The sequence below is a fragment of the Symphalangus syndactylus genome, chromosome 2 (assembly GCF_028878055.3).
Source record: "Symphalangus syndactylus isolate Jambi chromosome 2, NHGRI_mSymSyn1-v2.1_pri, whole genome shotgun sequence".
Lineage (NCBI taxonomy): Eukaryota > Metazoa > Chordata > Mammalia > Primates > Hylobatidae > Symphalangus > Symphalangus syndactylus.
In genome coordinates, this window is record NC_072424.2 from 97,554,565 (window position 1) to 97,626,653 (window position 72,089).

The following is a 72,089-nucleotide window of genomic DNA, read 5'->3' on the forward strand; positions in this document are numbered from 1 at the left end:
CAATTTATTTCATTTTTTGGGGATCTATTCATGTTTGAATTAATCTTTAAATATATTTTTAATTCAGTTTTGTACATATTTTAGATGTTATACTCTTTTCATATACAATATCATATGCTGATCTTTCTCGCTTGTGCCTAGTCCTATCAGCATTTTGCTTATTATACAAGTCTTTACAAAGAAGCATTTCCTGTATTTAGTGTTAATTCTACTATTTTCTATTCCTCACTTATTAGTTTTTCTTTTTCTTAATAATTTATTACCTTACTTTACTCAGAATAGTAAATGTATCCTCCATACCCGGGAAGAGACTGCAGACTGTAGAGTACAGTGTATAATTTGTTTTACCCATAGAATACATATGTTGATGTATATACGTATACCATATTTTGATTCTAATACATATTTTGTTTTCACATTTTAATCTCTTCAATAAAGATTTGCCTTACAAATGATAGTTTAATTGGCAGCATGTTTACCTCTCCTAGTAGAACATAGTAAATGTACATTTATAAATAGTGACATTTTTGATTTGGCAAAACATGTATCTGTTAAATTACTTATCAATAATACTATCATAACTCTTAAATATAAACTTATGTTTTTATATATATACCTGGTGTGTATATGTTAGTATCTCCATAATATTACATTTTTTTACCAATTTTATACTCACCTAAATTTTTTTTTCTGAATGCAAATAATAGTTATTTTCAGATATTTAATGTGACAGAAACTATAGTGTTCATATATGCATCTGATATGGTTTGGCTGTGTCTGCACCTAAATCTCAACTTGAATTGTATCTCCTAGAATTCCCACGTGTTGTGGGAGGGACCCAATGTGAGATAATTGAATTACAGGGGCTGGTCTTTCCCGTGCTATTTTCATGATAGTGAATAAATCTCATGAGATCTGATGGATTTATCAGGGGTTTCCGCTGTTGCTTCTTCTTCATTTTTCTCTTGCTGCTGCCATGTAAGAAGTGCCTTTTGCCTCCTGTCATGATTCTGGGGCCTCCCCAGCCATGTGGAACTATAAGTCCAATTAAACCTCTTTTTGTTCCCACTTTGGGGTATGTCTTTATCAGCAGCATGAAAGCGAACTAATACAGGCTTTTAAAATTTTAGCTATGAAAAAAACTCTAATCAGTTAAGAGAGAGTTCAAATTAAAATTTCAATGGATAAGCTGAATTAGTTTAAAAAAATTAACCGCACAGCTTGAAAAAAGTCACCATATAGTTGACTAAAAATTGCTGTAAATTTAGTTGTTTAGAAAAAAATTAAATTATTTTTGAATGAAATACACATTAAAACAAAGAATAAGATAAATTGGTTTAAATTCAAATTTAGTAGAAGTGTGGGAGGCAAAATTGGAAGATATGTCACCAGTTGTCATTTGGTTCACTATAACATCACTTTTTCAATACGCAAATGATGCCAGGTACTGAGCTGGGCACTGATGGGGCTGAGATGAAAAAGACAGCTTCCATGTTCTGAAGGAATTATTGTCTAATCTTACATGGGCAGGATCTAAACAATACTGGACCATTCTTTGACTTCTATTCTTATGGATTCAATATCAAAAGATATTGAATTATTCTTAGACTTAGTTATAGAACAATAAATTAACTACAATGGAATGTATAGTTTCCAGGCCACTGTAACCACTCCATGCTCCACAGAGCGATCATGCAAAATAAGAAGTAAATATAAAAATATAACAAACTGAAAGTATACTTACACTGGAATATAAAACTTTTTGACCAGGTGTCACAAATGGCTACTGAGAATAATAGACGGTTTCAGAACTTATAAATTAGCATTTATGGAGCATCTGCTCTTGGGAGCCCTATTCTAGACTTCTCCCCTAGTCATCCACATCTTACAACTGCCTCATCATCCACATTTCTTCCGACCAATAACCTAGATGTCATCTTTGATTCTTCTTATTTTCTCATGGCTTTCATGCAAACCGTGAATGAGTCCTACCTTCTGGCTCTATTTTCAAAATATATTCAAAATCTTACCATTTTTAATCACCTTCACAGTTACTACCTCAATCCAAGGCACTACTACCTCCTGCCTGGTCCATTGCAATACCTCCCAACTTGTCTCTCAGCCACCACTTTTACAATGCCCATTTACCTCAAAGCAGCCAGAGTAATAGTCTTGAAATACAAGATGGATTACATGACACCCTTGCTCTTACTGTCTGTAAACTTCTTATTCCATAAATATAAAATTTAAATATCTTACCACAGTCTATATTGGCTGTGCAGGATCTGGTCCTTTTGAACTCTGTCTTATATCCATCTGTCCCTCATTCACTTAGCTCCAGCCACACCATTCTTCTGATATCTTCGAGCTCACAGGGCTCATCACCACCTCACAGCCATTGTACCTTTTGTTTTCTCTGCTTACAACATTCCTCCACCCAGATCTGCCAATACTTTCTTCAGTACAATCAGGTATTTGCTTAAATGTTGTTGGTAATTTCTTCTTAAATAGCCATCATCGTTATTTGTTTCTAACTCCTTAATCTGCTAATATGTTTTTATAACACTTTTTGCTAGCTAAAATTTTCATAGTTGTTTACTTGTTTTATCTTTACTCCAGCTCTACTCTCCACATACATATTCAATATAGCTCCATGGGGGCAGGAGACTTATCTCTCTGATTCTCTACTATATTTCTTAAATCTAGCAGAATAACTGACACAGAGCAGGCACTCAAGAAATATTTGATGAGTGAGTGTGTGCATTAATTTGGTAAGAAAGAAGAATATGTGGTGATAAAAAGGAGTTAACCAAAAGTCAAAATATGTGTTGTCAAGGAACTTCAGGTCTAATCAGAGGGAAAAAAAAGACACCAATGCAAAATAATATGAAGGACTGCAGATTGAATGAGTAATACCCGAGTAAGGCAGAGCAAAGCAGGACATTTTATTATGTATATTACATGGGCCATCTGTCTCCCTCCTGTTTCTTTTGCATTTCTCCGTAATGCCTAATATGGTCTCTGCACATAAATGTTGACTATGACTAATTGATTATTTTTTAAAATATGCAAGTACAAGTAAAAAATAATATTGAAAGCAAAACTAAAGTGAAGGCTTGAAATAGCTTCAATTACCTGTGATTTAATTTTTCCATACTTAGTCACAAACAAGGATGACTATGTATTGGCTTTTGTTTAGCTGTTGGACATTCATCAAACCAGTTTTTTTTTATGGCATGGTACCATCTTTTTAAGACACTAATAGTTAAACATAAATTTATTAAAAGTTTCAATTCCCAATGCTTTACACTTCCATGTCTGTGATTCTTATAAATTTTAGGAAACTAGGTTACACAGTTTCCTTGAGAATCAACTTTGTTATAAATTGACTATATTCTTAGGATGTAGATGAAGAACATACAATTTACTGAGTTGGTTATTGATTTAAAAAACTGTTGCTCACTGACTTGGATAGGCTGGGGTTAAAAATATAAATAAGATGCAGTCCCAGCTCTCAAGAAGCTTACAGTGTACTGATTAATTCATCTGATGTTTCTAAACAATTGAGAATTAACAGATTCCCAACGCTGTCCCAGACATTAGGAATGTAATCGTGAAGAAGGCCGTCAAGGCCCCCACAGTCACAGTACTTAAGGTTTGGGAAATAGATATGGTGCAAATGCCAACAAATGCGATTTTACATAAAGAGAAAGAATAAAACAGAATGAGTGCATTTAACAGAAGATGACAAATTTGAACCTTCAGGGAGAGCCTGCCCGAGGAGTGACATTGAGATTAGACCCCAAGTGTAAATCTTGGCAAAGGTGAGGGGAGGGGAGAAGAATGGGCATGCAAATAAATCCCCATAGTACAGTGCAGTTAAGGGCTTTAGTACAAGTAAGGAAGTGAGTATAGAATCTGATGGTTGCAATGAAAAAGGCAAGATAAACATTACTCTTTGACATCAGCAAAGCTTTACCCAAGAGAAGATACTTGGGTTGCAGGAGTATGGATTTTCCAGAAGGATAAGGGAGTAACTTAGCAGTTGGAGGGAAGAGCATGTGCACCAGATGAAGATGCTAATACTGGAGGAGAAAGTAAACAAGTGGGGTGACTTAGCCTCACACAAAGTGGACTGGTGGTGTGAACAGGTCTAGGGAGCCTGGCTGGTGGACTTTTGCTTTCCTATCTGCATGTCAGAGACTGTGACATTTAGAAAGATGATCAACACTTGGGAAGAGTGCAAGGCAGTGTTTGGCCCGCTAATCTGTCCCAAGAGCTGCCTAAGGCAAACTCACGGCATGACAAAGTGCAGTGCTGCAGACCGGGGATTTGCTCTTGCTTGGATGCCATGCTGGCTGAAAAATGGGCACAGTTGCAGGATAGAGAAATGGGCTTTATTGCTTTACACAACACTGTCCTTGGCTCTGGACATGAAACAGAGAAGTGGGGCTAATAGGTTTCCAAAATGTTTGGGAAATGAACAAACTATTTTACATAAATGTAGATTACATTGGTGTATAAAGGTGTAGATTAGGTTGTATTTTTTAAAAGCATGAGAAATAAACGGGGGGCATTAATTTTCCCTTTAAGAAAGATATTTATGAAGATGGTTAATAATCTGTTCTGGACTGCTGAAGAAACTAGATAATCTTCAGGGGATTTTTTTCCCCACAAATCAAAAAATGTGTATGTATTATGACATCCAGTTTTACACAAATACAGGGAAAATTGAGATGAGAGAGATTCATAGCACCGAGTTGAATTCTTTAAGGCAGACTTTTGAAAAAAGAGATCTGCATTGGGGGGTTTCTTATTGCAAAGGACTGTGATTTTCTTTATGGTGGCCTGAGAACATGGGTTTACTTGGCTGTTATATAAAATTGCTGCCTTCTGTGGCTTTCTAAGTAACAACATTTTTCCTATACGCAAAAAGGAGGCAATTTGGTTTGTGAAATGATGTGTTGTTCCATGTGTTGTTGTTGTTTGATTAGCTGTATGAAAGCTGCCTTGTCATGAGAAGTCTTATTTGTAACAATTCTTTAGCAGAACTTAGTGGTGCCTTTTAGGCAATGCTACTATTTAAGGCTTTGCTTCTGCCCTAGCCAAGCAGATGTGTTTGTTTATATGTCTGATCTAAACAGGAAGACAAAAGGGATTCTGCTCACAGCCTTGTACTTCCTCTAATACAAATAAAAAGGGAGGAGAGATGCAAGCAACTGGGGCTCATGGAAATGAGAGTGGAAATGAAGAAAAACCATGTAGGTGTGAATCAAACTGAGGCAGCTGTGCTTTCCTTCTAAGTGCTGCAACAGCTGTGTGGGGGCTGAAACGAAGCAGAGGGAGAGCTAGCTGGTGCACTGGTTTGGGGTGGGTGGTCTCCTCTCTGTGTGTGCCTGAGAGAGAATGGATGTATAATTGTCCTGCCTGTGCAAAGATGCTACTGCCAGGGCACTTTTCAATTCAAGTGCAGCTAAGCACATAGGCATGTCTCTGTTGAAAGCTGTGACTGCATAAGGACTAACAGAGGCAGAGGCTGCTTCTCTCCAAACATAGATTAAAAGCTTTGAACAGTTGGAAAAGCTTTGAGCGTGGAGGACTTGCAAGTTTAGAGCATATAGAATGGAAGAAGTGAGACTGAATAATGAAGTGGTCCTTTAGGTGGTAAAATGAGGGTGGTGGGACAGGGACTCCAGGGGAGGCTCGCACTCCAGAGGAGTAGGCTGGGTAACAGGGATGGGAGCTATGGATAGCAGTGGAGAATGAAGAGAGCATTACACTTTTTCTTGACTAAAATACTTGAAAAAAGTGCCATGAATTAAGGTTTTTATCTTCTGCTACTTCTTAATTCCTTCCCTTTATACTTAATAATGTTATACCATAATGGAAACCTTAAACAGAAAGCCAAATCCAACATTATAGTACCAGCAATGACTTTGTAATTTTGTCTGCTGTTTCTACTCAGTGAAAGAAAGGATGCTATTAGTTGTAATAATTCCTTCAAAAATATATTTATTGTTCTTTTAGTCATAGTGTGTCCGGAATTGGTGGGTTCTTGGTCTCACTGACTTCAAGAATGAAGCCGTGGACCCTCGCCGTGAGTGTTACAGCTCTTAAGGTGGCGCGTCTGGAGTTGTTCGTTCCTTCTGATGTTTGGATGTGTTCGGAGTTTCTTCCTTCTGGCGGGTTCGTGGTCTCCCTGGCTCAGGAGTGAAGCTGCAGACCTTCGCGGTGAGTGTTACAGCTCTTAAGGCGGTGCGTCTGGAGTTGTTCATTCCTCCTGGTGGGCTCGTGGTCTCGCTGGCTTCAGGAGTGAAGCTGCAGACCTTCGCAGTGAGTGTTACAGCTCATAAAAGCAGTGTGGACCCAAAGAGTGAGCAGTAGCAAGATTTATTGCAAAGAGCGAAAGAACAAAGCTGCCACAGCATGGAAGGGGACCCGAGCAGGTTGCAGCTGCTGGCTGGGGCAGCCTGCTTTTATTCTCTTATCTGGCCCCACCCACGTCCTGCTGATTGGTAGAGCCCAGTGGTCTGTTCTGACAGGGCGCTGATTGGTGTATTTACCATCCCTGAGCTAGACATAAAAGTCCTCCACATCCCCATCAGATCAATTAGATACAGAGTATTGACACAAAGGTTCTCCAAGGCCCCACCAGAGCAGCTAGATACAGAGTGTCGATTGGTGCATTCACAGACCCTGAGCTAGACACAGGGTGCTGATTGATGTATTTACAATCCTTGAGCTAGACATAAAGGTTCTCCATATCTCCAGCAGAGCAGCTAGATGCAGAGTGTCGATTGGTGCACTCACAAACCCTGAGCTAGACACAGGGTGCTGATTGGTGTGTTTGCAAACCTTGAGCTAGATACAGAGTGCTGATTGGTATATTTACAATCCCTGAGCTAGACATAAAGGTTTTCCAAGGCCCCACCAGAGCAGCTAGATACAGAGTGTCCATTGGTGCATTCACAGACCCTGAGCTAGACACAGGGTGCTGATTGGTGTATTTACAATCCCTGAGCTAGACATAAAGGTTCTCCACATCTCCACCAGACTCAGGAGCCCAGCTGGCTTCACCCAGTGGATCCTGCACCGGGGCTGCAGGTGGAGCTGCCCGCCAGTCCCGCACCGTGCGCTCGCACTCCTCAGCCCTTGGGTGGTCCATGGGACTGGGCGCCGTGGAGCAGGGGGTGGCGCTCCTGGGGGAGGCTCGGGGCGCGCAGGAGCCCATGGAGGGGGTGGGAGGCTCAGGCACGGCGGGCTGCAGGTCCTGAGCCCTGCCTTGTGGGAAGGCAGCTAAGGCCCGGTGAGAAATCGAGCACAGTGCTGCTGGGTCGGCACTGCTGGGGGACCCGGTACACCCTCTGCAGCTGCTGGCGTGGGTGCTAAGCCCCTCACTGCCCAGGGCTGGCCGGCTGCTCTGAGGGCCGGGGGGCGGGGGAACGCCTGCCAGGCCCACGCCCACCTGGAACTCTCCAGCTGGCCCGCAAGCACCGTACGCAGCCCCGGTTCCTGCTTGCACCTCTCCCTCCACACCTCCCTGCAAGCTGAGGGAGTGGGCTCCGGCCTTGGCCAGCCCAGAAAGGGGCTCCCACAGTGCAGCGGTGGGCTGAAGGGCTCCTCAAGTGCCACCAAACTGGGAACCCAGGCAGAGGAGGTGCCGAGAGCAAGCGAGGGCTGTGAGGACTGCCAGCATGCTGTCACCTCTCAATAGGTTAAGAAAACGGGTACAAAATAGCACACACACAGACACACTCACACTCTTACAGAAAAATGTACTCAGGAACTTTGTCTATCAAATTCATTTCGTTCTAATTTTGGGTTCTTTATCAAATTCTGTTTGTTAAAACTCATTGTCACAGAAAATAGCTTTACCAAAGAGAACGAATAACACCAATTTTTGTGTGGCATTTCTCTCAGGGCATTGGCCCTATATGTTGAAAATGGCACTAGAAATCAACAGTGAATTGTAGAATTAGCGTCAGCCAAGGTTGTTTTTCATTTTTAATTGGTTTGTTGGTTTGCTAACATTAGGGCCAGGGATTCTCCACTTTCATTCTAAATATTTAGTACTTATTGTGAACAGTAAGAAAGGTGGCAGTCCTCTGTGTCTCATTTGTCATTAGTTTGCAATTAAGCAGGGTCAAATGCTCAAAGGTAAATACATATAACTTAGGCTTCTGAAAACTGTTTTTGAAAATGAACATATCTTGACAAGCAAAATACATGTTTGTGCATGGATTTCCATTGAATGTGTGCTGAGGTTCCTAAAATTGTATATACAGTAGCAGTGTGTGTGTGTGTTTGTGTGCGCGCACACACGTGCGCTTAATTCTAGCAGTGTTGAAAATTGAAATGGGGAGTTGTTTAATTTAATATGAGGATCCTAAATACAGATTTTTAGGAGATTTTTATTTATTTCAGCAAAGAAAAATGTTAACCTTATTTCTATTTTTCTTACTTAGTCTTTAGGTGAGAAAGGAGCAAAAGAATGAATAGCAGGAGGTGATAGGGTTAGGCTGTGTTAGTTTTTTGGTTTTCTGATGGGTGGGAGGGCACCAGTGCTCATCACTACAGCTCTGCCAAGGGATTGGCAGTAATGTGAACCTGCATGTTTATTGAAAATAGCGTTTTTCTGCAGAGGATGTGTATTAAAATATGCATTGCCATGGATTCTCCTGTATTTGTTTTTAGTGTAAAGGTGCTTTCAAATATAGTAGGTGCTTTTCTGGTAAGCAGAGTATTCTAATATGTAAAGCATCTTGATCTTTGGCTAGCTGATGTGTTTACTAGCTATGTGAGTGGTTAATGTGTCAGGGGCTGTGAATAAATCAAAACTGTGTCTGGTTTCCTGTGATGGGAGCACCAGCACACTGCCTCTTTATGTGATCATTTTTATGGAGACCTCCTTATCACTTTAGAAATCTATATCTACTGATTCTTAGGCATAAGGGCAAGTTACCAGTCGCCTTAAATTGTAAAAGAAACAGTAAAAGAAACAAGGTAATTTTCCTTCTTTGAGAAACTCTTGCATGCTGCTCTGTGGTAATTCCAAATGTCAGCATTTAGCACTAGGTAAAGTGGGCTTTCTCTTTTGGGATGTAAAAATATGGACAAGGAGAAGAGTAAACAGTGACTTGCACTGGGGTCTATTTTTATTTCTGAATTAAAACTCTATGGGTTTTTATCACATGGAAGAGCTCTTTTCAATTTTTAAATCAAGTATTTTGAATGTTCTAAGTATGAACTGGACAGTTTGTCAAGATAGTAATAACCTGGTATACTTTGTTATATTCCTTTATTCATAGGAATATTTGTATGGTATTCCTTTATTCATAGGAATTGTCGTATACAAAGATAACACTGCCTCCATGTTTCTCACTCCACCTTGAATGGTATATTCAGGGTGAATTCAGTGGAGAGGTTTAAAATGTGGAATTTTTTAGGCTGTCTATGAACTTGTTGATTTGATGTATTGGAAATAATAATTTAGCTCTTCATCTCAGTTCTGAAGTTTTTCTATTTAGCTCAGAAAGTTGCTTCCGTTTCATTTTCTTCTATTCAACTAAGAATATAGATTTGGAAAGTAACTGGGTACCCTGGGTTATTTCAAAGATCAAGAAAGAATTTTGTTTCCATTTCTCATGTGATATATACAATTTGGAAAGCAGGAAGATGATAACTGAATATGGTCATATCTAATTAAAATATTGTATTCAGGACTGGGATTAAATGTAGCTTAGGAGAAAAATACTACAGATGCTCGAAACCTGTAAGGCTTCTTCATTATTGACTAGAGGTAATAGTATGGTATTCTCCTTCTTTGCAAGGCTTGAAAATTTATTGAATTGCCACTAAAAACTTACAGAAGGTAAGGGAAACTTCCTAGAAGCAATTATGCTACATTTTGACATTGAAGTTTTCTAAATTTTTCCCTTGTGTGATAGGATTTTGAATGAAACTAAGGAAAACAAAATGTTAAAATAGACCATCATAGTCTTGTCTCGAATTAGTCCATACTCACAGGGTTTGAAAAGTGGCAGTTGAATATAGATGTCTCAGAATATCTGCCAAATGACAGATGGTTCAAAGCCAGAAGAGAAATGCTCCAGAAAATGTAGCCGAGGATAAGGCTGATTCTGGAGAGAACTGAGCAGCTGTTTAGTGGTTGTGCTATCACCGGTCATTAGCATAGCCTCTTTTTCATTCCGCCACATTAATTTGTTATTATTTTCACTTTTGTGATGATTCAACTATGCCTTTTGTTAGAAAGGATGATATGTGCAGCAAGGTTCACTGAGTACAAATATTCTAAAACTATTATACTGAACTAAATATTTTCTTTTCGATGGAGGAGCATGAATGCTTTGTATCACACATTAATTTAAAAAAATTTTGAAAATGGATTTTTGTTGTACTTCATTATAATATTGAGAGCATGTCATTGTGTCTTGCTATTAGAATTCAATTAAAAGAGGCTCCAGAGAAGTAAGAGAAGAACTTCATCTTGTAGAGTTCATGAATTGTCATTTATGACCTTTCAAATTACCAAGTATCTAGTTTTTAATTTATTTGTTTAAGTCAACCTTATTGACATAAACGATAAAATGCACCATATTAAGTGTGTGTCAATGGGTTTTGACAAATTCAGCCACCCTGAGCCCCGCTCCCATGTAAACACCACCACAATCAAGATATAGAATGTTTCCATCACCTTCAAATGTTTATGTTACTTTCTATTTAATCAATCCCACTGGAGCCCCAAGGGACCACTGATCAGTTTCCTATACCTATATATTAGACTTGTCTTTTTTTAGAGTTTCATATTAAAGGAAATCATACAGTATGTACACTTTTGTGTGTAGCTTCCTTTGCTTAACGAAGTCTTTTTAAAGATGCACTCGGTTGTTGTGTGTTTCAATTCATTCCTTTTTATTGATGCATAGCATTTCATTGTATGAATATGTCACAATTCACCTATCGAAATACATTCACGTTGTTTGGCCATTTTGAATAAAGTCATATTGAACGTTTGCTTATAGGTCTTCATATGGGCATATATTTTCATTTCTCTTGGTTGAATATCTTGAAGGGGAATCGTTGAGTTATATGGTAAATGTAAATTTAAATATATAAAAACTGGGAAACTGTTTTCTAAAGAGGATATACCATTTTACGTTCCCTCTGGAAATACATGTATGAAATTTCCAGTTGTTCTATACTCTTGCCAAGACATGGTGTTAACAGTTTTTGAAAATGTTGCCATTGTAATAGCTGTATAATATTATCTTGTGGTTTTAATTTGCATCACACTGATGACTAAATATGGGAAGCATATTTTCGTACGTCATTGTATATGTGTGTGCGTATTATATATACATATATATGTATACACACATATGTATATCTTTTTTTGTGAAGTGTCTGTTCAGATCTTCTCCCATTTTCTTATTGACTCTTTTGCCTCATTGAATTGTGAAAGTTCTTTATGTATTTTTGAAACAAGTCATTTTTCAGGTATATGTATTGTGAATATTTTCTCTGAGTCTGAGCCTTGCCTTTTAATTTTCTTAATAGTGTTTTTTGAAGAGCAGAAATTTTAAATTTTGATCAAGTTCAATTTATTGTTGTTGTTTTTTCTTTGATGGTATTTTGTGTTGAGATACTGATCTCAGTTAATTCTAGCACCATATGTTCCCAGTGATCCAAAATAGAAACGTGGTCATTCTTCATTTATCTCTTCTCTGTAGTCTATGTTGATTGCATCTTCTAAATCTCTCCAGGCTCCATCTACTTCTCTCTCTCTACTTCTCTCCCCCCTCACCTCCATTCATCTAGTCTAGACAATCATCTTCTATTGCCTGGTTTGCTGTAATAATGCTCTTGGGTGACCATTCAAAAATATTAACCTGATGACTATACTTTCTGCTTAAAACCCAGCAGTTGATCATCTTTGTTCTTAGAACAAATCATAAACTTTTAAATATAGTCCTTAATGATCTGGACCTAACTTACCCTTCCAATTTCCTTTTTTCCTACTTTCTCCCTCTAATCTACCTCTGCTTGCAATATTCAACTTTTTAACCATGCTGAACTTTGATTATTTATTCAAAGACTCTAGCTTTTTCTGTTTCATGTCCTCGGTCAAGCTATTGTCTACTCACTTTTTGTGAGTCTAGCTAGGCGTCCTTTCCTCTGGGGTATTTCCCCTATGCCCAAGGCTGGATTATGTGGCCCTGACAGTGCTTTCCATTTAGTGGGGCATACATAGACAAGTAATTAGGTATTTTTAAGAAAGTGAGATAAGTACTATGGATAGAACCTTATAAAAGAAGTACTTTTAGTTGGGGAGTGTATTTTATGTTTCAAGTTATTCTTTCCAATATGAAACCTTGCAGTTTTACCTGGATACACACTATACACTGCACTATGAAATCAGGACAAGGATTCTTAACGGTTTTGAACAGACATTAATCAAGGCCGGTGGGCAAAGTGGGAAGAGGCCCTTAGGGGGCAGCAGAGGACCAGATACAACGAAAGTCAACAGCGGGGGCAAGTGCTTGTGCAGAGACCTCTGTAATTAGCCAGGGGGTTAAACCCTTTGCCCTTTTATCCTCCACAGTTAATAAGGATAAAAAGCTAAAGGAGTTGAGGTGTAAAAACTCACAAACACAAATGCCTATAGAGATGTGACAAGAAACATACTTCTGTGAATATGACCAGTGAAAGACAAAGGGTGATGAAGGTGTGTGGCCAAGTTGAGAGTACATGCTCTACCTGGAGGCATGCAAGTGAATTCAAAAGCGTGCAAATGAAACAGAGCTTTGCTAGACAATCCACATGTGATATCTCTGTACATGTGCTGTGAGTTGGTTGCTCTGAGATGCCATCTGAAGAGGGTGGGAATGGCAGACCATACCGAGCCAAACAGGAACTCCTTTTGAAGATGGAAAGGGGGCAGGAAATGTCAGCTGAGTGAGAACTAGAATCAGGACTCGAAAAAGATGGAAATGAGGATTTAGCTGAGGTCAGTTATAGGGGAGTAAGTAAGGATGGTGGTCAGTGGTGATGTGAAGGCTGAGGAAGAAGTGATGGAATTACTACTTATTGGTTACCTACTGTGTGTATCATCAAATACATATATATGTATTATATGATATATATATCATATATATGTATTATATGATATATATATCATATATATGTATTATATGATATATATATCATATATATGTATTATATGATATATATATCATATATATGTATTATATGATATATATATCATATATATGTATTATATGATATATATCATATATATGTATTATATGATATATATCATATATATGTATTATATGATATATATATCTTATATATGTATTATATGATATATATATCTTATATATGTATTATATGATATATATATCTTATATATGTATTATATGATATATATCTTATATATGTATTATATGATATATATATCTTATATATGTATTATATGATATATATATCTTATATATGTATTATATGATATATATATCTTATATATGTATTATATGATATATATATCATATATATGTATTATATGATACGTATCATATATATGTATTATATGATACGTATCATATATATGTATTATATGATACGTATCATATATATGTATTATATGATACGTATCATATATATGTATTATATGATATGTATCATATATATGTATCATATATGTGTATATGTATTACATGATATATATCATATATATGATATATGGATATATATGATATATATGTATATATATCATATGTATCATCCAATACATATATATGTTTGATGATATATATGTTTGATATATATATATATATAAATATATATATAACTTCTCTTAATTCTGATGACAACCCTTGGGAAGAATGAGTTATTTTCCTCATTTACACATGAAAAAACTGTATCTCCTTATGCAAGTTCACACAGAACTCAGGCCTATCTAGCTCTAACTCCAAGTCTCCAAAGTAGGTGAGAGAATTGGTAAATCGAGGCTTGGTAATCAACCACAGGTTGGCGATGAGGTACTATTAGAGTTGTGGGCCAGTGCTTTTTAAGATTTAAAGTGCATCTGAATCCCCATGTAGGAACAAAGATTCTGACTTAGGAGGCATTGGACGAGGGTTGAGATTCTGTGTCTAATAAGCATTGGATGAGGCCTGAGATTCTGCGTGTCTAATAAGATAGATGATGTCCATGTTGCTGGCTCTGTAGATCTGTAGAAGCAAGGTTCCAGGCCAGGTTCAACTAGACCTGATATTGTTGCAGTAGGTTTTATTGTACTCTCTAACTCAAAAGGCCAGAGTAGATTGATGAAAGTAACTTTTATGGGTATAAGGGGCTTAATTGCACACAACCTAGTTTCTGAGCTGTGAGATCTTCTGTCAGAAGATCTGGATTTTAATCTGTCCTCCACTAATTCCTACCTGAGTTATTTTGAGCAAAGCAACTACCTTCTTGAAGAATTAGTTGCCTCTTCTGCATAATGAGAATAATAAAAGTATCTACTATGAAGTGAATAGTAACACAATTTTGCAGTGGTAGTATTTCATATTGTCAAATGTGACTGATCAAGATCTTGGCACAATTTTGAACATTATAATCATCATCATACTTTTATATTTACATTCTGTTGAGGATGGATATCTTGTAATATTATTAAACATATGCTCTTACTTTTAAGTTTACTCTCACTTTCTAAACTTACTTTTCCTGGACAGTACTAGGTTAAGGCTCCCACTTGAAATATCTCTGGTCTAACCCAATGTCTTGAGCATCTTCCACTTACTCTGAACTCCTGAGTGCCATGTTGCCATAATTTGCTATTGGAATAAATAAATATATACATGTGCCTTGCAAATAATTCAAAGTGAGAACTCATTAATCTAAGTTCAAATGAGAACTAGAGAAGCCATGTCTTTGGCTGGGACTATCTTCATTTTTCTTATCTCTTGTAAAATTTAACTGTGATATTTTGGAGATGACTCAATATTTGTGATAGAGGAGATTTTGATCTGTAAAGGATTGGAGATTGATGGTTTCCTGTGATTGACATCTTTTTGACTTCTTATACTCCCTCAAATCTCTAGATCTGGGTAGTGAACTTCATCACCTTTATATAGGGCTGTTTTTAAATTTGCATTTGAGTGACTTTTCTTGGATGCAGCTGGTTGGAGGGCCATGAAATACTGTTTATGGAGAAGGAAAATTAATATTGTGGTGACTGTATCTGCCAGATTTTTACATCTCCCCATTTATGTAATCATTTATATGAAATTTCTTTCAGTGGGCAACAACTCATAGTTGAGGGAATTTGTCTATAATAAACCACTTGGCTTATGTCACATCAAATTAGATCAGATCAATTTCCTTCATTCTTAATTCCTTCCATATCACATCAGAATGCTCCTTAAATGAGATGCCTGCAAACAGATCTGGGTCCTTAAGGGAATGTCAAACTGCTTTTAGGAAAGAAGATTTCCTTTTTGTGAATGATCAATTGAGGAATGGCAGAATGCAGAACTAGGAATAGGAAAATATTTGAGCAGAAAAATAAATATCTAAGATATACTATTTTAATTTTTTTGCTAAGTCAATTTATATATTTTTGACTCTGAAAGCTTGTGAAGTCCTTATCTTTACTCTTAAGGAAACGATGTTGCTGCTTCATAAAGAATATAGAGAACAATGTTTATTTATAAAAGAAATAAGAGTCTAAGTGAGCATTACAATATTGGAAGGCCTCCTGTGGGTATACCACTTTATAATACTGATTTCCCACAAGCATATATCAGCTCATATTAATGCGCATATAGATAGGTACACCATCTGTTAGGGAGTTAAATGCCAGAAAACATTTCTATGGGTTTTCTTGAATCATACTAATTCAGAGAGTGTCTATGATACTTGATAAACTTGCTGACCAAACAGGTAAGAAGAAGTTGTGTTTGCCTCTTGACATAAGAGTTTTTTCCCTTTCAGACATTACTTGAAACTTTGCCATCCTCGAAATGTCTGTATGATTTATTGCCTTACATCCCATTTTGAATTTTTATTATTTTTCCATTCATCCTAATTTTTCCATTCATCTTTCTTGTGAATGTGTGTTCTTTCTCCATATAATTAACAGACAATAAAAGCTAAGTGATGACTATAGGGGTTGAATGGCTGGAATGATTTTTCTCTGCTCAAAGAAATGAATGTACATAATCACCTGGGTAATCAAACAAAGTAAGAGAAAGAGAAAGACCAAATTATTTCAACTTATTTTCTCCAAGATAAAATTGGATAGTACAATATAGTGTGGTTGGATGCATAGAGTATCAAGTTACTTAGGAGTAATTAGAATTTTTATATCAAGTGTTGACATGCACTCTATATGGATGGTTAAAGGAGAAAGACAATGAGAAAAACTTGTAGCTCAGTAACACATGAAATCCTTAGACTAGCAGAACTGTCAAGATCATGTTAAATATAAAAACAGATTTGAATAACTTTTTCAAACAGACAAATAACTCAGGAAAAGAGACAAATGTTAAAATTCTATGGCTTGGGTCATATCTCATATCATAGAAAGAGTGTTTGCATGCTTTGTACCATAGCTACAAGTCATAGGAAAATCAGCAAGAAGAGAGGAATTCTTGTGGGATGTTTGAATCAATTCATGTCATATTTTAAGCACAACTTTTCCCCCCACTGGGTGAATATACGGTCTATTTTCACGTGCAATAATGACTCAGCTGATAATTTTGGAAATTCTTTGTTGGTTTTATTTCTCTTTGTATTTTTATTTAATTTGTTTGTTTATTTATATATTTAATTTTTGTAGAGAAAGGATCTCACTATGTTGCCCAGTCTGGTCTTAACTTTTGGCCAAAAGCAATCTTCCGGCCTCAACCTCTCACAGTGCTGGGATTAGAGGTGTGAGACACCATGCTCAGAATATTCATTTGTTTTTAAAGACATTAGACAGACACTGGACAGGTAATGTACCAGACTCTAAATATCCCTAAAGTGTAGATTTTTCTTTTTTTAAATTTAATATTAATTAAGCAATTAATATTTAAATTCAAGATTTGGGGATACATGTACAGGTTTGTTACTTGGGTATATTGCATAATTCTGAGGTTTAGGGTATGAATGATTCCTTCACCAAGGTCCTAAGCATAGTACCCAACAGGTAGTTTTTCAGCCCTTGCACCCCTCTTTCCCTTTCTACTCTAGTAGTCTCTCCAGTGTCCATTGTTCCCATCTTTATGGTCACATATACCTGATGTTCAACCCCCTTATGGGTGAGAAGATGACATTTGGTTTTCTTTTTTTTATTATTATACTTTAAGTTTTAGGGTACATGTGCACAACGTGCAGGTTTGTTACATATGTATACATGTGCCATGTTGGTGTGCTGCACCCATTAACTCATCATTTACATTAGGTATATCTCCTCATGTTATCCCTCCCCCCTCCCCCCACCCCACAACAGGCCCCGGTGTGTGATGTTCCCTTCCTGTGTCCAAGTGTTCTCATTGTTCAATTCCCACCTATGAGTGAGAACATGCGGTGTTTGGTTTTTTGTCCTTGCGATTGTTTGCTGAGAAGGATGGTTTCCAGCTTCATCCATATCCCCACAAAGGACATGAAATCATCATTTTTTATGGCTGCATAGTATTCCATGGTGTATATGTGCCACATTTTCTTAATCCAGTCTATCATTGTTGGACATTTGGGTTGGTTCCAACTCTTTGCTATTGTGAATATTACCACAATAAACATACGTGTGCATGTGTCTTTATAGCAGCATGATTTGTAATCCTTTGGGTATATACCCAGTAATGGGATTGCTGGGTCAAATGATATTACTAGTTCTAGATCGCTGAGGAATCGCCACACTGACTTCCACAATGGTTGAACTTGTTTACAGTCCCACCAACAGTGTAAAAGTGTTCCTATTTCTTCACTTAACTCTCCAGCACCTGTTGTTTCCTGACTTTTTAATGATGGCCATTCTAACTGGTGTGAGATGGTATCTCTTTGTGGTTTTGATTTGCATTCTCTGATGGCCAGTGATGATGAGCATTTTTTCATGTGTCTTTTGGCTGCATAAATGTCTTCTTTTGAGAAGTGTCTGTTCATATCCTTCACCCACTTGTTGATGGGGTTGTTTGTTTTTTCTTGTAAATTTGTTGGAGTTCATTGTAGATTCTGTAGATGAGTAGATTGCAAAAATTTTCTCCCATTCTGTAGGTTGCCTGTTCACTCTGATGGTAGTTTCTTTTGCTGTGCAGAAGCTCTTTAGTTTAATTAGATCCCATTTGTCAATTTTGGCTTTTGTTGCCATTGCTTTTGGTGTTTTAGACAGGAAGTCTTCGCCCATGCCTATGTCCTGAATGGTATTGCCTAGGTTTTCTTCTAGGATTTTTATGGTTTTAGGTCTAACATGTAAGTCTTTAATCCATCTTGAATTAATTTTTGTATAAGGTGTAAGGAAGGGATCCAGTTTCAGCTTTCTACATATGGCTAGCCAGTTTTCCCAGCACCATTTATTAAATAGGGAATCCTTTCTCCCTTCCTGGTTTTTGTCAGGTTTGACAAAGATTAGATGGTTGTAGATGTGTGGCATTATTTCTGAGGGTTCTGTTCTGTTCCATTGGTCTACCTCTCTGTTTTGGTACCAGTACCATGCTGTTTTGGTTACTGTAGCCTTGTAGTATAGTTTGAAGTCAGGTAGCGTGATGCCTCCAGCTTTCTTCTTTGGGGTTAGGACTGACTTGGTGATGCGGGCTCTTTTTTGGTTCCATATGAACTTTAAAGCAGTTTTTTCCAATTCTGTGAAGAAAGTCATTGGTAGCTTGATGGGGATGGCATTGAATCTATAAATTACCTTGGGCAGTATGGCCATTTTCATGATATTGATTCTTCCTACCCATGAGCATAGAATGTTCTTCCATTTGTTTGTATCCTCTTTTATTTCATTGAGCAGTGGTTTGTAGTTCTCCTTGAAGAGGTCCTTCACATCCCTTGTAAGTTGGATTCCTAGGTATTTTATTCTCTTTGAAGCAATTGTGAATGGGAGTTCACTCATGATTTGCCTCTCTGTTTGTCTGTTACTGATGTATAAGATTGCTTGTGATTTTTGCTTATTGATTTTGTATCCTGAGAGTTTGCTGAAGTTGCTTATCAGCTTAAGGAGATTTTGCGCTGAGACGATGGGGTTTTCTAGATATACAATCATGCCATCTGCAAACAGGGACAATTTGACTTCCTCTTTTAATGTAATTCAGCATATAAACAGAACCAATGACAAAAACCACATGATTATTTCAATAGATGCAAAAAAGGCTTTTGACAAAATTCAACAGCCCTTCATGCTAAAAAGTCTCAATAAATTAGGTATTGATGGGACGTATTTCAAAATAATAAGAGCTATTTATGACAAACCCACAGCCAATATCATACTGAATGGGCATGCTGTTTTTGGTTACTATGGCCTTGTAGTATATTGAAGTTGAATAATATGATGCTTCCAACTTTTTTCTTTATTTTTTTCAGAATTGGGTGGATATTCAGGCTCTTTGTTGGTTCAATATGAATTTTAGAATAGCTTTTTCTAGTTCTGTGAAATATGACATTGGTAGCATCCTATCTATAGATTTTCTTTGTCAGTATGGACATTTTAATAATGCTGTTTCTTCCCATCCATGAGCATGGAATGCTTTTCCACTTATTTGTGTTATGATATTTTTCAGCAGTGTTCTATAGCTCTCCTTGTAGTGATATTTTATCTCCCTTGTTGGATGCATTCCTAGGTATTTTATTTTTTGTTGCCATTATAATGGGATTGTGTTCTTGATTTGACTCTCAACTTGATTGTTATTGGTATACTGATTTTTGTACATTGATTTTGTATCCTGAGACTTTGCTGAAGTTGTTTGTTAGCTCTAGGAGATTCTGGCAGACTCTTTAGGGTTTTCTAGGTATAGAATCAGCAAAGAGATAATTTGACTTCCTCTTTGCCTATTTGGGTGCTCTTTCTTTCTTTCTTTCTTTCTTTCTTTCTTTCTTTCTTTCTTTCTTTCTGTTGCTTGATTGCTCTGGCTAGGACTTCCAGTACTATGTTGCATAGGACTGATGAGAGTGGTGAGATTGGACATCCTTGTATTGTTCCAGTTCTTCAGGGGAATGTTTTTTTTTTTTTTTTTTTTTGAGACAGAGTCTTGCTCTGTCGCCCAGGCTGGAGTGCAGTGGCCCAATCTCGGCTCACTGCAAGCTCCGCCTCCCGGGTTCACGCTATTCTCCTGCCTCAGCCTCTCCGAGTAGCTGGGACTACAGGTGCCCGCCACCACACCCGGCTAATTTTTTTTGTATTTTTAGTAGAGACGGGGTTTCACTGTGGTCTCGATCTCCTGACCTCGTGATCCGCCTGCCTCGGCCTCCCAAAGTGCTGGGATTACAAGCGTGAGCCACCGCGCCCGGCCCAGGGGAATGTTTTTAACTTCTATTCCATATATTATTTGATGTTGGCTGTGGGTTTGTCATAGATGATTCCTTATTTTGAGATATATTTCTTTGATGCCTAGCTTGTTGATAGTTTTTGTCATGAAGAGATATTGAATATTATCAAATGCATTTTCTGCATCTATTGAGATGATCCTATGGTTTTTGTTTTTAATTCGGTTTATGTAATGAATAACATTTATTGATGTGTAAGTTGAACCATCCTTGCATCCCAAAACAAAGCCCATGTGATTGTGGTGAATCAAATTTTTGATGAACTACTGGATTCAGTTTGCTAGTATTTTACTGAGGATTTTGTGTCTGTATTTATCAGGGATATTGGCTTGTAGTTAACTTTTTTGGTGTATGTCTTTGCCAGATTTTGTTAAGAGGATCATACTGGTTTTGGAGAATGAGTTAGGAAAGAGTTTCTCCTCCTTGATTTTTTGGAGTCGTTCCAGTGGGATTGGTACCAGCTTTGTAAGTCTACTAGAATTCAGCCATGAATCTATCTGGTCCAAGTCTTTTTTGATTGGTAGGTTTTTAATTACTAATTCAATTTTATTATTTATTATTGGTTTGTTCAGGATTTCTGTTTCTTCTTGGTTCAGTCTTGGAAGGTTGTATGTTTCCAGGAATGTATTGATTTCCTTGAGATTTTCTAGTTTGTGTGCATACAGATGTTCATAACATAGAGATTTTCTAGTTTGTGTGCATAGAGATGTCTCTGAGGAACTTTTGTTTCTGTGGGATCAGTTGTAATGTCACCTTTGTCCTTTCTGTTTGTACTCATTTGGATCTTTTCGTTTTTTTTCTTTGCTAATCTAGCTAGTGGTTTATCATCTCGTTTATCCTTTCAGAAAAGTAACTTTTCATTTTTCTGTTCCTTTATGTGTTTTTTGGAGGTCTTAATTTTATTTAGCTCTGGTCTGATTTTACTTATTTTTTTTATCCTGCTAGCTTTGGGTTGTTTGTTTTTTTCTAGTTCTTTCAGATGTAAGTTTAGGTCATTAGTTTGAGATCTTTCTGTCTTCTTGATTTAGGCGTTTAGTGCTGTAAACTTTCCTCTTAACACTTCTTTTGCCGTATCCCACGGGTTTTGCTACATTGTATCTCCATTTTCATGTTTCAAAGAATTTTTTGATTTCTTCTTAATTTCGTTATTTACCCAACAAAAGCCATTCAGAAGCAAGTTGTTTAGTTTCCATATGTTTGTTTGGTATTGTGAGTTCCTCACTGTGGTTTGAGAAGATGCTTGGTATGATTTTGATCATTATGAATTTATTGAGACTTGCTTTATGACTGAGCATATGGTCAATCTTAAAGTATGTTCCAGATGCATATGAGAAAAATGTATATTCTGTGGTTGTTGGATAAAGTATTCTGTAGATGTGATTAGGTCTGATTGGTAGAATGTTCAATTTAAGTCCAGAATTTATTTGTTATTTTTCTGCCTTGATGATCTATTTAAAGCTGTCAATGGGATGTTGAAGTCCTATACTATTATTGTGTGGCTGTCAAAGTCTTATTTTTAGATCTAGAAGTAATTGTTTTATAAATCTGGGTGCTGCAATGTTTCCCTTTGTGGTTTCCTTGTCCCTTTTTTGGCTGGGTAGTGGCTGCAACACATCAGTCCAAGCTCAGGCTGAAGGTGAGTTGCATTCCAGTGTTAAACTCTTGAAATGATGCCTTGGGACTGGGACCAGAGAGGGTGGGGCATCACCTAGGCAAGCAGTGTGAGCAGAAAACTGTGAGGAGTACATGCCACTTGCATCTTGGCCTCAATAGCGGCTTGTAAGAGGGCAGCAATTACCCTCCTGAGGGTGTGCCTTCCTCCCTTCCTCTCCCTCCTTGGAGCAGTACAGTGGCTGCAGCCCTGTATGTAGGCACCCAGTATTTTAAATAATGCATTTTAAAGGAATGTCAAAAACCACAGTTACTTTGGCACCAGCGTAATATTTAGGATAGTTAAGTTTTCTTTTGAATGAAATCCTTTATCATTATGTAATGTCCATCTGTCCCTTTTTTACTGTTGTTAGTTTAAAGTCTATTTTACCTGATATAAGAATAGCAACCCCTGCTGTTTTTTGTTTTCCCTTTGCATGACATATCTTTCTCCATCCCTTTACTTTGAGCCTATGGGTGTCATTATGTGTTAGATGTGTCTCTTGAAGACAGCGAAAGGAATGGTCTTGTTTTCTTTATCCAATTCACCACTCTATTTCTTCTTAGTGGAGCATTTAGGCCATTTACATTCAAGGTTAAAATTGATATGTGAGGTTTTATTGCTGTCATAGTGTTGTTAGGTGGTTGCTTTGTAGTCTCAATTATGTAGTTTCTTTGTAAGGTCAGTGGGCTATGTGCTTGCATGTGCTTTTGTGGTAGCAAGTATCATTCTTTTATTTCAGTGTTTAGAATTCCCTTAAGCCTCTCTTGTGGGACTGGTCTAGTGATGATGAATTTCTTCAGCAATTGTTTGTCTGTGAAAAACTTTATTTCTCCTTCATTTATGAAGTTTAGATTGGTGGGATATGAAATTCTAGCCTGACATTTCTTTTCATCAGTGATGCTACAAATGGGTCCCAGACTCTTCTGCCTTCTAAGGTTTCTGCTGAGAAGTCTGTTGTTTGTCTAATGGGTTTCCCTTTATAGATAATATGACCCTTTGCTCTAGTTGTCTTTAAGATTTTTTCCTTTTGCGTTGACCTTGGATAGTCTGATGACTATCTGCCCTGTGGATGGTCTTCTTGCATAGTATCTCCCACGAGTTTTCTGGATTTCTTGTATCTGTATATTGACTTCTCTAGCAAGTTTGGGGAAATGTTCCAGAATTATATCCTCAAATATGTTTTCCAAGTTGCTTACTTTCTCTTCTTTCTCGGGAATTCCAATAAGTCACAGACTTGGTGGCTTTACATAATCTCATATTCTAGAAGTCTGTTCATTTACAAAATACTTTTTTCTGTATTTTTGTCTGTCTGGGTTGATTCAAAGGACTGTTTCTTTGAGCTCTGAGATTCTTTCTTCTGCTTGGTCTAGTGTATTATTAATGCTTTCAACTGTATTTTGAAATTTCTGCAATGGGTGTTTCAATTCTTTATTTTGTTATTTATTTATTTTTTATTATACTTTAAGTTCTGGGACACATGGGCAGAACGTGCTGGTTTGTTACATAGGCATACATGTGCCATGGTGGTTTGCTGCACCTATCAACCCATCATCTACATTAGGTACTTCTCCTAATGCCATCCCTCCCTTAGCCTCCCACCCCCCAACAGACCCTGGTGTATGATGTTCTCCTCCCTGTATCCATGTGTTCTCATTGTTCAACTCCCACTTTTGAGTGAGAACATGCAGTTTTTAGTTTTCTGTTCCTGTGTTAGTTTGCTGAGAATGATAGTTTCCAGCTTCATCCATGTCCTGCAAAGGACATGAACTCATCCATTTTTATGGCTGGATAGTATTCCATGGTGTATATGTGCCACATTTTCTTTATCCAGTCTATTATTGATGGGCATTTGGGTTGGTTCCAAGTCTGCTATTGTGAATAGTGCTGCAATAAATATACAGGTGCATGTGTCTTCCTAGTAGAATGATTTATAATCCTTTGGGTATGTACCCACTAATGGGATTGCTGGGTCAAATGGTATTTCTGGTTCTAGATCCTTGAGGAATAGCCACACTGTCTTCTACAATGGTTGAACTAATTACATTCCCACCAACAGTATAAAAGCATTCCTATTTCTCCACATCCTCTTCAGCATCTGTTGTTTCCTGACTATTTATTTATTTATTTGAGATGGAGTCTCGCTCTGTCACCCAGGCTGGAGTGCAGTGGCACAATCTCGGCTCACTGCAAGCTCCACTTCCTGGGTTCACACCATTCCCCTGCCTCAGCCTCCCGAGTAGCTGGGACTACAGGCACCTGCCACCACACCCGGCTAATTTTTTTATATTTTTAGTACAGACGGGGTTTCACTCTGTTAGCCAGGATGGTCTTATCTCCTGACCTCATGATCTGCCTGCCTTGGTCTCCGAAAGTGCTGGGATTACAGGCATGAGCCACTGTGCCTGGGCCAGTTTCCTGACTTTTTAATGATCGCCATTCTAACTGGCACAATGAGATGGTATCTCATTGTGGTTTTGATTTGCATTTCTGTAATGACCAGTGATGATGAGCTTTTTTCCATATGTTTATTGGCTGCATAAATGTCTTATTTTGAGAAGTGTCTGTTCATATCCTTCACTCACTTTTTGATGGAGTTGTTTTTTTCTTGTAAATTTGTTTAAGTTTCTCGTAGATTCTGGATATTAGCCCTTTGTCAGATGGATAGATTGCAAAAATTATCTCCCATTCTGTAGGTTGCCTGTTCACTCTGATGATAGTTTCTTTTGCTGTGCAGAAGCTCTTTAGTTTAATTAGATCCCATTTGTCAATTTTGGCTTTTGTTGCCATTGCTTTTGGTGTTTTAGTCATGAAGTCTTTGCCCATGCCTATGTCCTGAATGGTATTGCCTAGGTTTTCTTCTAGGATTTTTATGGTTTTAGGTTTTACGTTTAAGTCTGTGATCCATCTTGAGTTAATTTTTGTATAAGATGTAAGGAAGGGGTCCAGTTTCAGTTTTCTGCATATGGCTATCTAGTTTTCCCAACACCATTTATTAAATAGGAAATTCTTTCCCCATTTCTTGTTTTTGTCAGATTTGTTGAAGATCAAGATGGTTGTAGATGTGTGGTGTTATTTCTGAGGCCTCTGTTCTGTTCCATTGGTCTATATATCTGTTTTGGTACCATGCTATCTTGGTTACTGTAGCTTTGTAGTATAGTTTGAAGTCAGGTAGGGTGATGCCTCCAGCTTTGTTCTTTTTTGCTTAGGATTGTCTTGGCTATACGGACACTTTTTGGTTCCATATGAAATTTAAAGTCAGGATTAAGAAACTCACTCAAAACTGCACAACTACCTGGAAACTGAACAACCTGCTCCTGAATGGCTACTGGGTAAATAACGAAATTAAGGCAGAAATAAATAAGTTATTTGAAACCAATGAGAACAATGACACAATGTACCAAAATCTCTGGGACAAAGCTAAAGCAGTGTTTAGAGGGAAATTTATAGCACTAAATGCCCAGGAGAAAGTGGGAAAGATCTAAAATAGGCACGCTAACATCACAATTAAAAGGACTAGAGAAGCAAGAGGAAACAAATTCAACAGCTAGCAGAAGACAAGAAATAACTAAGATCAGAGCAGAACTGAAGGAGATAGAGACATGAAAAACCCTTCAAAAAATCAATGAATCCAGGAGCTGATTTTTTGGAAAGACTAACAAAATAGATAGACCTCTAGCCAGATTAATAAAGAAGAAGAGATAGAAGAATCAAATAGACACAATAAAAAATGATAAAGGGGATATCACCACTGATCCCACAGAAATACAAACTACCATCAGAGAATACTATAAACACCTCTATGCAAATAAACTAGAAAATCTGATGAAATGGATAAATTCCTGGACACACACACCCTCCCAAGTCTAAACCATAAATAAGTTGAATCCCTGAATAGACCAATAACAAATTCTGAAATTTAGGCAGTAATTAGTAGCCTACCGACCAAAAAAAGCCCAGGACCAGACAGATTCATAGCCGCATTCTACGAGAGGTAAGAAGAGGAGCTGGTACCATTCCTTCTGGAACTATTCCAAACAATGGAAAAAGAGGGAATCCTCCCTAACTCGTTTTATGAGGCCAGCATCATCCTGATACCAAAACCTGGCAGAGACACAACAAAAACAGAAAATTTCAGGCCAATACCTCTGATGAAAATCAATGTGAAAATCCTGAATAAAATACTGGCAGACCAAATCCAGCAGCACATCAAAAAGCTTATCCACCACGATGAAGTCGGCTTCATCCCTGTGATGCAAGGCTGGTTCAACATACGCAAATCAAAAAACATAATCCATCACATAAACAGAATCAACAACAAAAACCACATGATTATCTCAATAAATGGAGAAAAGGCCTTTGACAAAATTCAACAGCCCTTCATGCTAAAAACTCTCAATAAACTGGGTAATGATGGAACATATCTCAAAATAATAAGAGCTATTTATGACAAGCCCACAGCCAATATCATACTGAATGGACAAAAGCTGGAAGCATTCCCTTGGAAAACCGGAACAAGACAAGGATGCCCTCTGTCACCACTCCTATTCAACATAGTATTAGAAGTTCTGGCCAGGGTAATCAGGCAAGAGAAAGAAATAAAGCGCATTCAAATAGGAAGAGAGGAAGTCAAATTGTTTCTGTTTGCAGATGACATGATTGTATATTTAGAAAACCCCATCATCTCAGCCCCAAATCTCCTTAAGCTGATAAGCAGCTTCAGCAAAGTTTCAGGATACAAAATCAATGTGCAAAAATCACAAGCATGTCTATACACCAATAATAGACAAAGAGCCAAATCATGAGTGAACTTCCATTCACAATTGCTACAAAGAGAATAAAATACGTAGGAATCCAACTTACAAGGGATGTGAAGGACCTCTTCAAGTTGAACTACCAACCACTACTCAGGGAAATAAGAGAGGACATAAACAAATGGAAAAACATTTCATGCTCATGGATAGGAAGAATCAATATTGTGAAAATAGCCATACTGCCCAAAGTAATTTATAGATTCAGTGCTATTCTCCTCAAGCTACCATTGACTTTCTTCACAGAATTAGACTGTTTCCATTCTTAAAGTTCTGTTAGGTTCTTTCTCAATATATGTCTTCTTTCAAATCTTGGATTGTTTTTCTGGCTTCTTTGTGTTGGATTTTAGCTTCCTCTCGGATCTCATTGAGTTTCTTTTTTATCCATATTCTGAATTCTACAACTGTCCTTTCAGATATTTCATTCTTGTTAGGATTCATTGCTTGGGAGCTAGTGGGGTCATTGCAGGTGATGAGTCACTCTGGCTTTTTGTATTGCTGGAGCTCTTGTGCTGGTTCCTTTTCATCTGAGAGAGCTGACATCTGTAGCTGTTGTTGTTGTTGGCCTTCTTCTTCTTCTTCATCTTCGTCTTTGTCTTCATCTTTGTCTTCTTCTTTGAATTTATTGTTTAGATGTGGCTTCTTGATGTTTTTATTCTTTTTTCCTTTGGGGGTGTGACTGCAATGTATATTGTGTATGATTGAGTGGCTTAGTTTCTGGGTGCTTTTAAGGTGCCAAGGCTACTGGATTGCAAATAGTTTGGTACAGTGGCTCTCTCAGATGTTGCTTTTTGTGGTGATGTAATTTTGTTTGGCAATATCATTCAGGCTGCAGTCCAGTAGGTGTGGCTTATAAGTAAGAGCTAGCAGGTAGGGCCCCAGGCAGAGGCAATAGAGTATTGCAGAAACCACTCTACTGCAGCATTCATTTGCCTTCAATTGGGATGGAACAGCTGGAGAAGCCTCAGTTGGGGTGGAACAGCTGGAGAAGCCTCAGTTGTGGGCCCATCCTCTCTGGGCCTGACAAGAAGAGTCACTGCTAAGTCTATGGCAGTGTACTAAGTTTGGGGTGGGGGGCAAGAGCTAACCCTCTCTCCATGTCCATTCCCAGGGTTTGGTGCTGCTGCCTTCAGTGGCTGGAGATATGCTCATGTTTCCTTTGACTCTACAGGGGCTTTGATGGGTTATGCTTTCCTCTCCCTTAGGGGCTGACCGTACTCAGGGTTAGGTCTCCAGGGGAGTGGGTTTGCCTCCCTTCTACCCATCAGGGCTGATGGGGCACTCTCCCCCAACTGACCAAGGGAGCAGCTGAGGCACTCAGCAGTGGCATAACCAGAGTGGTTCCAGGTTGCAAAGTTATCCCTGGCTGTGACTCTTGCCCCTCAGGAGAAACCTCAGCCTCAGCTACTTTCCTCCTGCTCCGGTCTTGTGGTGGGAGAGAGCCTAATTCTGACACCTACTGCTGGGACACGCTCCACATTTACCACTCAATTCTGGCTGTGGGTGCTCTTCTTCCATTCCAGAGCAAGTGCTTCACTCTCTGGCTCGAGAACAAAGTGCCTGCTGTGGCTACCACTGCCACGTTGCCAAACAATGTCTCTAAACTCTCAAAATGGTGCTAACTGTGGGCTTGTGACCAGAGAGGGTAGGGCTCCTATCAGGTGGACATCATATCATGGGCAAGAAACTGTCAGGAGTATGGTCTACTCAAGTCTTGGTCTCACTGCAGCCCATAATAGGGCATTGGGTATTGTCCTGGGTATGCATAGAAGGCCCTGGATTCCCTGTCCCTCTGGCTAGGTGGAGGCTACAGCTGTGTCAGCCCAAATTCAGGCTGAGGGAGGGGCACAGCCTGGCATTGTACTCTCAAAATGATGCCTTGGGCCTGCATCCAGGGAGGGTGGAGCACTGCCCAGGCAAGCAGCAAGCAGCATGGACAAGAAGCTGTGGAGAGTGCAGTTCATTGGCATCTCAGTCTCACAGCAGTCTGTTGCAAATCAGTGGGTATTGCTTATCTTAAGTATGTGTATGATGGCCCAGTTTCTCTGACCCTTTTTTGGCTGGGTAGTGGCTGCAGCACATCAGTCTAAGCTCAGGCTGAATGTGGGATGCATTCCATTGTTAAACTCTTGAAATGATGTCTTAGGACTGGAACCAGAGGGTGTGGGGAATCACCTAGGCAAGAAGTGTGAGCAAGAAACTGTGAGGAGTGCAGGCCACTTGTATCTCAGCCTGAACGGCAGCTTGTAAGAAGGTGGCAATTACCCTCCTGGGGGTGTGCCTCCCTCCTTCCCTTTCCCTCCTTGGAGCAGTGCAGTGGTTGTAGCCCTGTGTGTAGGTACCCAGTATCGGGGCTCTCAAAATGGCTCCCAGCTGAGGCTGCTCCAGGCTTGGATGCCTGTGAGATTTTGTGTGGGTTCCCTTTCTGGAGCAACAGCTCTGTGCAAAGTTCAGGCAGCTCTGTACAACAGGGATGAGGCCCCAGTGGATCGAGGGTTTCTCCTATGACCTAGATCATTAAAGCCCGTTTTGGAGCTTTAGGGATTTCTCTCATTGTTTTCCCCCATCTAGGAGCCTCTCCTGGCTCCTATTCAGTCTCCAGCTGGGCAAGATGCCTTGAATCCTCTACTTAGTTACTTCTGGTACTTCCCTTCTCTTTGATGAATTCAAGCATTCTCTCCTAGATGATCTGTTCTGAATGTGTCTACTTACTATTCTAGCTCTTCTTTGTGGAGGAGACACACACCACCTGTGTCTAGTCAGCCACTTTGATCCCTTCCAAATTCAGATTTTTCTTTGTTGTGGAAGTGTCCGATAAAGCCTGGAGCCTGATAGCGTGCTTATCACACAATAGACATTCAGTTACTATTTGGTGATGATGATGGATTTTAGGTCAAATATATCTTGAGAGCTAGAGTCTTTTTGTGAACAAGAGTAATAAAAAGAACAAATTATTAAACATTTATTTTAGGCAAGATGCTAAACATACTGTATGGATTTTAAAAATGCATTGTTAAACTAACCCTAGGAGACAGATATTATTTTCCCTATCTCAGAGATGGAAACAAACTAAAATGAAAAAAAGAAGAAACAGAGTTAGAGGTATTGACCAATATTTTAGTTAGAAAGTGAACACATGCACATGTATGTTTATTGCGGCACTATTCACAATAGCAAAGAGTTGGAACCAACCCAAATGTCCAACAACGATAGACTGGATTAAGAAAATGTGGCACATATACACCATGGAATACTATGCAGCCATAAAAAATGATGAGTTCGTGTCCTTTGTAGGGACATGGATGAAACTGGAAAACATCATTCTCAGTAAACTATCGCAAGGACAAAAAACCAAACACCGCATGTTCTCACTCATAGGTGGGAATTGAACAATGAGAACTCATGGACACAGGAAGGGGAACATCACGCTCCGGGGACTGTTGTGGGGTGGGGGGAGGGGGGAGGGACAGCATTAGGAGATACACCTAATGCTAAATGACGAGTTAATGGGTGCAGGAAATCAACATGGCACATGGATACATATGTAACAAACCTGCACATTGTGCACATGTACCCTAAAACCCTAAAGTATAATAAAAATAATAATAATAATAAAAAAAAAAAGAAAGTGGACTGCATGAGTCCTGCTTTGAAGCAAGATATTTTTACCCTAGAACTCCTCCTCTTAACCAACCACTACACTATTCTGCCTCTGCCACGTGATGCTCCAAAGTTGTGCTAATAACCATCCAAGAAGTAATTTAAGGGAAGCACTGAATTCAATAAAGAAGTCTATCATAGAAAGTACACACTTTTAGACCAATTTGCTATGGTAACAGGAAGTCTTGATTTTTATAGAAGATGGCTTGTTAGATACGTGTTTAATTAGCCAACTTCCTCTTTGGGTCTCAATGTACTTGTTATCTCCATCTACTCTGTGACTGACCCTGATAATTGTCTCCTGCAGCTGGCAATGCACCTTAACGAAATAGCTATGCAGTAAGTGAGTTGCTGTCTACATGTTTTATGCCACAAAAATGAATGGAGTATGCCAAGAAGTGACAAGTGTGAGAGGGCAGATAAGTTTATTTAGCCATAATGTATATGACATGTAAAATATTAAAATATATAAATGTATATGCTTAGACTCGTTATCTTTCATATTCTTTGTCTCTTCTTCATAAAACTGAATACAAATAGTTCTTAGAAGCCTATTGCAGAACAGGGCAATTCTTTTTTTTTTTCCTTCAACTTTTATTTTAAGTTCCAGGGCACATGTACAGGATGTGCAGGTTTGTTACATAGGTAAACGTGTGCCATGGTGGTTTGCTGCATAGATCAACCCATCACCTAGCTATTAAGCCCAGCATCCATTAGTCATTCTTCCTGATGCTCTTCCTTTCCCCAACCCCTTGACAGGCCCCAGTGGGTGTTGTTTCCCACCATGTGTATATGTGTTCTCATTGTTCATCTCTCACTTATAAGTGAGAACATGTGGTGTTTGGTTTTCGAGTACAGAAATTCTATTCTAGGGCCAAGAGGTAGCATAGGGCTCATTTCAAGATGCAGCAGAGGCATGCTCTATTGTCTACCTGGAGCAGGGAGTAGATTTCCCAAATGCATAACTTGAAAACTCCCAGAGTTTTCTTCCACAGAGGTATTATATGACTTCCAGAAGTTAAAGACCATGCTTGTCAGCCGGGAGGTGTATACCTTGAATTATTTCTTATAGGTTAAAATTATTTCTCATAGGTTAAAAATCTTTAGAGCTGCTATGCAGATAAATAGAATAATGCCATCTTCCTTACAAAAAAAGGTTGATAAAGTAATTATCAGAATTCTTTATTTTTAGTTTGTTTCTAGCCAAGTAGGGATCAAGCTCTTTATTTTAGAATACCTAAATAAGTATCCCCAAACTTGTATGACATTTCTGCTTTTATAGTCTGGAAATACTCCAGCAGATTTGACATTCACCAAAATTATTCTGTTCTATTTTTTCACCTAATTTATATATTTGTTACATTTATTCCTGTACAATTAATGCTCCCTAAATTGGAAGTATATTGTTTTAATCTTGCCTTTATTCTCTTATTTTCATTATTTTAGTTTACAAATTAGTTGCATACATGTGTTAGCAGTTTAGTTATGATTATTATGACTTAAGAATATTCTTGTTTTTAAAATCACTCTGAAATTTTTATTTTATCTTTTCTTAGTCAAATTTTGCATAGATGCAAAACCATTCTAACTCTAATAAGATTGAAATCAGCTATATTTTGCAGAACAATTTCAGCTTTTGTGCTGTTTTAAATTTCATTTGTCTTTTATGTTACAATAATATCTGATTTTTCTAAGAAGCAGAAAAAGTATATATATTTTTCTCCAACAGTAGTTGCCTTCCAAGCCTGTTTTTTTTTTTTAACAAGTTTTCAGCATAAGTGTCAAGCTAAATGATTTTTTACTTCGGAACTCTAGTGTTCTGTATATTAGAGGTAGCCTCCATTATAGTATAAGCTATTTTTCAGTAACGGCCTCTCCTTCTGAAAAGGATCTCTTTACTGCCTAGTGCCCACTGGTAAATTTTACTTGGTTGTGGATGAAGAACTGGGAAAACCAATTATCTCAGCCTTGCACATTTCCCCAGTCAGGGATCAGTCATGTGCTTTAATCATGGTGTCATGTAATGCCCAAGCTGTTTCTGGCTTTGCACTGAATTGCCACAACTGTCTGTCATACTTCGACTACTCTTGAAAAGAGATCCACATCTCTTCGATTTTATTGCCTAATTCATGGGCATATATCTTGCATTGGCGGTAGTGTAGTGTGATGAAGGAAACATTAAAAATTCAGTGTCAGAAGGTCTGATTTAAGTACTGGCTCTACCAATCATTAAACATTTGATGTTGGGCACATTGCTGATCCTGAGCAGTTGATTTTCAGAAGCTTCAATGATAAAATGTGGTTTATTAAAACAACAATTTTAAAAATGTAAGGATTTTCACAATTTAAGCTTATATTTTTATATGATGAGTTTTATTACGTATTATAAGCTTATATATAATTATATGTAAATATAGTTTTAATTATATATTATAAATTATATGTCACATTTTACACATTACAGTATGTGTTATATATTATGTATGCAAAAATATGTTTTTCCTTTTGGTTTTATTTCAAAATGGTGTGCTTTATCCCAGATGAATCAGTGTATTCATTCCTTTGTCTTTTTTAGTTTCAGTTTACTTCTTTTTTGTTCTCAAAGCGTGGCAGAGGACTTCAACAGTCTCTTGTTTAAATAGTTGCTCACCCTAGCATACTGATTGATCTTAGAGAATATGGATTGTAATGTGTACCAATTCCCAATACTTAGGAGGCTCCCTAGACCTAGGAAGTGTTCGCTTCAGGTTCAAAATATTGCAAGGACAGTCTCTAGTCATTGTGTTTAATAGGGTCTGCGATCTAAGTCTAAATGTCATACTACTGGATGACCAAAATATCCTAGTAGCCCTAGGAGGGGAAAATTAATTATGTCTAGCCTGTCAGCAAAGGTTCCACATTATAGCAAGCTCTAGTAGTTAAGTAAGATTATGTCAGTCAGTCACAGCTGGGGTAAACATAGATTCTAAGAAGACAGAATAGTATAAACAAATAGAGAGAGATGGAAAATTTCTATGAAGTGTTTGAGAAATTGTGAGAAGTCCAACTTTTAAATTTTTATAAATTTAAGTATATTTTAAAAATTTAATATAAAGAATAATATTCTTTATAAAAAGAGGAAAAGAATAAGAAAATAGCCTAAAAGGATCAGAATGTAAAAGGTATGTTTTGGTGTTCAAAGCTGGGTTAAATCCAAAGTATTAGGGTCAGAATTTTTTTTTTTAATTACTCTGAGATTCTTGATTCATAATAAAAATATCATTTTTTTATTTATTAACTATTTGACCCCACAGAGATAATCTTTGCATACACAAACACAAATGCTAGCAAAGATTATGATGAAGTATTAAAACTGGGAAAACTGAGCGATACGTATTTGAACATAAAATTCCTCTAAAATATATTTATAAAAACCTGGTAGAGTTGATTGATAGTAGGATAAATTTTAGACATATAGCCAACCCAACTTGGGGTTCAGCCTCATAAACTTTTTTATATTTAGTTCCTCTATGCTTTCTACTATATTTAAGATGAATATTTTGGAACTAGATGTGATATAATTATTTCAACTCCATTCCCCTCCCTCACAACAGCCTTACTGTCTACCTTGGAGACTGGAATCTGGCCTTGGTGATCATTTGTACTCACATTTGGACTGTTGAATTTCACAGGTTGAGAAGTCTAAGGTGAAATAAGAGGCTTTTAAATCTTACAGGTATTGTGTAAATAAAAGTCTTTATATACTCCATGATTAGAAAAAAATTCAAGGAAGCAAAATGAAAGATGATGGAAGAACAGAGACTAGAGCTATGAGGACAAGTTAGATGTCAAGAAAAGGTTGTTGAAAAATTGAATTAGAGCAATGAGGATTTGATGTAGAGTGTATAATACTTGAGTGATTGTTAGGGAGTGAGAAGTTGGAGAAGTTGAAGAAAATTCTGAAGTGTCTGGCGTGGGTACCTGGTTAATGGTGATACTGTTAACCGGTAGAAAAGAAAGAACGAGTTGAAACAATATGTTGAGAAAATGAAATGGATAAGGGTGAATTAAATGGTTGAGGAAAGTGGCAAAGGTTTAGAATATCCTCTTTAGATAAAATAAATGGTAGCAATAATAGCAAAAAAGGATGAATAAAAATTATATTTAACCTCAGTAATGTCACAGCTAAGATTGACAAACAGGGATTGGCTGGGCACATTACAAGGTGGCTGGGCTACATGATTCTCTAGTGAAATGTAAGATTGGATGGCACATACCACTTAGTAACGAATGAAAGACTATTGTGAATGACAGGGTTTGCCAATGAAGCAGCTCAGATTCCAGTTCGAAGGGAAGATAATCAGTGTAACTCTGCAACATCTGCACAGTTAGAAATAGAGAAAGATGATTCAAATCATATACTCAGCAGTAGATAGAGGCATGTACTAAAAAGAAAACCTGCTGCTTTATTTCAAAAATGCATTGCCACAGACTAATATATACTTTAATGTATTGGTGCCTACATATCCTGAATATAGAATTATATTTTATGTTATTTTAATTGCACCCCTATTTTGTATATATTAATAGAATTAGTGAATGAATCCAGGAATATTGCATCTTCAGGAAACTAATGGTCAGTGGTGTGTTTTGATCAATATCCAATAGGGATTGAATGGGGGAAAATGATTTTATGAAAATATCCCTTTATCTTTTAGTGGCCTGTTTATTCAATTTTTATCCTAATGTTGCAGTGAGTTATTTTGCTTTTCTTATTTAACAGCTAACAGCAATGGCAACAAAACTTTTGCCTACCTCATTTGATTAGAGAATTTCAGTCGTTGGAAATAACGCTCAAAATCCTAAGGAAATGGAATACTCAAACAAAGGATTTTAGCAAAGCAATTTTACTTCTGCGCAGAGGGGTGCTTCTCCTTGGCCAGTCGCCATGAGAGCACACCTGTACAAAGGGGTACAAGAACCTCTATTCCTGACCCAAGTCCTGCCCCTGTGCCCTTTCCCCATTGGCCGGGGTCAGGCCGCACAATCTGAACTAGTCCCGGTTGGCTAAACATTTGAACTTTCTTTAGATAAGGTGGGTACGTAAAGGAGAGAGGGGAAAGGGGAAGTCGTGTTTGCAAGGAGCTAGAGGGCGTCTTCTTTCCAAGTAAGGAAAGGAATATGAGCTGGTGCTGATAACACCTGGTACTGTGGCGTGTCTAGGCATGTAACAAAGGTAGAAAGAAACAGAAGAAAAAGAGAAAAAGTGGGGATACTATGAATTAAAGAATAAAGGATTGATCCAGCTGTTTGAAGAGAAACCTCATCATATCCCACAGCTTTCTCCTTCTTCTTTGTTTTTATAACTCTTTCTCTTCAAACCTTTTTAGCATATTCTGGCTCCATTGTTCTACTTGGTTTTCTAGCAGGAAAAGCTCACTTGGATAAGGGGAAGGAGGGTGGTAAGAGGTTTTAGTGAGAGCTGTTTCAATGAGCTTTTGTATTAGTCCTTGGGCACAGGGTATGATGCAACATCCTACAAGAATAAGCAGCCTTATTCCGATGGCAAGAGAGATGAGGATTGAGGACATAAGTCCTTTCCATCTACCGAACCAATTTCCTATTAAATTTCTGAAGGGATTGTTTAGTCCAGAATTTTTGGATAGCTCATTTGATAAGGCGGTAAGACCTTGTAATGCTTTAGTTATGGTCCTGCTGGGAGCAGTATTATTAGGGATATAGGTACAGCATTGGGTCCTGATCATGACACAAACTCCACCTTCCTTTGCTAATATCATGTCTAATGCTGTGGTATTTTCCTAGGCCATTTGAATGGTGGGCCCTAATTGTTTACCTATCCTTTTAATAGCATCTCTAGTATAATTAATAATTGTTGCCAATTTTAATAAATGTAATTTATCTAATTCACATTTTTATTTATAGTTAACCACCAGAAGAACGTGGATTCAAATCTGGCAGTTATGTGACTTTGGGCCTTAAATTCATTTGGCACTCCTCGTGGGAATTCAATGGCATTTATATAAACATGAGAATCAAAGGACTCAATGAGAGCCTTTCTTGTTTGATGATGTTTGGTTCTTGTCCTTTCTGGGTGGTGAAATGCCAGGGTGGAAGGGATGGCCAATTGAATCAGAGCACAAATTCCGCTCCAGTTACTTGGCGGAGTGTCCAGTATTGGTCCACCACAATATCACCACACATCCACTTGAGGATGGCTAAGGGCAGACTGATGGATAAGCTCTTGGAAGGGCCTAAGCTCAGTGCATCCTGTTAAGGCTCCTAGGAACGCTAAGTTTTCTCCTTGTCGTTTGAGACACGAAGTAAATTGGCATTGGGAGATGGACACTGGATGGCCCTTGGGGGCTGACCTGCAGGGTGTTGAGCTTCAGGGAACAGCAGAAAAAGAGCTTGGCATGATTTGTTCCCTCAGGCTGAGGGGTTTTGGAAGAGAGCTACCATACAGTTCATGCCTGGTTGGCTGGAAGACCATCCAAGCGGAAAGGGGACAATCTGGGCCTCTGGTCTACTGTGCGCACAAGCATAGCATTCACTTTTGTTTAAAGTGCAGACAGAATATTTAATCTATTCCAGCCAAACATTTGCATCTTGATATCCTGTCTTTACAGCTATGGTTTGCCTTAAGTTTTCTACCTCCACAACCATTGCCTTGGTTGGGTCATTTTGGAGATGGGAGGAGGACGTTGGACTCGCTATACATGGGGAGAGCATTGGGTTCCATGTGTCTCTCGGACTCTGGGTCTGAATTTATTATTAACTAGTGGTTTAACTAACTTTGGAGAGAAGATGCCTGTAGGGTCTTGTCTGGCAACGTCTGCTCCTAACCTATACAGCTCAAATATAGAGGGTTCCTGGGCCATTGTCTGGGGATTATCTATAATCAGCAATAAGGGGTTACAGTGCAATGGCTTACAATTTGGTGGGGTGGGACCATGGACTAGTTGGAGTTTTTGTTTTAGTCCTTGTAACTTATTTGAAACAGGGGGCCTAGCTGCCCACCCTTTGTACTTAGTGGTCCACCAAACATCTGCATAGTCACTACAGGAACTTTTTAAAGCTCCATACTTAGTTGACTCTTTGTGGTATGGACATAGATAGTTACCAACATGGGATAGCTTCCTTTAAGCTTGCTCATCTCCACACGGGATGACTGGATAGGTGTCGAGCTGAAGGGTTAAAGGATGGCTGGCCTGAGTTACATTGATGACAAGACGAACTTCTGTTGAGAAGAAAAAAGAAAATAAACAGTGATTATTAGGCTCTTTTTAGAGTTAGTTTGGTGGGGGTGAGCCTTGGAGTGACAGTCTATGATTCTGGAGGTGGCTGTGTCTTTTTGACTCGGGTGTGATGAATCCATCCTCTTTCAGCTGTCTGGACTGCAGTCTCAGTAATTAGGAGCACTAGGTAGGGTCCTTCCCAATCTGGGTCGAGTTTCCTTTCCTTTCACCCTTTGATGAGGAGGACATGGTCTCCAGGCTGATGCTGATGTGCTGGAAACTCCAGGGGTGGTGCCTGTGCTAGAAGACCTTTAGTCTTAAGGAAGAGAAGGTAGAGAATAGATGAAGTATGCAATTTTTGAGGAACCGATCTTTTGTTTAAAATGTAGGGATGTCAGCAGTGGAATATAAGTAGGGCAATCTATAGAGCATATCATAAGGGGAAAGGCCAATGTCTCTCCGAAGGGCTGTCCAGATTCTTAACAAAGCAAAAGGGAAGACATTTAGTCCATGGCAGTCAAGTTTCTACAACTAACTTAGTTAAGTAGTTTTTTAGAGTCTGATTCATCTGCTTTACTCTTCCTGAGGAGGATGGATGCCAAGGGGTGTGGTACTCCTAATTTATATCTAATACTTAGGCTATCTTCTTAATGACATTTGCAGTGAAATGGGTTCTATTATCTGAATCAATATTTTCTATTAGTCCAAATCTGGGTACGATATTTTCAATTAATGCCTTAACTACATTATTGGCAGTTGCACTTGAGAATGGGATAGCCTCTACCTAGTGGGTAAAGTAGTCTGTTATTACTAATAAGTATTTTAAATGACTAATTGGGGGCATTTCAGTATAAAAAATCTGAACACTTTGAAATGGTCTCATCCCTGGATTCCTTCCTCCAAGGGGTGATTTCCTTAGAATCTGCTTATTAGTCTTTTTACATATGAGGCGACTATCTGTAACTTGTTTGGCCAGGGTGTAAATTCCTATACACCTGTAAACCTGGAGAACTGCATCGCATGTTGCTTGGGGTCCCCAGTGGGTCCTTTGATGTAATTAAGACAAGACCTCCTTAATGAGAGGTTTTGACAACATATCCTTTTGATCTAGTAATATCTATTTCTTTTCTGTGTTCTTGTTAGCTCCTATTCTTATTAATTTCTCTTTTTCAATGGGAGAGAAAATGGGGGTTGCAGTAAGAGAAGGAAGGCATGGGGTTAAATGAAAAACAGGTGTTTTGGAAGAAATGGCAGCTTGCTTTGCTATCTGATCTGTGAGATTATTTTCTTTACTTGTGAAAGACAAGTCCTTTTGATGCCTTGGGACATGTACATTCGCTCTCTCTTCTGGCAATTGGAGATTGTTGAGGACATGAACAATTAATTCTCTATGAACTAAATCTTGGCCTCTACTAATGATAAGACCTCTCTCTATCCAAATTTTCCTAAATGTGTTTGCCACCTTAAAGGCATACTAGAGTCAGTATAGATAATTCCTTCTTGGTTTTATAAATGTTCTAAAGCTTGGCTGAGTGCAAACAGTTCACACATCTGGACAGATCAACTGTTAGGCAGTCTTCCTGATTCTACTTCTTCAAGCGTTTCTCCATCAATTTCTGAAAAACTATTATGTCTTTTCCTTTCAATTAGCTGGGAGGACCTATCTATGAATAAGTGCCGCCCTGTCTTTAAGGGAGTTTCTCCTAGGTCTCCTAATTTTATATGGTAATCAATCAAATCTAAGCATGCGTGCTCTTTTTTTTAGGTTTGGATCCTCTGTTAAGAAGCCTGCCGGATTAAGTGAATTATCAGTAGTTAATATTAAATCATCTTTCTTCAGTAGGATAGAGTGACTGGGTCTAAGACCTTTGACAAGAAGGCCATGGCTGTCGATGGCCTCCATGCTCTTGGGTAAGCACTCCTAGAGTTACCTTGTTATTTACATTAACAAAAAGGTGAAATGGCTTTTCTATGGAGGGTAGAGTTAGAACAGGGGCAGTTACGAGCATCTCTTTTAATTCCTCAATTTGCTGGATATCCTCAGAAGTCCATAAGAGACAATCAGGCTTCCACTGGGTAAGTTTCTTATAAAGAAGTTTACTTTTTTAGGCCTATGAGTCAATCCATAAATGGCAATATCTAATTAGTCCTAAAATTTTCTGGAGTTCTTGTTTAATTTGAGGCAGGAGTAGGGAAACAATTCCATCCACTCTTTCAGGTCCTATTCTTCATTTACATGCACTGATTAGGTAACCTAAGAATTTAACTTCAGGTTCTACATACTGAAGTTTCCTTTTTGAGACCTGCAACCCCTCACATTGCAAGTGATTGAGAATGTGTGTAGAGAAGTCACCTACTTCCTTTATATCTTTACTAGATATAAGAAGATCATCCATGTACTGAAGCAGGAATATTTGCTTAGGGACTGTGACTTTCTCTAGTACTTGTTCTAGAATCTGACCATAGAGGTTGGAGGAGTCTGTGAACCTTTGGGGCAAGACTGTTCATCGATATTGTTGTCTCCACCCTGAATGGGGGGACTTCTTACTCAAAAGCAAATACATCTTGGCTATCCTCAGCCAAGGGGCATGCCCAGAAGGCATCCTTTAAATCTATCACTGTAAACCACAGAATTTTGCTAAGAACAGTATAAGTGTTAGGAACAAGGGGGTGAGGGCTCTGGACAATTTGATTAATAGCTTTAAGGTCTTGCACTAATCGATATGACCTATCTGATTTCTTGACAGGCAGAATTGGGGTATTGTAAGGAGACATGCAGGGTTCAAGAAGCCTATCTTTAATGGGGCCTTCAATTACAGGCTTTAGCCCTACTCTGCCCTCTAAAGGAAAGGGGTATTGCTTTCTCCTTACAATTTCCTCAGGAGTTCTTAGTTTGATAAGTATTGGAGGGCAAGTGACACAGTTGAGGGGGTGGCCTGAAATGGCTGGGGAGTAACCTGAAACTGCAGCTGGAGGGACGGAAACCGGAGGAGTGGGATCGGGGACAACCGGAAGAGTGATGCAAGCAGGAGAGGGACCTGAAATGGAAATGGGAGCCGGAGGGGTGGGATCAGGGGCAGCCAGAAGAGTGACACAAACAGGGGAGGGACCTGAAATGAAAAAGGGGACCGGAGCGGTGCAATCGGGGGCACTGAACAGAGAAAGATAATCTAGAGGGTCCCAGGTGTTAGTGGGTGTAGGTTGTCTAGACATGGGGACTCTTTCCCTTCCAGAGGGGTTGGCTTCTGGCTTTCTCCTCCTGGAGTCTAAAGGGTGAAGGAGGACAGGTCCCTGCTGCCAACAGAGGGTATAATCGATTTCTTCCTTGGAGACAGGGCTCTTATCATTAACATGCTCGATTAAGAGCTGATAAATCCACTCCTCATTACACCTAAATTTTGGCCAGGAAAGTGAGGGTTTAAGATGGATTCTCGAACCCAAATAAAACAACAATATTTTATCATCTGCTGTTTTTGTTGATACCTGATTCTCTCATTATCTTTCCAATACTTTAGCATAGGCCCCAAGGGGCTATCAGAAGGACTTTCATCACTCTCTTGACTCTTTAAAATTTTCCTGTCTTACTTGAATGTTCCTCATCTTAGGGGTTAGGGGGGACTTCAACCTCTCTTGTTAGAGATGTCTACCCCCCTCTTTCTAGAGGCTCACTGAGGCTTTAAGAGGGGTTCAACCTCTTGTGTTAGAGGTATCTTACCCCCTCTCTTTCTGGAGGCTTACTGAGGCTTTAAGAGGGGGTTCAACCTCTTGTGTTAGAGGTGTCTTACCCCCCCTTTCTGGAGACTTACTGAAGCTTTAAGAGGGAGCTCAACCTCTTGTGTTAGAGGTGTCTTATCCCCCTCCTCTTTCTAGAGGCTCAGCCCCTCCTGTTAGGGGTTTCCTGCATCTCCTATAGCTCACCCCCCTGGAGGCTCCTTGCACCCTTCTTTTTTTTTTGTCTACTCTGACTGTTCTTGCCCCTAGTTGATAGATGGCAGCATGAAACTGCAGAGAAGATTCACTCACTCCACACAACCATAATGCTTAGTCCCATTTACACACTGTCAACCTTCAAATTATCCTGACCACCAAGGAAATACTTTGTTGCCTTTGTGAAGTCTCCTACCTTATTCTGTGCACAAGAATTACCTGGTCCTCTTATTGCTATGGTCTTGCAAGCCTCTCCTCCCTGCTTAGCTGAGAACCCAGATTTATTCATCACAATGGGTGGGTCCTGATCCCCCTCACCCCCGGGCCACCATAACTAGACAGTGGGATGCATCCCTCTTAGGTAAGGTGACCAAAGACCCCTTTCCCGAAGGAGAATATTTGCCCCACATTGGGCGCTAGAATTGTTGGAAATAACACTCAAAATCCTAAGGAAATTGAACACTCAAACAAAGGATTCTTAGCAAAGCAATTTTACTTCTGCGCAGAGGGGTGCTTCTCCTTGGCCAGTCGCCATGAGAGCACACCTGAACAAAGGGGTATGAGAGCCTTTATTCCTGGTGCAAGTCCTGCCCCTGTGCCTTTTCCCCATTGGCTGGGGTCAGGCCGCACAATCTAAACTAGTCCCAGTTGGCTAAACATTTGAACTTTCTTTAGATAAGGTGGGCACATAAAGGAGAGAGGGGAAAGGGGAAGGGGTGTCTGCAAGGAGCTAGAGAGCTAGTCTTCTTTCCAAATAAGGAAAAGAGAATGTGAGCTGGTGCTGATAATAGCTGGTACTGTGGCATGTCTGGGCATGTAACAAAGGTATAAAGAAAGAAAAAGGAGAAAAAGGGAAAAAGGGGCAGTACTATGAATTAAAGAATAAAGGATCGTTCAGACTATTTGAGGAGAAACTTCATCATATCCCACACAGTTTTTCCCATTTTTCATTTCTCTGTGTATATACCTAATACACAGAAGACAATCTGCTTTTAAGTAACAGATTACTTTAAATATTTTCCTACAAGTCTGTCAACTTTTTGTTTCAATAAACTTGTTTCACAATCTTAATTTTAAAATTAAGTTGTTGATTTAAATTAACTGGTTGCATTTTAGTGTCACTGCCCTGAAGGGCTGCTGACTTCCCAGGGTGCAGAGGCCAGGACACTTTGTATTCAGCAGCAATGTGCTTTGGGTGAGGGCTCTGTCTAATTTTTCATTCAGGGCTGTCTCTGTGTGTTTGAGTTTAAGACCACCTCCAACCGTGTACCCTGCAATTCTCTGTTTTTTCATTCAACATTCAGGATGTGCCACTTTGTTTTCGTCAAGACCAATTTGACTTGACTCATTTTAGGTAGAACTTTTCCTAAGTTTTAATAAAATTCTTTTAATGGCAAGTTGGTGGTAGAGGTGGGGTGATAGTCTCCTTTTCTCAGTTTCTAAAATGATGGCCTAAGACAAACCTTTAAGGCAATCTAGGAGGAAGTTTAAAAAAATATTATTCCTTCTCTAGGATCTATAGTCTTTACAGAGGCTCCAGCCATCCTGTCAGTCCTTTTCTTTCCAAGAATTGCCATTGGTAAGAAGATCATCTTCCCCTAAATTAGGTGCCAAACCCACAGAAGCCTGTTATGGACCACGGAATTATCTCAAGACCATTTCAGTTAAGTACTACTGAAAACCATGAACTATTCTGGAATGATGAAACTCAGCTTTAAAATTAATTGACTCATTCAATAGAAACATTCACAGGGAATACACCAAATGGAAAAAGATTTTACATTTCCTTTCCAATGGGATTATCAGTTTCATGTCCCAACTAAATACATTTTCAATTTGATCATGGCTGGTCTAAGCAGGTACTTCTGACATTTGGCTCCAAGGGAGTGAAGGAAAAGCGTGTGTGTAATTTTTCTCCTTTGTTCTGTGTTTGCCCTTAATCTAAGGCTGTAAATCCCTTGGTGAGGGCAGAGAAAGTGCTTTTTTTAGTTAACTCTTTTCTCATGTCTGGTATCAAAGTCTTTCCCATCTCAAATATCTCTTACCAAGGATATTTGGCATCCACAATCAGCTCCCTCAGCTGGGTGGCCAAATGTTTTTCTCATCTGTGCCTATTAGGATTTGGAGTCTTTGTGCACATTTTCACTTTCACACCCACATATGTGGCTATTAGGAGAGTTCAGGTGATTGCTCTGACACAGGTAAAGGACATAAAATTCTTTATAAATTGTAAGCAAAGAACTTAAGAATTTAATTGCATGAAGGTAGCTACACAAAAGAGGAAACACTACTACACTCAAATTTGAGGGATGAACATGCCTTACCTTCAACTCTCTCTGAACAACTTCAATTACTGATCAAGATGAGGTCCCCTTCTGGATTCTTTGAGATGTTCAGCTCTTCTAATGTAAGACAATCTGAAACCCTCCAGTCCTTACTGTCTACAATGTAGAAACTGGTTCTGTGATTGCCACTGACCAGATGGACATAATTCCTAATACAAAGACCGGGTGAATGGAAGGTCATTTTTCCAACTACATTGCTCCTAACAGACCCAGGCTTCAGTCCTTCAGTTTTGCTGAGGTCTGGGATCAATCTATTCATGTCATAGACTTGCCTGCATATATACATTTTTCTGTATGAGTTTATTGGAATGAATTCACCTCAATTTTTGTAGAATTTTATTTTCATGTTTGGGTTACAACAGAGACAGAAATAAAAATCTATAGGTATTAAAGATATCTGGGGCTAAACTCTATCGTATATGTGTAAAGGCCTTATAATTTTTAAATAATAATAGCACATACCCTGGATTTGTGTTGTTGCTACTTTGGTTTGTGATTTTGTTTGGGATTCTGATATTTTTTCACTATAATTTTATATGTTTTGGTAAATGGATTATTTACAATTTATAATGATGAAGACAATAAGATCTTGTGTGCTCACAAGTAGCAGTAAGCTGTCTTGACTGAATTAAGAACCTTTTCATTCTGGCAAAAGTTATATAGTTCTCATTATATTTTAAATTTTACTTCTAATACTTGACTTTAAGAATCTTGAGGGTAGAATTTGTGTCTTATTCTTCTCTGTCCTCTATAGTGCTTAACATATTGTCAGCACAAACCATATCTTCTTTTCTAGATTTTCCATCTGATTGACATTCACCATTTTTCATGGCCACATATAAATATTACTACTAAAAATATCAATAAAGAACGTTTACCTAAAACTTGCTATATGTCAAGCACTACGTAAAGCCTGTTACATGGGTTATTTCAAAACATGGTTATACATATTAACCTCTCATTTTGTGGATGAGTACTATAAGGAACAGGTGGATAAAGTAACTTTGCAAGGCTACACAGCTACTGAGAATGAGTCAGCGAATATGCCTGTGGTAACCATACTTTTCAATTACTATAATACACTATAGTTTTACCCAATTTAGTCCAGAGTTTCTCTTATGGAAAAAAATACTCTTTTGGGGGGATTCCTTGAATGGGCTTTTTGGTTTGTCCATTTAGTCAATTTGGTTAACAAATACATGTATTGAGCATAACATGCCAGTTTGATATAGAAATAAACAAACTAGTCAAAATGCCCCCATACCTTCAAGGAGCCTTCATTCCAATGGGAAGAGAGGAAATAAATAATCACTAATAAATATGCAAGTCATCAGAGAGTGATAAGTGCTATACAGAAAAAGAAATCAAGGTGAGAAGGAATAAAAGTGTTTAGGGAAAAGGAGACTATTTGATCTTTTACATAGTATGAACAAGGAAACCCTCTTTGATAAGGTGAAATTTGAGCAGAGACTTGAAAGCTGTGAAGACCTGCAGATACCTGGAGAGAAAAGTGTGTCTGGCCGAGGGAATCACTGTGAGGAGGCAGCACGAAAAGCCTCCAGAAGGAGAAAACAATAGGAGGTTAGGTCAGAAAGTATCAAGGAAGGGCACAGGCTATGCAAGGTCTTGAAAGGGCTTGGCTTTTACTCCAAGAAGGAAATGGAAAGTACTTGGAAGTATGTGAGCAGAGGAAAGTCATGATTTGACTTATATTTTAGAAAGATCAGTCAGGATTCTGTGTTGCTAGGAAACTAGAGAAGACAATAATGGAAACTAGTTAGGGTGTACTAGTTAGTTGGCTACTGCAATCATCCAAGTGAGAGAGAGTGGAAGCTTAGACCAGGTGGTAGAGATGGATATGTTAAGAGGGGATCAGATTCTGGTCATTTTAAAGGTAGAGTTGCAGGATTTACTATTATTAGTGTTATGATTTATTTGTTTACTCATTAGATGTGGAATGTGAAAGAAAAAGATAAATTTAGGTTTGGCTTCACGTTTTTTCTTTCAAACTAAAGAAGAGAGTTGTGATTTACTGACATAGAGAAGACAGAGAGATGAGTAGAATCAGAGAAAATCAAAAGTTGGATTGAACCAAAATGAGTTTCACGGAGAGTCTGGATGGAAGAGTCGGAGCACAACAGGCACTAATACTACTTTAAGATGAGAGACGGACGAAAGTGAGTTTTAAATTGGTTGCTGTTTGGTTTTGTATGCTACCTCTGCAGGCATCCAGCTTCATGAGTATTTTGGGAGAAGAAAATGAGGACTATGTCCAGATAAAACTGGAGAGATTTAGTGAAATGGCTATGAATAGTGATGAGATAGAACTAGGCAATGAAAGAAAAAGCCCGAAAAAGGAATTCATAGTTACATTTTTAAGTAGACCTAAGTAATATCTTTGGTGTTAATTTTTTTCTTAATAGATTCTTAGATTAACCTATCATATATGTGTATATTACTACTCTAAATTTCCTTAATTTTTTAAAAAAGGAAATATAAAATATCTGTAGTACTTTCATTTTAAATATACTGCTCTATGAAATTAAATATGTATGTATGTATAGATAGCATATACATATATACATATGTTTACCTCTGAGGTAAAGATACAAAATATTTTCAGATATCAAGAAGTGTATATTTTGTACCTTTCCAATCAATTTACCTCCTCCTCTCCCAAGAGTATGTATACTGTTGGATATGGCTCCTGTTGTTCAAAATGAAGTCTATCAAGAATTCATTATTTTTATCCAGTGTAGTATTCCATTGTATGCTGATCCAATAATTATTTGTTCATTCTCCTGTTAATGGGCATTTAGGTTGTTTCCAGTTTTTGGTTCTTATGAATAATGCTCTTAGGTACATTTTGTACATGTCTCTTGAAGGATGTGTGCATTCATTTTTGTTGGATATATACATAAAGGTGTGTTGCCTGGGCTATGCAGCAGGTATATGATTAACTTTAGTAGGTATAGCCGAAACTTTTCAAAGTGTATTTGTACACATTTTACTAGCTTACACAATTAGTGGCAATGTCAGAGAATTGCCATTGCTCTAGATTTTGGCCAAAGCTTAATATTGACAATTTTTTTTAAATTCTAGTCTTTCTGTTGGCTATGTGTTTTGTCTAGATTTTAATTTAATTTTCATTTCACAAATGGATAATGATGTTGAGCATCTTTTAACGTTTTTATTGATTATTTGGATATCCTTATTTGTGAGGTAGCTTTTGAAGCCTTTCCTTTTAAAAGTTGGGTTATTTAACTTTTCTTATTAATTTTTAAGTTTTTAAATATATTGTAGATATAAACCATTTGTCACTTATGTGCTTTGTGAATATATTTTTCCACTATGTACTTGTCTTTTTGCCCTCAAGATAGATCTTTTGATGAACAATTCTTAATTTTAATGAAGTCTCTATATAATTTTAAATGATTAGAGTCTTTTGTGTTCTGTTTAACAAATCCTTTAATTCCAAAAGCTTTATTGTTTTCTCTTTTATATTTAAGTCATTAAGTCTTTTAGATTAATAATCTAGAATTTGTTTTTGTGTATGGCATGAGATACAGATCAATACTCATTGTTTGAACATGGATTTACAGTATCTCCAGCATGTTTGAAAAGATAGTTATTTCTTTGTTAAATGTCAGCAGCATCTTTATGACAAATCATATTGGTCATTTGTCCAAGTACCAATAACACATTGTAATAATTAGCTGTATAGTAATTTATAGTAATTCTTAACATTTGGTAAACTTCTTTAATATTGTTCTTATTTTCAAGAATATCTTGGATAGATTCTATATTTTCATATAAATTTAAAAATCAACTTCTCAATTTCCTTAGGAAAAAGTCCTGCCAGAATTTTGTTTGAGGCTAGGGTTGGGATTGCACTGAATGTGTAATTCTATCTATGGAAAACTGAAAGCTTTATTTAGTTTTCTTATCCATGAACATCACATACCTCTAGTTTTTCAAGAATTTATCTCAGTACTATTTGTAGTTTGAAGTGTATAATTTTGGTACATCTTTGTTAAGTTTACTTCTTGGTATTAGATGTTTTTAATGTAATATAAATGATATTTAACATTTTTTTCTCAAGAAAAAATGTTTTGTTACCACTATAATAATGATTACTTTTTGTGTATTGATTTGACTACAGAGACATTTCTAAATTCACTTATCGATTTTAATTCTTTGTAGTTTCCTTTGGGGTTTTTAAATGTATAATTGTGTTATCTGGGATTAAAGATAGTTTTCTTCTTCCTTTCTAATATTTCTATCATTTATTTTCTTGTCTTCTTCCACTGATTAGTACTTCCAGTACAACATTGAATGGAATTAGTGATAGTAAACATGTTTTTTTAATTCCTAAACTCAGGGGATAAATGTTGAATAGATCACCATTAAATATTCTGTTAGTATAATACTTTTTATAGATATTCTATCAGATTAAAACAATTTTTATACTCAGTTGGGTAAGATTTTTTTTGCTATAAATAGCTCTTAAATTTTTATCAAATACTTTTTTGCATCTATTTAAAATATCCTATGAGTTTTTCATTCATTTAATGTGGCAAATTACATTGATAGATTTCTTAAATGTTAAACTGACCTTGTATTCCTAGAATAAACTCCCATGTTATATTCTAGGTCATAATGTATTTTTTTAAAAATTATATATATATATATATATATATATATATATATATATATATAATCACTGAATTCTATTTGCCAACATTTTGCTGAGGATTTTTGCAGTAATGTTTAGGGGACATGGTAGCCAGTAATTCTTTCTTATAGTGCCCTTTTTGTGTTTTGGTGTTAAGAGTTATGCTGGCCTCATAAAACACATTAGCTATTGTTGTCTTTCCATATTCTCTGAAATAATTTAATAAATTTAGCTCTATTTTTTTTTCTGTTTGGTAGAATTCATCAATAAAGCCATTTAGACTGTTTTTTTTTGTTTTATTTTGGTAGAATGGTTTATAGCCTTCAGATTCTCTATTTGTTTTTGTATTAGTTTTGACCATTAAAGCAAACTTATCAAATTTATGGGCATAAAGTTTTAAACAAATAATAGCCTGAAAAGCTTAGCTGATTTCTCTTTCCCCTACTAGAGTCTGTCTGCCTACTATAAAGCCTGATTATCTGTTTACGTTAATCTTGGCAAGTATCTTCAGGGAAGAAAATGGTAGATGAAGGTTTTTCTGTCTGAGATTTTAGGATGTTTGGTCCTTTTTGCTTCATCAGTTCTGGAATGACTATAAGAATATGATTTTTAAAATAATTTATCTTTTTAAAAAATTGTTGCAGCAGAAGACATGACCAGCTTCATCTAATACCTGTATCTTGAAATTGAAGTTCCTCAGTGTTAATTTAAATAAAATGATACACTCCAGCATATGTTTAAAAGAGAAATTATTAGTCTTTTCATTTTATCTCTTTTATGTGAGAGAAGAAATGATTGGCACTCGTCCTCTGATGATTTGACAAGGAGATTCCATCAGAATTACAGATTTCGTAGTGTAAATTAAATTTAAATTTTACTGTAAATTAGTTCAGCCACTGTGGAAAGCAGTGCGGCAATTTCCCAAAGAACTAAAAACAGATTACCATTTGATCCATCAATCCCATTATTGATTATATACCCAGAGGAATATAAATAGTTCTACCATAATTTACCATGAAGACACATAAAGACACATTGAACATGTATGTTCATTGCAGCACTATTCAAAATAGCAAAGACATGGAATCAACCTAAATACCCAACAATGATAGACTGGATTAAAAAAATGTGGTACATATATAACATGCAATACTATGTAGCCATAAAAAAGAGCAAGATTATGTTCTTTGCAGCAACAAGGATGGAATTGGAGGCATTATCCTTAGCAAACTAATGCAGGAACAGAAGACCAAATACTACATGTTCTTAGTTATAAGTGGAAGCTAAATAACGAGAACATGTGGACATAAAGAGGAGAATAACAGACATTGGAGCCTTCTTAAAGGTGGAGGGTGGGAGGGAGGGAGAGGATCAGAAAAATACCTGTCAGGCACTATGTTTATTACCTGGGTGATGAAATAATCTGTATACCAAACCCCTGTGACACTAGTTTACCTATATAACTACCCTTCACATGTACCCCTGAACGTAAAATAAATAAAAATAAATAATAACCATTCTGACTGGTGTGGGATGGTATCTCATATGAATACTTGTAAGAACAGTTTGTGATACCTGAAGTATTTGCTTTACTCTGTAGCTTTAAGGTACAAGAATTAAAAAAAAAAACTCTGATAGAAAAAATTTTCACCAGCAATTAGAAAGGCTTTTAGTTGTTGTCTTCTTAGTGGAGTAGGCAGTGTATCAGTTTCATAATCTGAAGAAGGGCCTGTGTTTTTCAAAAGTAAAAGCTATAACTTTACAAACTCTAAGAAAAAAAACGTCATGACTGAGGTGCTCCAAATTAACTTCTCCCCTCAAATTAAGGGAAGAAAATAGGAGAAGAGGATTAATAAGAAAGTCAAGTATCAGAAATGTAATATTTTGCATCTGTACCATGAATACATACTCTGAAATATTGGAGAGGGATTTATTCTTAACTTTTTTTAGTTCTGTCATTGATCAGAAGTTTTGGATTTATTGAATAGTGGATTTGAATAAATGCAGCAACAAATTTTAGTGAGTTTCCTTAAATGTTGATTCTTTCACCAATTGCCACTGTCTCATTTTCTTTAGTCTCTCTAATTTGACTTCATTCCTTATTGTAAGGAGTTTTCGATATTGTCTATACAGGTCTAAAAAAAACCAAACACTTTTGTCTTCCTGAAGTAAAATGTTTGCCTCCTATATCTATGGAGTCACAGGAAATTGTTTGTGTTCACAGTTAAGCTTCCATAATACCTCACTTAATTTGCATCAGATTCTTTTAGTGGAGCACATTAACTTTCATTTCTAAAGATTCCATTGAACTTACATTCATTCATTCATGCAGAAATGTTTGTGTAAGTGTTACATGGGCAATCATTGACTAGACTTTCCACTGGCATCAGTTCCATTTAATCCAGTATATATATCTATTAATTAAGATCTCCCTTAAATAGTACTTAGAAGGATGCTACTAGACAAAAAGCTGCAGTAAAAGACCGTTCTGAGGCAGGATGTTGATTTCCTGCTTTACTGGTCTCTAAGGAAAAGGAGAATTCTAGCTGAAATATTGACCATTATAAATATAAGGGTCAAAATATATTTTGTTATAATTTGTGATTTTAAATACTGTATGTGTCGGAAGTGGGAAGGGGTGAAGTGGGGAATGAAAGTTATCAAGCTTTGAGTCCCCTTATTTCAGGGAGGATCACTCTAACTAGAATAAAATCCTTGAAGACAGGGAGAGTGTTTTAAAAACAACTATATGTCTGAGTGGTTGGGGACAAATAGTAGGAACTTACTATTTTTTTCAGTTATGTATTATAATTTGTCAGGCTGCCAACTTACCCAAAGATAGTTCATATCTGCAGGGGGTGGGGAGAGATAGTTGATATGTTTTGTTTACACTCTAAAAATTTAGGCATTATAAAGAGAGAAAGAATGTTTACAATATGCTCTTTAGACATTTAAATCTTTTTTGACAACAAAGGGAAAAGGCAGCCACCAAAACGAATAGCTGTGCTCCGGTGAGCAAGCACACCATGACTATGTATGGCTTCCTTCTGTGCCTTTCCTATGCGTCCTCATTGATAAATCACAAGCGATTCTTGCTCTATGTTGGTGAAAGGATGGAAAAAACCCAATGCCTATTTATTTTAAAAAGTCGATGATGAGGTTTTTTTTTTTTTAAGTTTAAAGGTAACACTTGAGTTCATTTAAGTTTGACTCCTTTCACCTCTCTACTTTTAATACAAGGTTTTCTGCTGTCATTTTCTTGGTGTTTGAAGTTGAGGTTTCCTGACCCCTGAGACTGCTCTCCCATCAGCATTAGTCAGACGTGGCTCCTGCGGCTCTGTCATGGCACCCTGGAGTTTCCTGGACACTTCTTGCGCTAGATGTATTGTTTCCCTTTCGGATCTCTGGCTGTGCAGAGAGGGGCAGCTCCTGTCAGAGATTTTTGACTGGATTGCCTGGGCGCCGTCACGTTTCCTGGTTACCCTGTCTAGGGATGCAGATTCAGAAGGAACTGTGCAACACTGGAATTTTTTGTGGTGAGAAGTTGGTAGACAAACATGAATCATCAGAGGATTTAATGCATCAGAGACAAAAATAAATAGACAATAAATAACTCTTTTTTATTTTTCATTTTTGAGACGGAGTCTCATTCTGTCGCCCAGGCTGGAGTGCAGTGGCATGATCTCGGCTCACTGCAACCTCGGCCTCCCGGATTCAAGGGATTCTTCTGCCTCAGCCTCCCGAGTAGCTGGGACCACAGGCACCCACCACCATGCCCTGCTAATTTTTTAATATTTTTTTAGTAGAGACGGGCTTCACCATGTTGGCCATGCTGGTCTGGAACTCCTGACCTCGTGATCCACCCACCATGGCCTCCCAAAGTGCTGGGATTACAGGCGTGAGCCACCATGCCCAGCCGACAATAAATAACTCTTTTAGCCTCTCACCTAAGGAGCATTTACGTGACTGTATGAATTAGTAATTGGTGAAACATTTCTTGAGCACCCATATATTAGTCCATACTCATGCTGCTATAAAGAACTGCCTGAGATTGTGGAATTTATAAAGGAAAGAGGTTTAATTGACTCACAGCTCCGCAGTGCTGGGGAGGCCTCAGGAAACTTACAATCATGGCGGAAGGCAAAGGAGAAGCAGGCACCTTCTTCAGGACGGCAGGATGGAGTGAGTGCAAGCGGGGGAAATGCCAGACGCCTATAAAGCCATCAGATCTCATGAGACTCACTCACTTTCACGAGACAGCATGGGGGAAACTGTTCCCATGATTCAGTTACCTCCACCTGGTCCCACCCTTGACATGTGGGGATTATTACAGTTCAAGGTGAGATTTGGGTGGGAACACAGAGCCAAACCATACTAACCTAACATACACAAGATAAAGCTCTACTGAAAGATATGAAAAGAATAAGATATAAATTCTTTGCTTAAGGAACTTACAATCTTTTAGTGGAAATAAAAAGTATATGATTGATAGTATTCTGGGGTATAAACTGCCATACAAAGGGTCTATTGGAGTTTAGACAAAAAAATCATCAGGGGCATCAGTGACGTCTTTATAACCTTACAATTTCCTTGAGTTTTTTTTTTTTCTCCATTAGATTATTCAGTGGCAGTAACAGGAGAGTTAAGTCAGATGGACTTGAAGAAGATAATTTTTTTTTTTCACTCATGTAACTGAAAAATCCAGTGATAGAAGAAAAGGCTTGCAGGCCTAACTTGATAGGGGCTCTGCCTACACTTTCTTGTAATTCTTTTTTTTTTTTTTTTTGAGACAGAGTCTCACTCTGTTGCCCAGGCTGGAGTTCAGTGGCAGGATCTTGGCTCACTGCAACCTCTGCCTCCCAGGTTCATGCAATTCTCCTGCCTCAGCCTCCTGAGTGACTGGGATTACAGGCATATACCAGCATGCCTGGCTAATTTTTGTATTTTTAGTAGAGATGGGGTTTCGCCATGTTGGCCAGGCTAGTCTCAAACTCCAAACCTTGGGTGACCTGCCCGCCTCAGCCTCCCAAAGTGGTAATTCTTTTATATTGTTATGAAGAATAAATAATTCAGTTATTATGAATTGAATGTGTGTCTCTCCACTTCCAGGCACACGTTAAAATTTGTACCCTTAAGATAATGGCATTGGGGATGAAACCTTTGGGAGGTAAATCAGTCATAAGATTGGAGTGTTCATGAACAGGGTTATTGCCCTGATAAAGACATTACAGGAGCTCCCTCACCCCTTTCCCCCAAAGTGAGGACACAGTGAGAAGTCACCATCTTTGAACAAGGAAGGGGAAAATAAGGTTTAAGTGTCCATTCTTTTTTGGTGCCCCAGGCACAAAATTTGCCAGCATGTTGATCTTGGATCTCCCAACCACAGAACTGTGCGAAATAAATGTTTATTGCGTAAGCTACCAAGTTGATAAAAAAAAATTTGTAATAGAATCCCAAATGGACAGAAATAACAATAAGTGAAAACACTTTACACACAAAGTAAGTAGTTAGTAAATGATAAAAAGGTTTATCATCAATATTATTAGTATTATAGGTATAAATATATTTAGGGTAAAAACTTAATATTTATGGCTATCTTACTTCCTGTGCCACTGCTCAGTTAACATTTAATAAACTATTAAAATCCATGTGGTAGTGCAGAAGTTTCAAAATTTTTGAAATCATAAAAAATTTATATTTAAAAAATAATAAAAACCCTTTATTGATTTAAATTGTGTTAATAATATCTACATTAAATGCATCTGCATATATTTATTATGTAGAGGATGAGTATACATATTTTCAATAACACTTAATAATTATGTCATAATTCTTAGGAGTCATCTTGATAATATAATAAGTAAATATTTTGATAGTAAGATTGGAGGTAAAGGTTATAGGATTTTTATTTAGTTTTTTAAGTGGTTCATGCCATAGTAAAATAAGAGAAACATCTTGAATTTCCTCATTCTAAGTGGTAATACTTCTGATCCTTCTTGGAAATTTGGAAACTTGCTGTATTTAAGAATAATTTGGAGAGAGAAGAGAGGGGAACTGGATTCTGAGATACCATCTACAAACAAACCTAGAAAGAAAGCAAATCATATCACAATATCACTGAAAGCCTAATTCACTTATATAACATTCCATTTTAAAGTAATTTCCAATTGAAATATTTCCAATTTTAATTCAAAATAATTCAAGATCAAATGTATGATCCACCACAGCTTTGTGTTTCTGGACCAGCCATCTCCACATCTCTATTCCCAGATTTCATTTTGTGTAACTCAGGTTGGGCTAAGTGACTAACTTGTACAGCCTTTAATTCTGTGATTTGACATTCCCAATATGCCATTTAATGTATGACTTTCCCAGGATGTCATGCCATTGGTAGAGTCTTGTAAATAACTGGCATGGACTCCAGAAATTCTAGCTTCTGAAATTCTTCCATCCTTTTCCTTTCTGTTCACCATTACCTTCAATAACATCTCATCTTCCAGGCCAGGCATGGTGGCTCATGCCTATAATCACAGAACTTTGGGAGGCTGAGGAGGGCAAATCACCTGAGGTCAGGAGTTTGAGACCAGACTGACCAACATGGTGAAACACTGTCTCTACTAAAAATACAAAAATTAGCTAGGTGTGGTGATGCAGTTCTGTAGTCCCAGTTACTCGGAGGCTGAGGCATGAGAATCACTGGAACCCGGGAGGCAGAGGTTGCAGTGAATGGAGATTTTGGACTTTTTGCCTAATGCCGATTCTGTTAACTGCTCCTCAGCTAGTAACTGCAGTCTCAACTGGAGGTGCTGGTTCTAGTGTTGACCTGATGCAGAATCCAGGACAGCACCCAGAATCCAGGACACCAGGTGCATGGAACTGCAGCATCAATCAGGCTTTGTTCCTTTCATAAGTGATACTAATACTTATTATTGTTATAGTAGAAACAATGCTTTCTATTTCTAGGCTGCTTTATAATTTATAAAGTACTTTCCCAATTATCCTTCTAAAGCACTGTGATTATATGAAAAAAAGATATTATTCTCTTTATCCTACAGACTACAAAAACAAAGTTTGAGAGGTAGGTATCCTACTCAATCAAGATAGTGTAAGTTAATAAATGGTAGACTTAGGAATCCAACCTGGGTTTTAATATATATGGTGTTTTAAATTTATCACTCTTCAAGTACTTATGTACATTTGCAAAGAAGCACTACTTGATTTATGTTCCCTCTACCATGACTTAACTGGCTTTGTGTGTGTGTTAGTGGTGTTGAATTTAGAAAGAAAAAGTACCAATGAGACTTGTCTAGGTCATAAGTTGGAGTTAGTGGAGCTATGTGGGTTTCACTGTATAAATTTTGGAGTCTCTATCTAAGTAATTTTACAGTTTAAGACATAAACCAAATGTTTAAAGCAAACAAAATTAAAGAAGAAAGAGACAGCAATGCTTATTTGCAACATGTATTTAACACATTTTACTTTCAGGAAAGTAACACCGAAAAGAGTACCTTCAGGAACAAAAATGGGGGAAAGCCCCTTTTCCAATCACAATTAATATCTAGCTGAAACACATGGTCAAAGGAGAATGACAGGCAACTGCTCCAGGTCTAGAGGGGTGGGGGACTCTATTTGTCTTATCTGTATAGTCTCTTGCAACTTACAAACTACTTTTCATATTTTATTTATGTACTTATGATTATAATCTGTCTAGCATATATTATTATATAATCTCCGTTTTAAAAAGTAGAAACTGAGCCCTGAATTTAGTGATTTTACCAGGGTAATATTTAATGGAACAGATTGATGCAGAGGAAAAGGTCATATTATTCCTTAAATCGTCTAAATCCTAAGCCATATTCTCAGTTCTTGACATATGAGATTTTCAAAGTTTAGGTTTCTTCTGTTTACTTTTGAAAATAAGGTTTAAGTGTCCATTCTTTATGTGAAAAAGTTTTGGAGGAAGGGTGTGCTTTCTTCTGCAAACAGTTGGATACATCACAACATTTTAGCCTGAAAATGATCAACTATATGCTATGATTTTTAAGAAACATCTAAAGACAAGTTGATATTATAAATTAAATTGTTCACTTGTGCCCAGTTAAACAAAATTAAGCTTATATAGGATAGATGGGAGGTAGGAGTGTATCGAATAGACAATGTAATTTAGAAAAATATTAGACATTTCCTTGATGAATTCTCAGAAAACTTTAATTTGTCTCATGTGGCGGTACGTTTTCTTCATTCATGCTCCTTCAACCACCATGAGTTTTGAACTAGATTTGGATTGCAGTTTTTAACCTTGTTGTATTGCTTTTCTCTATTGTCAAATTGTCCTCTTTTTCAAACACTAGAAACCTATGCCCCTGTTTATAAACCTATAATATACAACACTGTTCTTTAACATAATTTAAAATTAATTTAGGTCTCCTGATACTAAAAATTCCCAAGCAAATAACTCTGTATGGGGATGAAGATTCAGAGACCTGCTCCGATGGACTCTAAAGGCTCCTGACACTTCCCAGGAGTGGGCGTAATGTTAACAGTAAAGAGGGAGAAGGGGTTAACCACAAAAATTTTTGCAATAATATAAGAAGGATTTGTTCTGTTTTTATTTTAGGGGGTGAAGAAAAGACTTTCTCAACCTTGGAAAAGTCTGTTTTCTTGACGTAGGTTTGGAAGATTTTATTGCGTGCTCCCATGATTCTAGAGTACCTCAAGCCATCGGTATATTTCCTGATAGTCTTAAGTTGGAACAATATAGGGGTCTTAATGGCTGTACAAAAGTCATTTGTGCCACAGGAAACAGACATTTGGGAAGATGAGGAAAAGGGATAATTAGGTTTGAGGAAGGAAGAAAAAGGGATTTCAATAGCTTATATTTTAAAAAGGTGTAAAAGTACAATGGTGTAAGGAGCAGGATTCTGTAAGAAGGAGGATGAACCCAATGTGATAAGGAATTCAGGGCAGGGAGATTGGTTCACAACATCAGGGGTTGGAGTAGAGGTTCATGAATAGCCTCCCTTTGGCCTCAGTACCCATCTCTCCTGTTGCAGTGAATGAGGAATGGATGACATAATCAACAGTGATTAAGCAAGCTGCCCATTTCTGTAGGCCCTGAAGCACTACCACGTGGGCTAGCCCAGGAATCTTTTCTCCTGGACTTTGTGCATGGGACAATGAGTACCTCCTCTTCAAGTAGCAGAAGTGCTGAAAGCTACCGTTTTCTATCATTATCTGCTACCATCACTCCCCTATTCAGGGGAACAATGCTGTGTTAAACTAAGTTATTATGTAAAAGCCTTATGCTGCTGTGCTGATAATCAGAAATCTCCAACTTTATGTGGCCTAGTGTAACCAAGTAGGCTTGCTGGCATTTAGTGGTGAAATACATTTGCTTTAGAAAAAAAGGCACATTTAAGGTGAATTTGGGTGCTGGCTAATATCTTTTGACAGGTAAGGTTCTTATGTGATAACATTAACTGTGTCTTTGTGAGAGGTGAAGCTGGCTGGGCTTCTGGGTCAGGTGGGGACTTGGAGAACTCTTCTGTCTAGCTAAAGGATTGTAAACACACCAGTCAGTGCTGTGTGTCTAGATAAAGGTTTGTAAATGCACCAATCAGCACTCTGTAAAAATGGACCAATCAGCACTGTGTGAAATGGACCAATCAGTGCTCTGCAAAATGAACCAATCAGCAGGATGTGGGCGGGGCCAAATAAGGGACTAAAAGCTGGACACCCGAGCCAGCCCTGGCAACCCGTTCCAGTCCCCTTTGTTACCGTGGGAGCTTTGTTCTTTGCTCTTCACTTTTTGCAATAGATCTTGCTGCTGATTACTCTTTGAGTTTGCACTACCTTTATGAGCCAGTAATGCTCACCGCAAAGATCTGCAGCTTCACTCCTGAAGCCAGCGAGACCACAAACCCACTGGGAGGAACGACCAACTCCGGACACGCCACCTTTAAGAGCTGTAACACTCACTGCGAAAGTCTGTGGCTTCACTCCTGAAGTCAGCAAGACCACGAACCCACTTGAAGGAAGAAACTCCGGGCACATCTGAACATCTGAAGGAACAAACTCCGGACACACCATCTTTAAGAATTGTAACACTCACCATGAGGGTCCGCAGCTTTATTCTTGAAGTCAGCCAGACCAAGAACCCACCGGAAGGAACCAATTCTGGACACATTTGCACTTGATAACCAACTCCAATTTGGCAATTACAGGGACAGTTGAAGTAACTAAAAAGTATAGGCTGACATAATACCTAATTTCTTTAAAAATGATCTACTTAGAGTTACTCATCTCTATATAAAATACTCAGTGTATCAGAGTTTTTTAGAAAGTTGAAGACAATATAAACTTAAGCAGGTTATATTTGTTGATGGAGATAACAAGTATATAGACGCCCATATTATAAGGCAGACTAGTAAGTATCAAAAGACAGATACAAGCAAAATGTCATGGAAGCGCTTAGAAAAGCAATAAATCAGGAAAAACTTCAGGCAGGTGATACTATTTCAGACAAGCATTGAGAAGCAGTGATCTGAGAAGGAACTTACCATTATAAGTTGATAATAATAATTTTAAAAAACTTGGGTATAGGAAATGGCAGAGTGGCCTTGAAGAGCAGAAAATAGTTTACTTATTCTAGAGTTGGAAATATCAGCTTTGTGTATATATATTTACCAAATGAAGTTTCAGGCTTAATCTCTCTACATGTCTTTTATCTTTGTTTGCTTCCATGCTTAAAGACTTAGGCCTAGGCCGAGCGCAGTGGCTCAAGCCTGTAATCCCAGCACTTGGGAGGCCAAGGTGGGAGGATCACGAGGTCAGGAGATCGAGACCATCCTGGCTAACATGGTAAAACCCCGTCTCTACTAAAAAAAAATACAAAAAAATTAGCTGAGCGCGGTGGCAGGCACCTGTACCAGCTATTTGGGAGGCTGAGGCAGGAGAATGGCGTGAACCTGGGAGGCGGAGCTTGCAGTGAGCCGAGATCGCGCCACTGCACTCCAGCCTGGGCAACAGAGCTAGACTCCGTCTCAAAAAAAAAAAAAAAAAAAAAGACTTAGGCCTTAGGCAAGCTTAGGCCTGCCTTTAACTTGGGTAGAATAGTAAGAGGAGAACATAAAAGAATCAGCACAAATCCATCTGCACTCTGGGAAAAATAATTTGAAATATATGGGCCACTTACGAGATATGTTATATTACGTTATTATGTATGTTACATGTTTAAAAGTAAATACTTCCAGGCTGGGCGCAGTGGCTCACACCTGTAATCACAACACTTTGGGAGGCTGAGAGGCAGGTGGATCACGAGGTGAGGAGTACAAGACCAGCCTGGCCAAGATGGTGAAACCTCATCTCTACTAAAAATACAAAAATTAGCCGGGCTGGATGGCAGGTGCCTGTAATCCCAGCTACTCAGGAGGCTGAGGCAGGAGAATCACTTGAACCTAGGCAACAGAGGTTGGAATGAGCCAAGATTGTGCCAGTGCACTCCAGCCTGGGTGATAGGGTGAGACTCGGTCTTAAAACAAAAACAAAAACAAACAAACAAAACTAAGTACTTCTGAACACTGCTTACAGTGTAACAATGTGGAATGTGGGGAGATGAAACAATTTTGTCTCTATCTTTCTAACTCTTCAGGTTTGGAATTCACTAGAGCATAAGGTACATATGAGAGAATATTAGGAGTTAAGATTGGAACATATGTAGGTGGGAGAAATATTGTGGAATTTGAGTGTTTTCAATAAAGCAGTAATAATCACTAAAAATTGTTTATCTTGGTTGTAATATACTTGCACATTAGGATATGCAAAAATCAATAGGAGAGCATCAATAGACTCTGAAGACTTATAGTCTCCCAAGGGAAATAAACATATAAATAATGATAATTAAAGACAGTGTGATATATGGGAATATCAGAGAGAAATTCTTACTCTCGTTCCAGTGTGAATAAAATCTTTTCTTGCTTTCATTTATTTGACCCTGCCTAGCCCTTTGGTAACTGAATGATAACACAATGGAAGTATTTTGACAGCTGAGGAACACAGTAAAATTTTTCCAGAATGGATTTGAAACTAAGAGAAACTGTAGAACTGAGACCAGTGAAGAGGTTACTGCAAAAGTCTAGGGAATATTCTCACATTATTTTTCAAGTAGTAGCCATCAATGAAAAATTCCAACAAAGGTCTAGGAAAAGGTGATTTTTACAGTGTAAATGGGATGCTATCAAAGTGGTGCTACTGATGATTTAATTGAATTTTTGGTGAAGAGCTGAAGTATACAATCTGAGCTTCAATGACCTAGAATGAATTCCTCATGACCATACATATAAAAAGGAAAAAGAGCAGCCTTCTCAGTGTGGTGTCTGGGCATCTGAATTCAACAGACTGATTGCATAGTAACAACCTAGAGAAATAAGGTTTCAAGTTCAATCTCTTTACATGTCTTTTATCTTTGATTGGTTCCATACTTAAAGACTGATTCCCAAGCACAGGCACCTGTCATTAACGTGGGTAGCAAAAGTAAGAGAACATAAAAGCATCAGCACAAATCCATTTGCACTCTGGGAAAAATAATTCCAAGTTCATGGACCAGTTGTGTTTATTAATTTCCAGAGGACATCCTGATGACTAGAACTCTCAGTAGAAATACTACATCTTCATTTCATATTGGGTCACAGGACCCAGAATATGAATATAAATTTTTATTGTGTTCATCAGTTGTGAAAATACCTCCATGTATGTTGTCTTTCAGTTACCATGGACCAAGGGGCTGAGCAGACTCAAATGAAGCCAAGAAAATATTTATTTCATACCTAGATTATAGTAGAAATTTCTCTTTGATACTTTCAATATATCATACCCTGTCTTTCATTATAGTTATTTATGTGTCTATTTCTCTCAGCAGTCTGAATCCTCCAAGTGCAGATATTCTAACCTGTTCGTCTTTGCATCCCCTGAAATATTTAGCATAGTATTTTTCAAAGCATTGATTTTCAAGAAATGTTTGCTGATAATGACAGAATTAAATACACACATTATTTAGTCATCTGTTAAATTTGGCAAAGATGTGCAGATACTGTTTCTCTCTCTAGAAAAAGTTAATATGACCAGCATGTCCTAAGAACTTTTTATGTGTTACATCCTTTACTACTCACAATGATTCTATGAGATAAGCATTATTATTATCCTAATTTTACCAATATGGAAACTGAGATATAAGGAGATTAAACAGTTTCCCTAAGAGGCTTGACATATTTAATTGCCATCACAAACAACTCTGGAAGTTCATCAGGGCAAGTATCATCTATGTATTATTGGAGAAGAAACTAAAGCTCAGAGATGTGATTTCCCCAGGGACACAGAGCTCATAACTAGAAGGGCTTGCACTAGAATCATACTCTCATGCTTCTGATTCAATTGGTTTCTTCATTTGTGATCTGGGGATAATAATACCTACATTGCTCTCTTATGGGAATAATCAAAGTAAAGCACGTTATCACAAAACATATATTGAACGAATGTTTTCTTCTCAAGCATTATTATACCATGCTACATTTTTATTACATGATGACTAACATCAACAGCATCTCTCAAAACAAAAGCAAGCTTCTCTCTCAAGATATGGTTTAGAATTCTGTAATAGTTCCACTTCGGTAAAGCTTTATTTTTCTTTATCATGCTATCTATATTTTTCTTCCCCTATCTGATCAAACTTGAGTATCAATGATTCCATTTGATCATTGCTTACATTGAAAATCGAAATCTAAGTTGTTAAAAGAGCATCTCTAATTCCTCATACATGTCTTGCCTTTATTACGTTCTGAACTTAACATTTATAGTAATTGGTTGTAGTTAATTCTTACAATACTGTGATGCTTCAGCATCCATTTTGAATACAGGAAGCAGCCTCATACTGGAAGCAGAGCTCATACCAGAAGCAATGCTCAGCCACCCTTGATGCAGTTTCCAGTTTTACACCACACCTAAATGATTCAAGCCTGTGACCAGACATAAGAACTTAAAAGACATCTTTCCCTAGGAGGCCTTCAGCTTTCCCTCCTCTTTTTTTAAACAGACCATTCAGGCATTTGCCTGTGAACTTACAGTGACTCACACCCTATTCCTCTTTATATACTGTTAGTTGCCATGGGCTTCTCTCTCTCTCTCTCTCTGCCTGACTCTTTATTCTTGCCTTGCATGACCTGGGGACAGAGGACTGCCCTTCGACTCGTTATGCCCTCCATGCTCAGGATCTCTAAGTAAAAATCTTTGAAGTTGTTTCCTATTGTGGTGGTGTATTAAATCTGCGCCTTCCATCTGAAGAACCAGGAACTGTTTCAGGCCATTTCCCAACCTGACAACAGGGAGAACAAAAGGCCAGACCCTTAGCACCCAGAGCCAGGCATAAACTGGACATGGGTCAGACAAGAGCCACAAGGGCATCTGTCAGTATAAAGTTTCCTGTGTAAGGAAGCTCCCATGGTAGTGGTTGGACAACTAGCCATTAGGCCATTAGCCAGGAGAAAAAAGTATCCCAAGAGAGGCATACTGTAAATACCCACGCTCAGCTCCCCTTCATTTTCCATTAGGGGAGGGTTGCTAGTCTTTCTGGTTCTGAACCCCAATTTTACTGGGAGCTCTCAAAACCTTCCATAATTAATTTTGTTGATATAGTAGTCAGATAGTTTGCTTTCATTGTCTTTATACTTGGTCATCAAGTTACTAAACTCTTTAAAACTTTATTTAAACTTTATTCTAGCTTTTTCAGGTTTATCTATGAAATTTCACCAACCTTTGCTAGAATGTCATCTTTCAATCTTTGGCAACTACTGGAGACAAATCTTGAAATTCTGATGAACTTAATGGGTTTGTTGAGTGTTTTTGAGATCATTGACCATAAAAAAAGCACCAGAAATTAGTGCAAATTTTCTCTCAAAAAGGTTAATAGTATGGACAATAGCGTATTTTCTGAGAGTTATTATAAAGAGAGGATAGTGTCCTATTAATTTTGTTAATGTGTAATTGCTCAAAATTTCCTTGGCTTAATCACTCTAAGACTGCTTCTTTACTTACAAAATAAAGATGCATGCATTTGTTCATTTTTCTTCAATAAATATTTGTAGAGTGTTTTATATGTACCAGCCATAACACAATCATTAGATAGTAATAATGAGTATAACAAAAACAATATTCATAGAAATAACAAACCTTTATACAGCTTTTTATGGAATTAAATCATATGATTTATGTGGCAGTGCACAGCATAAGTACACCATATAATTTCAGATTATATTATGCGTACATTTTAATTTGCTATTAAAGGGATTTCACTCAGAACCATTACAATTTAAGTGAATTCTTGCCTTAGGTTTTAATTTTTTTTCAGACAGGCATGATAATTATACATACATATGCTTCTTGAAATACAAGATACCTGTAGGTTTTAATTCAATGCATTAACTCAGTGCTTCATGCATCTTCAAAACCCGCACCATATCAGTACCAACAGTAAATGAGCATGTTGTCAAATGCACATGCAAATCTAACAAAGAACAGAAAAAAAAACACTTTAGAAGTTTTAATTTTATTTCTTTAACTTGCTGTTCTTATTTAGTGGATCTTCAATTGTGTAACTTTTACTTTAAGTGCTCCTGTAGCTTTGGAGATTTTTTTCCATTGTTAACTACTCAGATTCATTATCATTTAGCACATATTTTAATTTTTTCAAATTACTAAAATACTTTCACTCCTTTGAAGATTTATACAAATATTATGTATCTTATGATCTTTGGGATAATCTGTATAACTAAAGATACAGGAGTATAGTCAAATATTTCAAGTGATTTTTGGGCTGGGATCTTAAGCATAAAATATTGGACAAATATTGGATATTCAACATCATTTGTTAGTGGTTGCTAGTTTTATGTTATTATGTACTTCAATGTGAAAGCTTGGTTAATTTTTTTTCCTGATTTGTGTTGAAGGTACAAATAAATTACAAGACAAATGTGGTATTTTATTAATAAAATGGAATTATTACTCAACCTTCAAAAAAATGAGATTTATCCTTGTGCCATAACATGGAAAAGTGGCCATTATAGATTGTGAATTGAAAAAAATAAATTTTGGAATACTATATATAGTATTTTCCAATTTGTTTAAAATTAGGCATTAAAAATATGTGGGAGTACATATAAAACTTGTTTCTCTCAATAGAGGAGAACTGAATCTGCAGTCTATGCAGGAGGCTTACTTCTGTGATTTTATTTTTTACCTTGTGTAGGCATATCTTTGTAAATTATAAGAAACTTACAAAACATAGCATGAAGCTTATAAAAAGGAATAACCACAATAAAATATATTGTATACTTTATTAATTGATTCTTCTTCTTTTTTTTTTTTTTTTACTTATGACTTTAGAACTAATAGATCCAATAGATTTTTGGCTCTTGGAGGTTACCCAGTCCAATTTCCAATGGCTCCTACTGAAATTGAGGTTGAGTGAGCAGCCTAAAATTATTCAGGTTAATAGCTGAGTAAGGAATGGAACCTTGGTTAGGTAGAACTTAAAATTTCAGGGTGCATGGTCCCCTACTGTCTCTCTTCCTTCTTTCAGCTTCAGTTTTGATGTCTAGCTAATGTCTATTTAAGGAGATATCATGTCTAGTCATATATGTCAGTAGAGCTCCTTTTGTAAATAAAGAAGAAAATTCAATCCAGAAGACACTGCTGTACCTGGACAAAGGATGAAGAGCTGAAGAGCTTGTAGATATTGAAAGAAAGAAGTTACTTTGGAAGTTACATGGTCATTTGGGAAATTTGGAAGGTCAAGTGATGTGATATATGATATATGTGATATAAAATAAAAATTTACACATGAAAGTAGGGCCTAGAGAACTGCACCAGATTCTGATTAATCAGTTACTAATATTACTCTGAATATTTCAAGTTTGTATTATGAACAGAAACCCATTTGAGTCAGTAATTTATTATCTAAATATAATTTTAATCAGTAATTTATTATCTAAATATATTAATTCCAGTTTTACCTTTACTCATATCATCATAATAACCTCTTAGTGGCTGCTTACTAATTTTTTAAATATTATCTTACCATCTGAACAGCCAAGTGCTTAGAAATATACAGATGGACCTGATATTAAAGATGATATGTACCTACCCTTTATGGTTTTGTGCATAGCAATGGGAATTATTTTCTACTTTTGGTCTTATTATTTTGATAAATAATGACATGATTTTTATTTTACATTAAGCAGTGTTACAACTATACACCTGCAGTCTGTGGCATAATACAGTTGCCTGCCCTCCCTCCCTCCCTCCCTCACTCCTTTCTTTCTCTCTCTCTCTCTCTCTTTCCTTCCTTCCTTCCTTCCTTCCTTCCTCCCTCCCTCCCTCCCTTCTTCCTTCCTTCCTTCCTTCCTTCCTTCCTTCCTTCCTTCCTTCCTTCCTTCCTTCCTTCTCTTTTTCTTTTTGAGACAGGGTCTCACTCTCTCTCCTAGGCTGGAGTGCAGTTGTGTGATCATGGCTCACTGCAACCTCCACCACCCTGGGCTTAGATAATCCTGCTACCTCAGTCTCCAGAGTATCTCAGACTACAGGTGCATACCACCATGCCTGGCTAATTTTTTGTATTTTTCATAGAGATGAGGTTTCCCCGTTTTGCCTAGGTTGGTCTTGAACTCCTAGGCTCAAGTGATCCACCCACCTCGACCTCCCAAACTGCTGGAATTATAGGCATGAGCCAATGCAGCTGGCCCATTTGCATTTATTTCTGTAGCCAGGTAACATAGTTGAGTAAGTTAGTTAATATGAATAAAATAAACATGTGAGTTCAATAAGTACATAGGTTTTTCCTAAAATCTTAGTCAAGCCCAGTTTCATAGGTCATCCAGGGCACCTGACATGGGTCAAACTAATTTGTTAACTCTGGAAAATAAGTTACCATGATGAGCTCACTCTGTATAGTAAAAATATTTTTAGGAAAGATCATTTGAAGATCACTCCTGGGTACTCAAGCCTGCAAAATTGTACTTTTATAGAGGCAAACCATGGACAGTACTTTTCCTCTTTAATGGAGTCTCCTATCTTTGTAATCAATAAATATATATAATCATTATTAAAATAAGATTCTTGATTTTTTGTAATGTAAGTTCTTGATAAGATCCAAAATACCACGATTTTCCACTTTTAAAAGCAACTACCAGATTTAGAGGCATTCTTTGTTTTTCTTTAATTTCCTGTGCTATTATTTTCCCACCCTGAATTCTGTTTTGAAGCTCTTAGCAGCTTTTTTCCGGGTAAGATGTTTTCACGCCCAACAGAAAACAACCACCAAATAAGAATATATTGTTATTGCAGTTACTTGATTCCATGTCCAGCATCTCGGGTCACCTGGGGAGAGACCTCTGGTAACCTCAAATTTTGCAAAATGAACATTAGGGTGAATTTGTGATATATTTTTGTGTTTTATTAATTATATTCTTGTTTCCCCCACTTTTGTCTTCTATTTTTGTCATGGTATCTCTCAAGTCTTCCTGTTGTATTTCTACAAGATAGCTCTTCCTCTTAATTGCACAGTCCCAGTGTGTGTGTTTGTCTGTGTCTGTTTGCATTCTTATATGCCCGCACTTTTACAAAGAGTGAGTTTTTGCCTGTCAAAGGGCTCTAGGTTAATAGCTCCTTCTTGAGCCAAAGGAAAATTAGAGTTGGATTTAAGGTCTTATAATCAGAGGAGAGCCTGTGCGCTTCTCCAGCCAACTTGGGTTCTATCGACTTGACCTCTGTAGGAGAAAGTTCCTGGAAAAAAAAAATGAGATACTGCTCTGTCTTTCACTCTCAAGTAATTGAAAGCCCCAAATGGGAATAAGGAGCTGGAGAGATATAAGGCATACATTCCCTGGACATCTAAGTGCACAATTTTCTTGTCATCACAATATATCACTGTGTACATTATGCTGACAAACTCCACATTTCTTGGTCTCTCTTCAGTCTTTTTGATTGGCTATCAATAAGCAAAGGGAATGAGAAAGGCTCCCTTGAATTTCCGTAGCTACAGCGAACCCTCTTTTTAGATCTGGCATTGTCTTTGAAAACAAAATGATGAATTCAAGCATTACAGTGTCTTGAATCTCAAATATTCCAGTAAGTTTCCTTCTTTGCTCTGTTCAAAGCACCCATATTTTGTGTCTATTGTTGTGCTACATTAAGGAGTCTCAGTGCATTTCCTCTCTGCATTTCCTTCACTTGTCTGTGCCAGCCTTTCTTCTGCTTCATCTTCTTTTATTAAGCTTTGTTTTATTTCTGAGATTGAATTCTCAACCTTATAAAGAGGAGGTGGCCTCACACTTATTTTTATTTATTTTCTCTTGAAAGTGGCCACGGCAGGGCGTTTTCGCTGTGCTATACTTGGCAACTGAGTTCTGCATGGCAGATGAGTTGTTTTCTAATTGCATCGTATCTAGTAGCTATCTAGTTTTGTCTTCAGTAGGAGAACTCAAACACTATAGTTTTGAAAGTTAATTCAGGGCCATTTATTTTGAGTTATGTTGCCTTTTGCTGTGATATCTCTTGGAGACTGACATTTTACTAAAACGTAGATTAAGTTCACGCAACACATTTTATTATGTCTCTATTTATATACAGCTAGCATTAAAGACCTGAAGCATATGACCCAAATCCTTACCTACAAGGGATCTTGCAATCTAGTTGGGTGAATAAATATAAGGATTTTTTAAAATCTAAAAATACCAGTGGGGCTCTATTTTTAAAAAGTCATGATACAGGAGTGACCTCATATGTGCTAAATGCATTGTGTAAGATTAGCTCTGCCCTCATGTGATAAGTGAGATTATAGTTATGCAATTTTGATCTTATGGAACTATAATGATTATAAATTTCAGATGGCCTGTAGGAGGAGAAAAGGAGATAATTATAAGTTCATAATCAGAAAAAGCTTGGGACTAGAACTGGTCCTAGGAACTAAAGTGACTATGAAGCTGAAAAGCAGGAGAGACAAAAATAAGAGATGAGGAGGGTGGAGTGCGGGTGGAGGTTCTAAAGAGAAGATTAGATAGTATATCCTGGATGGAACTCATGACCCTGGGAATAGATCCAAATCAAGTTCATCTCACCTTTAAGGGCAGCTTGCTCCGTCTATCATAAATGCGGGAAGTGGAAAGAGCATGCACCAAATTGGCTTTAGAGACCTGAGTTTGTATCATGGCTCAGCTACTTCTTAACTATATGACCATGACCTATGTTTTCTCAGCTGCGAAACTGGAGAAATAACTACTTTGCAGTAATGTCATAAAGATTAGAGCTCCTGATAGGATGCCAGGCATACAGAGGAGGCTGAGTGGTGGCTACAATGCATGCTGTAGCTCAGGTAAAGGAACTGAGTCACGTGTATTGTAGAGCCTATTCTTAAAGCCAATCTTTCGCTAAACGTTTGTGTTTTAGTATTTTACATTTTAAGGTTTTTGATTTTTCACATGTTGACCTTCTTTTCTATTGCCATTACATTCTAAATGATGTTACAACTTAAAAAGTGGGGAAAATGTTCTTAGCTGAACTAAAGAGAAAAATAATTTGTTGTTCAAACCAGAAAGTAAAGCAATTTTAGAGGTCAGGTGTAGGGGGCAGGGGTGTGGCATCAGCTATCTGGATAAAAATGAGGAATTAAGAGAATAGCAGATAACACTAGTACACAGAGTAGTAAAGTAAGATTGGTGATGATTTTCAATCCACCTCTACTTGGGCTATTTATTCCCTTTGTCTTAATTTTTTCTTTCCGTCTGATGTTCTTTGGAAAAAATCAGAGTGTGGCAAGTTGGTCTTGCTCATAGGGGTGCTAGAAGAAGTTACACTTACCCAATGCATTGGATATTAGATATACTCAAGATAACTGTCAGGTCAAGTGGTGTGAAGACAGGGAAGATTTTGGAGCCAGTAATCGGGAGTATAATGGGGGTAGGAAGAGAAGCCAAAAAACGAAGTCTAAAGTAGTGGTTCTTAACTCTGGCTGTATGTTACAGCACATATGGTCCTTTGGAAAAACACTGAAGCTGGTGCCCCACATTCAGAGATTCAGATATAATCAGCGAATCAGATATAATAGGTCTGGATGAAGCTTGGGCATTGCTATTTCTTCAAATCTTTCTAGATTATTCCAAAGCACAGGCAAGACTAAAAATTAATATAAACTAAAGTAAGGGTCCCTAGTAGATCTTTTTCATGTATGATGCGAAGCCCAGGTTCATAAAATTAAGGGAATAAGAGCAAGTCCTTAACGTACACACACACACATACACACACACACTCACACACACAGGCACACACTTCAAGTAAAAACTAATCCTGATGCTGTTCCAGATCTTTGTAGGATGATGTGTGGATAGGCAAACTAAGAAGTAGACTTCTTTTTTCCCAAAGAAATAAGAAAATATACACTGTAGTTTTCTAATCTGGTTAAATTATTAAGTCGAAATCTTATATCTGCTAGGGAGTTAGATGTAATTATACTCTATTTTGCGAAAAAAAGTAGCTATTTCTTCAGTCTCCATAAAAATGGGCTATTGGTAGGAAGATAAAGCAAAGAATAAGGCAAAAAGTTTCTGGGACTTAGCACTCAGAAGACTGAATTAGAGAGAGACCAGGAGTCCGGGAAAGTGGGTTATATTCAACTGGGCAGACGTGGAAGAGAGTGCAAAAGGCATCCTCACCCAGCTGAATACACAGTGTATCACAGTGTTGCTTCTAAAACCGAGGAATCAGGGAGTTGACCAGGAACAAAGCAGGGCCATCATGACTGAAGGAAGAAAAACAAATGGAAAGCTAAACTATGTAAGCATCCAGGGAGTGTGTGAGATTAAGCAGTAAGTGCTTAGAAATGTAGCAGCAATAGTAAGTAATAATGCTATAGAAAGTATCATTATAGTTATTTAGATGCAAGCAGTTAAATGAAATTAGGGTGTCAGTTCCCAGCTGTCAGAACAGAGATTACAGGAAGATTCTGATGAGCCTGCGCGTTAAATAGTTAAAAATGCTTCAAGAAATGTAACAAAGAGGCAGTTTCAAAATATTGTAGATACCAGAGAGTAAACAGTCAATGATGGTGTGATCCAAACAGAAAAAAAAGAGGCAGCTTAAATTCAGAGTTAAAGAGCGACAGCTCAAATAGGGCCAGACTCAGTTAAAAAAAAAAATGAAAAAAGAATTTGACATTTGTATTTCAAGTAGTAGAAATGTATAGACTCCTTTAGTAATATATTAGATACTTATGAAATGACTATAGCCCTTTTGCCACTGCTTGTTTTGATTATTCATTCATTTTGAGCACCTACTATGTTTGAGGCACTGATTTATCCCTTTTCTAGGCTTTAGAACTTCCCATCCTCCTTTTTTAAAATTAGAAGCAATATATTGACTGAATATTCAGATTATCTACTCTTTTATTTTTTGAATCCAATCATTATCTATGATCTATTAGTTTTTAATGAATGTTAAAGTATATATGTTGGTGGGTAGAGTAGTCTGTGTGTCAGGTGATCCTCCTCTCTTAATCTTTATGTGGGTCTGGGAGTATGATATGCATTCTCCTACCAGCTATAGTTGTCTCTGAGTTTTATTTTGGCCTTTGGTAATCTTGCATATTTAGCATTTGTACTGATACCTCTACATCTCTGCCCATCTCCACCCTGCCACCCCAGTGTCTGCATGGTTTACCTCTGGTCTGAATTATGCATTGTGCATTTACCTTTCCCTTATTGTAGTTTTCTTGGCTTTGACAGATCATCTCCTACTGACCCCAATTTAAAGTCATACTACTAGTTAACTCTGGTAGAATTTAATGTTCTGTGTCTGACTGAAGCAATATCTTTATTATAAAGCTGCTGATGGTATAACTTTACAGATCTTCAGGTGGGTCCTTGGAACTACTTCAGCACAACTCATGACCCAAAGGAGTTAATATTGTGTGTGTGTGTGTTTTAATGCCATAGCCATAAGATGTACTTCAGCAATCGTGTTCCATGTTTTTAACTGTCTCCTTAAATCTTACTAAACAACGGTGATTCTCAACTTGTAATGTTTGTCTCAGAAGAAATAGCCTTTCTATAATATGGAATTCTTTGATAGAATAACGGGGACTAATGATCACAATAAATAGAAATAAATATAGCCAACATTTATTGAATGCTTACTGTGTGACAG